We start from the raw sequence: 51,739 nt of genomic DNA, 5'->3' as shown, positions 1-51,739 counted from the left end.
ACTGGGGAGAGACAATTAGCTGCATCATTTTGCAAGGACGTGTTTGAATGGTCCACTGACCTGCCATCTGCCATCTGCAACATGAATAATGGAGGCTGCAAATCCACCGAGTACAGCGGCTTTTCCTTCTCACACAGCAGTCTTGAAGGCTGCCACAGACACCTGCAGCTTACTGGCAATGGGCCAAACTGACCAGCGAGAGCCATAAGTTAGCCCAGAAGGGTCTAAGATGCACAATGTTCCGGATTGGGGCACCTGATGGCCCTGCAGAAACCTATGATCAGGAGGTAATCAAAGTGTGGAAGGAAGGAGACATGCCAAGGTCAAATGCGGGTAGCCAAGGTCCTTAGGAGGCTGGTGGCAAGGAGAATACGACCCTTGGGCACAGCTCTCAGGGCTGGCTGGGCAGGGCCAGGATGGATTGTGTTCAGAGCTTCTGCTTAGGGATTGTCCAGAGCAGGGGCAGATGGGAGGAGGCAGGTGTCAAAGTGGACAAGGCAGGCTGTGCTTGCTGGGCCTTGCACCAAAGCTCCAAGGTCAGCAGCTAGCGGTGGCAGGGACTTGGAAAGCCTTGGTTTTTGGTGTCCAGCACGTCCCCTCTGCTTCTCTTGGGGAGAGGTATGCACGTTCAATGTTTTTTTTTTTCTCCCTCAGTCTTTTATTTTGAAAACGTTCCAATTACAGAATAATTGCAAGAATGGTACAGTGAACCCACTGAGCCTCTCATTGTTAGCATTTTACCCTGTCTGCTCTGCCTCTCTTGCTTCCAACTTAATTTCGCTAGTTCATCTGGGAATTGCTCGGAAATGTGTTGGCTTATTTGTACTTCTAAATATTTCAGCTTATTTCTGAAGAGCAGTCACACAAAGGGCATGCTTCCACAAAGCCATGGTGAAACGATCACATTGGGAAGTTTCATGTGAATACATTGCTACTTAACTAATATCTGGCTGATTTTCGCATCTGTGTACAAAATATCCTTTATAGGGTTTTCTTTTGCATTTGGGGATTTAATTCAGGATCATTTATACATTTAATTGTCGAGTCTCTTTAGTCTCTTTTCATCCAGAAGTAATTTGTCTTTTTTCTCTCCTTTATTTTTTTAAAATTATTTTTTATTTGAAAGATTTACAGAGAAAGAAGGAGAGATACTCTCCTAGGCCAGTCCAAAGCCAGGATTCTGGAGCTTCTTTTGGGTATCCCATATGGGTGCAGGCACTTAAATACTTGGATCACCTCCTGCTGCTTTCCCAGGTTCATTAACAGGGAGCTAGATCGGAAATGAAGTAGCTGGGAATCAAACTGGAGCCCATATAGGATGCTGGTACTGCAGTCTGAGGCTTAACCTACTATGCCATGACATCGGCCCCTTTCCTCTCTTTCTCTTTTTCAACAAGTTTTAATTATTAGAAATCCAAAACAACATAGGGAGAGGTCTGTAGAGCTAGAGATGCAAAAATGCAGGTCGAGATTGATCTTCCATCCACTGGTTTACTCCTCAAATAGTTGCAATAGCCAGGACTGGGTCAGGCTAATACCAGGATACAACAACTTCACCCTAGTGTCCCATGTGAATTCAGGACCCCAAGTACTTGGACCATTTGCAGGGGCTTTCCCAAGTGCATTAACAGGGAGCTGAACTGAAAGCTGAGCAGTTGTAACTGACACTCTGATATGGCATGCTGGTCTCAAAGATTGCGGCTTAACTCACTGTGCCCCTTATCACTTACACCGTTCACAGGATGAGGGGTGCGGAGAAATGAGTGAAATGTGGAGGAACGAATGTAGGCAGTGAGGCCCAACAGAGTGAGCGCAAGTGCTGGTCCTGGTCCAAGGCTGACTGACCTTGAGTGGACAGGATAAAACATTTCCCCAGTCCCGATCTTCTCCTTGTGATTATAGAGGACTACTGCCTGGAAGAGTTGTGACTTATGCAACTGAAGAGCCCTGCAGATCATTGAATGTAGCTAATTCTAAATTCACAGTGGCAGCCATTGGCAAGTCCTGGAATAGGACGCACCCAGGTGATCCACTCCCGCCTCTACACACCTGGCAGGTGCATCCTTCTGTGCATTGGCCCTCCCTGTCTCAGGGCACCTTGGCTGCCACTGCGTCCTTCCTATTCCACACACCCTAATCAGTCCTGTGTGTACTACCACGGGTTGCCCTCAAGCCTAGCCCTGGCTGTCCTATTCCCCTGGTGTCCTTCTTCCACATCACATGAAAACAGATCACCTGAAATTCACCACCTCTCTGAACAAACTCCCTCTTCCATGTCCCAGACACCCCAAAACACACAGCACAATTTCCCCTGGGAAGAGTGATTGCTCTTGGTGGCTGCCAGCATGTCGTCCCTCCTTTTCTCATGAGCCAGAGTCCCTTTTCCTGCCTCTACCAGGAAGGTTGTATGCCTAGGTCAGTTAGAGTGGGGTTAGCCACTCCAGTTATTTCAAGTCATAAGGGAGTTATTGAAGGCAATTTGGCACTTACAAAATAGATACCTGACCCACTGGTTGAGAAATCATGCTGCTTATTGGGGTGCATGGGTTTGAGGCAAGGTTCCAGCTTCTGACTTCAGCTTCCTGTTAATGTACACCCTGGGAGGCAGCTGATAACAGCTTAAGTAGTAGGGTCCCTGCTGCCTATGTGGAAAAGAGACCTGAGTTCTGCTTGCTGGCCTGGGCCTGGCCCCAGCCCTGGCCATTGCTGGCATTTGGGGAGTGAACCAGCAGAGGTACCTCCCACTCTTGCCCTCTTTCTGTCCCTCTACCTTTTGAAAAAATAAATCTGGCCAAAAAAGGTGGAAGGACAACCTGAACGCACAGGTCAAAGACGGCCACTGATCCCACCACTGCTTTTGTCCCCAGCTTTCCTGGATGGGAATCAGAAGGAATTTGGGAAACTCCTTGGATGCTCACAGCTGCCTCCAAGCCCGAGGCCTGTGCTTTTCAGGTCAGTATGCAAAAGCTACAGACCATGTCAGGTCTGCCTACACCCGAAGTTTGATGTTGGCCAGCAGCACTGAGATCTGGCTTCTGCCTTTTTTCTGCCTTCCAGCCCTTGGCAGGTGCTTCCCGCGTGCTCTCTAATCTGGGCCTCTGTAGACAGGGACTCTGGCACATGCAGCTGCAGGCTTCCAGTCCACGTGATCCAGAGGCGAGCACAGGAAGGCGTGCTGGGCAGCCAGAGGCTCTCCTGGGCTTCTACTGAGGTAGGGCGTAGCAGGGGGAGGGACTTGCCCTTGCTCCTTTGGCCTCAGAAGGGCATGAAACTGGTGACCTATGTGACCAGCTTCCCTGACTCTAAGAGGAAGCCCAGCGGTGGGGGTGGAAAATAAGGCTCTTGAAAAGCAAAAACAGAGCTGAAGATGATGAAGGAGAGGGGAGAGAGGGAACTGGAAGCCCTGTGCTGGACGTGAAGCCAGGCATGCATTTTGCCCGTGTTATCTATGTGCTTGTCATCCCTAAATATCTTCTTTTGCCTCAGCTCATTACAATTGTATTTCTGCTACTGTTATTTTTGCTCCTCCTAGCAGACAGGAAACCATGTGAGCATTCTGGGTGTATGCTGTACAGAGAGGACTAACAAGGGGGCTTGTACCCCCAAAGGAGAAAGCAGTGAGGAAAGGGATTCATTTCCATTTTGACTCTTAATCTTAGAAGTGTTTATTTTTAATAGATTTATTTGTTTATTTGAAAAGCAGAGTGATACATACATGGAGAGAAAGAGAGAGAGAGAGAGAGAGAGAGAGAGAGAGAGAGAGAGATGAATCTTCCATTTTCTGGTCTACTTCTCCAAATGGCTACAGCAGCTGGAGTTTAGCCAGGATCTCCATCTTGGCTTCTCACATGGATGGAAGGGACCCAGGCACATAGCCTTCATTTGATGCTTTTCCAGGCACATTAGCAGGAAGTTATATGGAAACCTGGAGACCTGGGACTAGAATCTGCAACCTTGATATGGAATGCCAGTGTTACTTAACTTGTTGCACTGCAACGCCAGCCCCCGAAATGTTATTTAAGCCATCATTTTTAAAAACCTGAGTTATGGGTCTGGTGCAGTAGCCTATAGATGAGGCTAAATCCTCACCTTGCATGAGCAAGTGGTCCCATATGGGTGCCACTTTAGGTCCCAGCTGCTCCACTTCCCATCTAGCTCCCTGCATGTGGCCTGCGAAAGCAGGTGAGGATGACCCAAAGGCTTGGGACCCAGCATTCGCATGGGAGACTCAGAAGACGCTCTTGGCTCCTGGCTTTGTACTGGCTCAGCTTTGGCCATTGGGGCCACTTGGGAGTGAAACAGCGGATGGAAGATCTTCCTCTCCGCCTCTCCTTCTCTCTGTAAATCTGACTTTTCAATTAAAAAATAAAATAAAAGTAAATAATAACCAGAGCTATTACTTCTCACAACCTCTGTTTCCTTCTACAATAATCTTTTCCTTCTCCTTTCAAAACACTTCCTCCTCCAAAGACCAGCTCAGAAACTAGTTACTTCACCACATTTAAGAAATCTGGAAGTTCTTGGCGCAGAACGGTGGAGACTCAACTTACTTATCTGTGAGTGCTTTGACCCCAGTGCTGACTGTGAACTTGACATCATGAGTTGCATCTTAGTACTCTCTGCCTTCCCCACCTGCAGGTGTATCACCCTTGACTGGTATTCGGTTAATATGTGGGATTCAATGGACTGCTTACTCAGAGGAAGTTAACCAAAGGATCAGAAGTGGAGGAGAGGAATGCTTTCCAGGTAGTATTGTCTAGAAACAAGGAAGTATTTCTATAAAGTGTGATCAAGCTAGGTCCAAATGCTGGCACAGGTGGACCCGAAGTCCCAGGCTATGCACCTCCCCTCCATAACCACAAGGGGGAGGCAGAGGGCATGGTCCCAGTGTCAGGCTCTTGATAGGACCAACCACTGACCACCCAAACAGCCAGTTGAGTTCTGGTTGGAAAGGAGATCTTGAATTGCCCATAATAAGTTTGATCTGCAGTCAGAAGATCTGGAAAGTAGGGAGCCTGGAGCAAGGTTGAGAAAGCCAAAGGATGAATGTTGGATGGTGAATAGCAACAGGCATCCAGGAATAGGAGCTGGACCTCCAAAATCAGCAGAGAGAACCATGTGTTCTGCTAATAGGAAGGGGGTACCTCCAAGTGGCTTGGTGAAGGAAGCAGAGGAGTCTTGAAGTCCCCAGTCCTAGCTTGTGGGGGCCACAACCTGTGCCTGTGACCCTTGAGCCATGACCTTCTCCTCTCTGCACCTCCTGGGTCTCAGACTGGAGTCTGGAGACTCAAGAGCCCAGCCCCACTTTGGCCCCGCGACAGTCAACCTTAAGTCTGTTCAGTTAGCTGCGAAGCCTGGCTCTGTGCACCTGCTCTCCTTAAAATTCCAAAGTGCCTTGACCCCGTGAGACCAGGATTGTGCCAAGAGCTTTGTAGAAGCTGAGCAGTCCCACCCTCTTGTGTCCCTCTCCATGACAGCATGCCACAAGTGCTCCTGGGACCCACTGTAAATGCAGTTAATTTTGCTCTAACATAGCTTTGAGGGCATTTTTAGAATTTTGCTCTAAAGATTATTGTGCTAATTTAATTTTCAGCGGTTATGGTTTCTTAGAAATCATTGTACACATTGAGTGAGGAATTCCTTGAAGGGGAAGAATCTGTTCGCTGCTTTTAAATACTGCAAAAATTTTTATGAAGACTAAATTTAACCATTTATAAGCTAACATATGCTAGCTTTCATAGGCTTAGGAATTTGGGGTTATTTTTAGTTACTGGAAAGATGAGAGACAGCTGATCACAGAGACAGCTCCTATCTATTGGTGTACACCTGAAATGCTTGTGACGGTTGGGACTGGCGCAGGGTGAAGCCAAGAGCCCAGAACTCTATATGGGTTCTCCCATGCAAGCGGCAGGGACCCAAGCATTTGAGCCAGGATCACTGCCTTTCAGAGTGTACATGAACAAGAAACTAGAATTTGGAGTGGAGCCAGGGGAGCAGTATAGTAGTATAGTGGATAAGGTCACCTTATCTGCAACGCCTGCATCCCATATGGGCACTGGTTCGAGTCCCGGCTGCTCCACTTCCTATCCAGTTCCCTGCTGATGCACCTGGGGAAAGTGATGGAAGATAGCCCAGGTCCTTGGAGCTCTGCCATCCCCGTGGGAGATCCAGCAAAGCTCCTCACTTCAACCTGACCCAACTCTGGCCAGAGCAGCCATCTGGGAGAATGAGCCAGCTGATGGAAGATCTATCGATCTCGTTATCTTTCTTCCTGTCTCTGTAGCTATGAACTTCAAATTAAATAAGTAAATCTTAAGAAAAAAAAGAAAGTAGAAAGGAAACCAGACCTTGAGCTCAGACACTCCAACATGGGAATACATGCAGCCGTCCCAAGTAGTGTCCTAACAGCCATTGTGCCAAATGTCCATCCCTCGTAGATGGCTAGCAAGAGTTTTCTATTGAAATTTTCCTGGGGTATGGTGGCTCAGTAAGAATTTCTGGTGTGCATAAAGCATATCTGAGTCTCTCTGAGGGCCTGAGTCTGGCGCCTTTGGCACCTGATAAGGACAATCCTCTTGCTTAAGGCGGCAGAGACACACTGTGGGGACAGACCCTTCCTGAGTCTCTGAGTCTTGTGTTGGCTTGCCAAGAGCCTGAGCAGGTGCCAAGTACACCAAGAAAATGAGGTCCCTTCCCGCCTCACTTCATTCCATAAGCTTCTGTGTCAGCCCTGCCTGCAACCCCGGTGCGGTGTGGGTGTAGGCAGGCCTCAGGGTGGCTGAACGGCACTCTTCCGGTGATTTTCTGCAGACTGTCTTACATGGTCACCAGCCTGGGGCTGGCCACACCCACAGCCCACAGTCCTCAGGCAACAGTGACAGTGTCTTGCATGTTGTTGACTTCTGTCCAGAAATGCTTTGAGAATGATGGATAGATGTCTCATTTCTGGCATGGTGGGTGGATGCCAGAGTGAGAAGTGATTTTGCAGGGCATGTTGCATGGTTGTGGGCCATCTGAGAATGCCTCAGCCTTCCGCAGCTCTGGGGCCATCTTGAACACCCACATCCTCTCTGTGCATTTGCCAGGCAGTGTCATGATCTCTAAACCCCTTAATTTGCAGTCGTTCCCCTTACCTGTCTCCACGTGAGCCAAGAAGGGAGCCCGTGCCTTCCTGTCGCAGAAAAAGAGATGCAATCTTAGAGAAAACAAGGAAGCCAGCAGGAAATGGGGAGGCACAGTGACCTTGAGCACAGTAAATGCATGCAGGATTTTTCCATCCAATCTGTCTGGGGCTGGGAAGGGTGACTGTATAATGAAGTGACAGTGAGTGACTTGCTGACAGTTCATCAGGGTCGCTAGAAAGCCCAGAGTCAAGAATGCCAAAGGACTCCTGAGAGTGGCCAATCACAAATGGAGGAAGAAGAGAAGGTTTGTTCTCAACCCAGGGGAGGTTAGCCAGATCCGAGCGATGGAGATGGAGTCAGCTGGTTATAATTGGGTTTCAGATAAGCGAGGAATCATTTTTAGCATGTGTTGGGTGTGTTTTGATTCAGTTTGTTTATTCGGAATTCCAGGTTCACTGCGTGTTCTGTATATTCTCAGAGCACAGGGATTTCTCTTCGTGTCTCATGTACTTTTCTTGCCCAGGCTCTGGTGCCCCAGGAGAAGGCTCCCCTGTGGCCTTAGCTTCTTGAGCCACATTCTGTCCTCCAGGTGCAGCCCGAAGGCTCCAGATCAGCTCTGCCTTCCCATCCCTGACACTTGCTCCTGTCCCTACTTCAGTTTGTGTTGAGTTGGTATAAATCTGTTTCTTTCACCGGACTGGGAACAACTCAAGGACAAAGAATACCTATGTTGTTTTGTTTTTAAAATTCTATGTATCTGAGAGAGGAGAGAGAGAGAAAGTATGAGAAAGAGAGAAAGGAGAGAAATCTCCTATGCAACAAGGTGGAGGAGTCCACCATGGTGGGAGGGTTTGGGGAGCATTCATTCTTATAGCAGACCAATAGTAGATTGTGCACACGTACCACATTGTCCATTTATTAATCTGTTGTTGGGCATAGGAGCTGCTTCCATCTCTTGACTGTTGTCAAATATCTGAGTTACTCACCTGAGTGTGGGTATGTCTCTGGAAGCCCTTCATTCAATTTTTTTTGGAAATAGAACCTGAAGAACTATGGCTGGGTCATATGACAGTCCTAGGTTTAATTTTTTGGGTTACCACCGTTCTGTTTTCTGCAGAGGCTGAGCTGCTTTCTGCTCTTTCCTGCACGGTACAAGGTCTCCAATTCCCCGCATCCTCACCAGCACTTGTTATTTTCTGTTTGTTCGGACACTAGCCATCCTCCTAGGGTGTGAATTGCCTTGAGGCTCTTTTCCATTAGGAAGCTGCACATCTGGAGTGACTTACAGTGACCTCTAATTACTTCCTGGGCATGGGCAATGGGGAAAGGACAGCACCCTTTTAGGGGCAGATAACCTGATAACCTAGAGCCACAGAAAGCAATGACCGAGTTCCTGTCTGGTCACCAGGACAAGACCTAAGGACACGGCTTCCTCCCGCCCCTGCCTGGAAGATTTTGCCAGGAAGAGGTGGGATGGATGTGAGAGCTGGCAGGTGACTTGTTAGCCATGACTCTTTATCTCAGTAGCCATCAGCTGTAGTGCTTCCTCTTCTCCCTCATTATAGAAATAACTCATACACATCTTTTAAAAGCATTTGGAGCAAGGAAATGTTTATCTGTCATTCCATTGCCCAGACACAACACAGATAACAATTTTGTTTGCTGCTCATGGTCTTGGGTCTTCAGGGAGGCAAACTCCTTGAATCTTTAAGAAAAGCTAAATTCTTTAAGACATCTTCCTTTGTGCCAGTTCACTTTTTTCCATGTGTCACTTTGAGTGAAAAGCAGTTAATTACAATGGTTGCTGCTTGGAGATGTCTTAGAAAATTACGTTAATATGGAGAGAAGGAGAGACAGAGAGAGAAAGGGAAGGGGAGAGAGAGGGAGGGAGAAGGAAAGAGAGAAAGAGAGAGAGATGGCGCAGAAGGAGCAGATGAGCAAAACAACTGAAGTCCATTTTATTTATTTGCTTCAAAAGGTTTTATTTTATTTACTTGAGAGGCTGAATGACAGAAGAGAGGGAGAAGCAGCAGAATCTTCTATCTGTTGTTTACTCCTGAGATGATCCACGATGGCCAGGGCTAGGGGAGGCAGAAGCCAGGAGCCTGGAATTCCATCTGGGTTTTCCATGTCTGGCAGGAGTCAAGCACTTAGGTCATCTTCTGCTGCTTTTCCAGGTGCATTGACAGGGAGCTGGATTAGAAGCAGAGCAGTTGGAACTAATTAATGTTCCAACAGATGATGCTGGTGTCAAGGCGGCTTAGTTAGCTATGCCACAATGCAGGCTTCCCTGATGTTTATTTTCATGAATAGTTTCCTTTGCTTTCAAGTTTCAGAATTGTGGGTCTATATATTCATGAAAAGACTAGGAAGTTATCATTGTAGTACCAATTTGTCAATATCAGGAAATCTCAGCTGAAGGAAGAATTAATAGAGCAGCAAAAAGCAGCCAAAGAATACCTCTGATAAATGTCATTAACATTTTTTTCCTCTTTTAAAGATCATTGCTACATTCAGAAAAAAAAAACCAAAATGATAATCTGAAGTTTTTTAAAGTAATTTTTTTTAATTAGGAAGGGATGCTGAATTTTATCAAATGTTTTTTCTACATCTATTGAGATGATCAAATAGTTTTTATCTTTCATTAATGTTGATGTGATGGAAAATCTTTAATGATTTGCATATATTGAGCCATCCTTGCTTCTTAGGGATAAATGCAACTTGGTCATGGTGGATTATCCTTTTCAAAAAACATTTCAAGCAATTTCTGAGAAAGAGGAAGATCTTCCATCTGTTGGTTCTCTCCCCCAGACACCTGCAACAGACGGAGATGGGCCTGGCTGAAGACCTGGAGCCTGGAACCCCACATGGCTCTCCCACATGGGTGACGGGGGCTGAAGCACTTGAACCATCATCTGCTGTCCTCCAGGTTGCATTTTGAGAGCTTGACTGGGACTTGTCTGAAAAATTGAGTAGCCAAGACTTGAACTGGCCCTCTGATATGAGATACCTGCGTTCCATGTGGTAGGTTAACGCACTGTGCCACAAGGCTGTCCCATGGATGATCTTTGTAATATGCTATTGATTTTGGCTTGCAGTATTTTGTTGAGGACTTGTGCATGATTATTCATCAAGGATATCGCTCTCTAATTTTTTTGTGATGTCCTTGTCTAACTTTGATACGGGACAATGTTGGCTTCATAAAGATTTTGGAAAGATTCCTTGTCCTTCAATTTTTTGGAATTCTTTGACAAGACTTGGTATTAGTTCTTCCTTAAAAGTTTAGGAGTACTCAGCAGTGAAGCCATCTGGTCCCAGTTTTTGTTGGGAGACTTTTTATTATTGATTTAGTTTTGTTAATTATCATTGGTCTACACAGGTTTTCTGTTTCCTTTATGTGGAAGATTAAAAAAAATTGATCTTATGGAAATATAAGAGCACTTCAAAAATGAAATTGCAAGGTAAATTTGTTTTGGTGCAAGAATCTTGGAATCCATCATTTTTTAGGAGCTTCAGAATTGAGCTTAGCAGAGAATGAGAAGGGTAAAGCCAAGGAGGCCTAGGGAGAGGTTGGCTGATGGGCACAAAAGTACAGTGAGAATGAGTTAGTTCAGTTGTTTCAAGGCACAGCAGGGTGACTCCAGTTAACAATGATTTGCCATATATGTGTGTATGATATATTTATTTATTTGAAAGGCAAAGTGATAGAAAGAGATGGAGAAAAAGAGAGAGAAATCTTTCACTCACTGATTTATTTCCCTTATGTCTGCAACAACCAGGGTTAGGCCACACCAAAGCCAGGAGCAAGGAACTTCATTTGGCTCTCTCATTTGGGTGCCAGGAGCGCAAGTTCTAAGGCTGGCACTTGCTGCCTTCCCAGATACACATTCGCAGGAAGGAAGATTAGAAGTGGAGGAGCCAGGACTGGATCCCAAGTACTCCCATCTGGGATGAGGGCTTCCCTTAACCTGTCATGCCACATACCTGTCTGTTACTATAGATTTCCAAACAGCCAGAGGAGAGGATTTTGGCTGCTCCCAACAGAAGAGAAATGACGAATGTTTGCAGTGATGGACACGCTAAGAAGCCTGATGCGATCGTCACTTGTATACATGTATGGAAGTCTCATGCCACACGCCCTAAATGCAAATATGTGTGATTACCCAGTGTTAATTATAACAGTAAGAAGCTGGCCTGTGGGAGCCCACCAGGATGTGAAGGTGCACTCTCTCAGGGACACCTGGTCTAGGGATTGGCACTGGTACTGGCTGAAGATATTGGGGGATGCAGGGAGTTCAGAAGGCTCTGTCTACATGGCTCAGTCCTGTCTGGGGCTCTTGAGGATGCCTTGCCTTGGCTATTGGCCTGGAGGACTGCCTGGACAGGGTTTGGGTGCTTGGTAATGGGTACAACTGCTGTTAAGTGGAGTGGAGGAGGGAGTGAACTTCTGGATCTTTCTTTTCATTTATTTGAAAGGCAGAGAGAGACAATGACTGATACAGAGAAATTTTCCATCCATCAGTTTACTTCCCAGGTGCCTGCAGCCACTAGACAGAGCCAAACCAAAGCCATAAGTCTGAAACTTAACCCAGGTCTCTCATTGGGGTGACAGGGACCAAAGTTATCACCTACTGCCTGCCACAGTGCACATTAGCAGGAAGCTGGGATTAGGAGGGGAGCTGGGGCTTGAACCCAGCTACTCCAGTTTAGAATGTAGGTGTAAAGCAGTGTATTAACTGCTGTGATAAATGCCTGTATGGAGGAGTCTCATGTGGAAAGGGAGCAGGCTGGTGTCATTATCTACTTGATAATCTAAGTTTTTGTTAACCTAGGCTGTTGAAGTATTGGTTGGGAAGTGTGTGTGTGTGTGTGTGTGTGTGTGTGCATGCTGTATAAGGCAGGAAGTCTCAAAGTGAAAGAAAAATCAACTACTATTTCTTTCTTTTTTTTTTTTTTTGATTTATTTGTTTTATTACAAAGTCAGATATACAGAGAGGAGGAGAGACAGAGAGGAAGATCTTCCCTCCGATGATTCACTCCCCAAGTGAGCCACAACGGCCGGTGCGCGCTGATCCGAAGCCGGGAACCAGGAACCTCTTCCGGGTCTCCCACACGGGTGCAGGGTCCCAATGCATTGGGCCGTCCTCGACTGCTTCCCCAGGCCACAAGCAGGGATCTGGATGGGAAGTGGAGCTGCCGGCATTAGAACGGGCGCCCATATGGGATCCTGGGGCGTTCAAGGCGAGGACTTTAGCTGCTAGGCCACGCCGCCAGGCCCAACTATTTCTTAAGTACATACTCTATACCAGATACCATGCTGAGAACATAAAGAAAAAGTTAATTTTGCATTTTGCAACAGAGTTTGCATAATTTGACCAAGCATTTGGGCCAGGCTTAGCTGCCTGACCCTACAGCTCGAGCAGAGGTACCTTCCATTTTATGTGCACCTGTAGAAAGAATTGCTCCATCTCCTTCCATAAGAGTTTGGGTCTAACTTTGCCTGAAAAAAGTGAGGTTTTACAAGGCAGAGTTTCTCCAACATGAAAACTAATAGCTTTGCCTTTTGAGGGTAGTGAGCGGCTTCCAGCCAGTGATAAGGAACTGGACTGTTCCTGGCACCCATTCAGCAGTCAGCCTCTCTCCTGAGGACCTTGAGAAGGGTCTGGGGCTGTGGATGCTCCTGGGCCACTTGGGAAGCCAGGAGGCATCGTCGACCCTGCCTGGTCTGACTCAAACCGTGGGTGGAAGGAAAGCAAGCACCAACCCGCTGGCCAAGCCTGGCACATAGTGGAGCTATGAACAGCCTGCCATTTGTGACTCCCACAGAGCCCTATTTATCACCAAAATGAACTTGAGTTTCAACATCTTAGGATAGGAGTCTGTAAGCATGGCTTTGCTATCAATCTCTGATGCTGAGTCAGAGGGTGTCCTAGACAGGCCAGCAGCACAGCAGGTGGAAGAGCCAGGAGGCCTGGACACCGGATTCCTGGGGACTCGATCCTCTCTGGGGATATCAAGTGTTACCCAGCACCAGGGGACCGGACTGCAGCAGGACCACTGTACAAGCCATTCTAGGTGATGGGGGTGAGCTTTGTGGGGTGTTACCTGTGAGACCTTAGAACTTGGAAGCATAGGGAGGCTTTTAGGAATGACCTGGTCTACAGTGGTCTCCCTGCTTGCACAGGTAGGGAAACAGAAGCCCAGAAAGAAAGAGAACTTTCCTGAGGTCACATTTTGGGACTGGTGGTGGAGCTAGACCAGGCAGAATCTTTCCATTTCCCGTGTAATTTGGTCCTCTCAAATAGCTGTGGAGTTTTAACATTGTAAGGGACTGGTTTTCTAAAGGAACCCTTTTGGTTTCCATCACCACTGTAATGTCTTGAGAATTTTTCACTCATCAGATCTACTTGCTTATTTTTGATACTAAGAATTAGCCAATCAGGAACAGTATTGAGACACAACAGATAAAGCCACTGTCTGTGACACGAGCATGGACATGAGCATCCTACATGGACATGGATGCTCCTCTTCTGATCCAGCTTCCTGCCAGTGCACCTGGAAAAGCAGTGAAAGATGACCCAAGTGCTTGAGACCCTGCACCAAAACGGGGGACCTGGAAGATGCTCCTGGCTTTGGCCCAGCCCAGCTCTGGCTGTTGTGGCTATTTGGGGTGCAAGATCTTCTTGTCTCTCTATGTATATATGTAAATAACTGTTTCAAGTAAATGAGTAACAAATCTTTTTAAAAAATAGACCAATCCATTGTCTCCACTGACAGAACATTCTGCTCCCCAAATTTTGGTTTCTATACCCCAATACTATAATCTATACTAGCTGTCTCTATCTTTTTATGAGAGTAATTAAAAATGTTATGGAAAACTGGAATTAAAAGACAGTTTATTAAAACAGTTTGAAAACCATACACAAGAGGGTCTTCAAGAAACTCTTGCAAAATCCATACTATGAGAAACTATTTGTAGCTTTCAGATTTTTCTTCATCAGAATATTTTTAAATTACATTTTCATGAACTTTTAGAGATTACCTTCATACACATTATATCTCCCATGTAATTTGTGACAGGTTTTTTTCTCCATTGTATGATTGCACCAAAGTTTGTTAATAATCTAGAGATAAGTTCTTAGATTTTTAAAAATTCTCTTTTTTGATACATTACCCAGGTGCTTCCAGCCAATACCAGACCAGGAGGTAATATGAATTATCTTCCTCATCTGATTTTAAGAGATCTGTGCCTAGAATTTTTATGCTCAGTGGGTGTCAAGGAAATTACATATTTTTTGTCTTGCTAAAGATTTTTTGTTTTTTAAATTTTATTTTTGATGATGTTTACATAGTTGATCAGGGTGGGAAGGATTGAAGGTTAGGGAAAAATGGGTACGATCATTGTTTCCAAATTTTCTAGTTCGTCCTTCTGTTTCTGGGGGGAGGGAGGAGATAAGGGTATGAGCCATGCTCAGCCTCTGAAACCACCTCAGTACCCGGGAGTGGGGAAACGCCACCCAGTATCAAGCCAGGGTCCTGATGTGGCTCATGCTCCGAGGGTTCAGCCCAGGAGGATGCGATCGTTCAGAAATGCTGTTGATCTCGCTGATCCAAGGATGAGGAATCCCTCCCAATGTCCATTGGCTGAAAAAGTCCACCTTATAGTCTCTGTTTGCCCAGATTTTTGCTGTTACCATTTGGCTGGGGTAGTTGTCTAATTTTTTCTGTTCTCTTTCCTCTGCTATGGTATCAGATGTCCTCTGCATGCCCCAAATGGGCTGCCATATCCTCCATGTGCATCAGGGCTTGCCATCCACTACTCCATCTTTTCCACTGAGGAGAATCAATTCTTGCAGGTGGACCCATGGGCTTGGGCCAGGTGACCTGAGCCCTGCCAGACCCCCCACCCTCAGGGCTCACAAACCTGGCACCCACTACACAGACAGGCCCAAGGACCCAGACCACATAACTCAGGCCTCACCAAACCCACACCCCCCCGCACGTCCGCAGGGGTCACAGACCTGGCCTCCACTGCACCCAGACTGGCATGCCTTACCTCACCTCAGCATCCACTGGCAGGTGTTGCAGCCTGGCTCAGTCCAGCCTGCTTCCATTTCCAGCTCCTGCTGGTGGGTAATGCAGCCTAACCCAGCCTAGCCCAGCCCAGCCCAGCCCAGCCAGAGCCCAGTCCTGGTCCTAATGTGGACTAGCTGAAGGTGGAGTCTAACCCAACCCGTCCTGCACCCCATCCTATTTCTCAGATCTGCCAGTGCATGCTATGAACTGGCCCAGCCAGCTCCAGCCCCAGGCCTGACTCACATGTATGCTGGTGGGTGCAGTATCCTGGCATGATTTGGGCTGCTCCTTGCCTTGATTCTTTCACTCACCTACAGGGACTGCATCCTCACAAAGGAGTTCCCCAAGCTACTCTATCAGGTCTCCTCCCAGTGGCAGATCTTGTACACATCAGTGGGTCCTTGGCCCAGATTAACTTAGTCCACCTCTAGCTCTAGCAGGTACAGTGTCGTTGCTCAGCTGGCCCACGCCCATTCTGGTTGTTACTCTTGGGAGTTACAGCCCAGAGCCATACCTGGTCCACCCCCAGACATAGCTCTCGCGTGGTTCAGTAAGAACCAAGATCTAACCCAGCCTGTTCTATTCCCACCCTGACTCTCACACGTGCCAGGGGTTGCTGGAATCTGCCCCACTTGGTGGTCCCCAGACACAGTCCACAGCCATGCTGAGGGAGACTGTAGTCATGTCCAGAATAGACCACTGCCCCCATTCCAGCCCCCACACTCACCAGTGGGAACCCCAACCCAACTGGGCCGTCCCCTTAGCTCCCCAGCTAGGCCAGTTCCCAGCCACAGATCTTGCATGTGCCAAAGAAGATTGCAGCTTTTAAAAATTAAATTCTTCTAGGGCATTTTTCAAGATGATCATATGTTTCTCTCATATTAAAATATTATCCTAATAACAGATTTCCGAATCAGCTTCGTTGTCATCATGAAATCGTTTTCTTCCATTGCATTGCTTGAATTGATTTGCCAATATTCAATGTGCTGTTTTTGCAAATAGATTTATATTTTGCTTCTATGTGCACAGTAAATATTTGTAAGTAAAAATATTATAACACTTGAGGGAGATATTTGACTCAGCATCTTAAATCACTTCTTAGAAAGGTGAGATCCTGTGTTGGTATGCTGGGTGACGTCCCAGCTACTTCACTTTCAGTCCAGCTTCCTGCTAGCACATCTCCTGGAGGCAGCAGATGCTGCTGCAGATGCTTGTGTCCCTGTCGTCCACATGGGAGACTGGATGTAGTTTTAGTCTCCTGGCTTGTACAGCTCTGGTTGTAGCAGACGTTTGGGGCATAAAACAGTGGATGGGGGGAACTCTCAAATAAAGTAAAAATAATAAAAAAAGACTCTAAGCAAATGATATTTAAAAAATACAAGATATGGTAGAATGCTGTGTCAGATTTGTGAAACAAATTATGGAACATTTCAACCTAAATACCATGAACTATCTAAATATCATAGAAGTGATATATTTATTACTTGAGGCTCTATATGTGATACTTATTTGGGAAGTTATTTTTAAAACAACATGTTTCTGTTATTTAAAAATTAACGTATTCAGTCCCAAGAATTTTTCTCAGAGTGCAAGTTTAACTTTACCTCAAAAGTCCTTTGAACCTTGTATTTGAACATGAGTAACAACAAGGTTGGATATAGATTTTTTGCATTGTAATCTTTTCCATCAAATTCTTCAGTTGTTATGTCATTTTCCTCTTCACTATTTCAGAGAACTCTGATGAAATTTGATTTTTTAAAATCCCTTAAGTAAAACTTACTTTCCCCCTGCTCTGATCAGCCTGCGAAAGTTTTCTTCATCTGTAGCACACAGCTGCAGCTTAGGAAATCTATACTGACTGGCTGAAAAATGTCACCAGATTACATCAAAGAATGCTTCTCGTTCATTTAATTTTGCCTGGTAGACCATAAGCTCTTTTGATCTACAAACTGCAGGGTCTGTTCAGTTCCGAGACATTTTGTTGTCATTTTTCTTTGATTATCACTTCTCCATCTGCTGTGTTCTTTGTCTTTGCTATTCCTGGTAATATCTGGATTCATCATTTGAGTCACTTTTAATTTGTCTCTTCTTCTTTCAGTTCCTGGAGGATCCTTTCTGTTTGTTTTCCAAATCACAGAGACCCAGGCTCTGTGGAGATTGAATATTCAACAGTTATGTTTTGCAGTTCAAAGTCATCTTTTCTAATCTAGCGCCTTTCCTGTCTCAGAGAGGCTGCTGATATTTCTCTGTTCGCCTCTCACTCCATCTTGGCTAACAATGTATGGTGGACAATCACTCCCTGTCTCATTGGAATGGCTTGGTCTTTTGGATGTTCAGACACCACACAGCCCTGGATTTCTTCCTGCCTGACGGTCAGTCTGAGCCTCCTTTCCTGGCAGCACAATTCTCAGGCCTGGGCTGATCTTTCCTCTGTCTGCCTGCCTGGTCTCTTTAGGTGATCTTAGCCAGAGCTGTAGCTTTAAATAAGCACCTCTTTGCTGAGCACTGCCCAGACTGGCATCCCTGACCCACACTTCCTCCAGGCCCCAGACCTGTGTGTCTCCCCTCTCACGCCTCTTTTTAAGGATCTAGCAGGTGGCTCCAGCTTGGCATGGACGAAGCAAACTCTTTATTCTCTCTTATGAAGCAATCTCTCCCCATGTCCTTTCGTTTGCATGGAAGAGCTGAAATAAGTACTTACTCAAAACAAAACTATGGGTCTTGTCTCCTGATTTTTCCTAGGATCACAGCTAGTCCTTACAACCTGCTGATTTCTATCCCCAGTATATCTCCTGAACTCACCTGCTCCTCACTTCCATGGTCCTTGATGTCACGGTGGCTCCGTGACAGGTCCTTCCACATTGGCTTTCGCCTTGTTGTAACCTGTTCTTCATGGAGCAGCTACAGTGTTCTTTCGAAGACATACACCAGTGCTAAAAAAAAATTAGATAAGTAAAATGTCCACATTTCTAAAATGACACCAACAGAAACTGACTCTAGAACAAGAGAAAATAGGCAGTTTCTAACAAGAAAAAAATTGGATTTAAAAATCTTCCATTTAAAATAAAAGCCCAGGTGTTTCTATTGATGAATTATTCCAGATGTTTAAAGAATTCATTCCAATATTTCACAAACTCTGCCTGAAAATCAGAACGACTCCCAGTTTGTTCTCTGAGTCCAGTAGTACCATGACACTTAAATCAGACAAACATCCCCCAAAAAAGCTTGACTGGGCTGACTGGCATTGTTGCACAGCAGCAGGCTAAACTGCCTCTTGCCATGCCTTAGTGTCCCAGATCAGAGCACAGGTCAGAGTCCTCACAGCTCCACTTCCCTTCCAGCCCTCTGCTCATGTGCCTGGGAAAGCAGTGGAGGGTGGTTCAAGTGCTTGAGTCCCTGCCACCCATGTGGGAGAGCTGAATGGAAGTCCAGGTCCCTGGCTTTGGCCTGGCCCAGCTCTAGCCATTGTGAACATCTGGGGAGTGAGCCAAATAGATGAAACTTCTCTCTGTCTCTCCCTTTCTCTCTCTATCACTCTGCCTTTCAAATAAAACTGAACAACAAAATAATATCTCTCATGACTATAGGTGCAAAAATCTTCAACAAAATACCAGAAAAAAAAATGAATCTAACAATACTAAAAGAGTATACCATATGAGCTAATGAGATTTATTCCAGGAGAAGGCAGGATTAGTGCAGTATTGAAAAGTCACTATGTGTACTATGTTAATACATGAAGTGTACAAATCATATGGCCTTCTCACTAGATGCAAAAAAGCATTAGACACCCTTCCATGATAAAAAAAAATTGACGAAATTAGGAAATGAAAATAGTTTTCTCATCTTGATAAGGGTGTTTATATGAATAACCCATGGCTATTATGATATGTAATAGAAAAAGATGGAAAGCTTTTCTGCTGGTATCAGGAACTAGAAATGAATACCTATACTTGCCATTTCTTTCAATACAATAGCCAGGAACATTAAGTAAGGAAAATAGAGACATCCAAATTAGAAAGGGACAAAGTAAAACCAGTTCTATTTGCATGAAAGTAGGCATGATCAGCCTGGTGCAATAGCCTAGCAGCTAAAGTCCTCTCCTTGAACATGCTGGAATCCCATATGGGCACCAGTTATAATCCCGGTGGCCCCACTTCCCAGCCAGCTCCCTGCTTGTGCCCTGGGAAACAGTCAAGGATGGCCCAATGCCGTGGGACCTTGCACCCATGTGGGAGACCCAGAAGAAGCTCCTGGCTTTGAAATGGCTCAGCTCCAGCCATTGAAGCCACTTGGGGAGTGAATCAACAGACAGAAGATCTTCCTCTCTGTCTCTCCTCCTCTCTCTATAAATATGGATTTCCAATTTTTTTTAAAGATTTATTCATTTTATTACAGCCAGATATACACAGAGGAGGAGAGACAGAGAGGAAGATCTTCCGTCCAATGTTTCACTCCCCAAATGAGCACAACGGCCAGTGCGCGCCGATCCGAAGCCGGGAACCTGGAACCTCTTCCGGGTCTCCCACACGGGTGCAGGGTCCCAATGCATTGGGCCGTCCTCGACTGTTTCCCAGGCCACAAGCAGGGATCTGGATGGGAAGTGGAGCTGCCGGCATTAGAACGGGTGCCCATGTGGGATCCCAGCACATTCAAGGCAAGGACTTTAGCCACTAGGCCATGCCGCCAGGCCCTAAAAATAAATAAATCTTTAAAAAATAAAAGAATTTAGGTATAATCTAGTATACAGAAAATCTTAAGGCATCAACAAAAAACTATTAAAAATAGTAAATGGGTTCATAAAGTTACAAGATACGAGATCAATATATAAAATTTATTGCATTTCTATATATTTGCATGAAAGAATACAAGATTTAAATTGAGAAATAATTTTTTTCACACTAACATCAAGAAAAATAATCGCTTAGAAAAGAATAAAAAAAAGAATGCAAAGACATCTATGCTTAGAAGACTTACTATTGTTAGGACAGACACACTCCCCAAAGCGATCTTGGAATTCAGTATAACTCATCTCAAAATCCCAGCTGGCTTCCTTTTAGAAATTGACCAGCTAATTCTAAAAATCATATAGAAATGCAAGCTGTTCAAAATACTCCAAACTGTCCTGGAAAAGAAGAACAAAGTTGGAGAAACCACATATCTTAATTTCAAAACTTATGGGAAAATCACAGCCATTGATACTGTTGGGTCCTGACTGCTCAAGTTTATAGAAATATGGATCAATGGAGTAGAATTCAGGGTCCAAAAATTAACCTGAACGGCAGAGATCTCCACCCCTGAGGGGTTGCCGTTCTCACTGAGCCCGAGGCAGGAGAGGAGAAGGCAAATGGTAACGACACACGGCAACACCTTCTATAGTGCTCCAGAAAGATTGACATTCCGAGAGATTATAGCTCTTAATTTATAGCCAAAATAACTATAGTTTTAAACCTTTTGGCCAAGGGACAGCTTTGGTTATTATTACATTTCATCAATAGACTGGAGAGTACCAGCTTCTCATCATTATGAGTCACATTTAATGAGTGTTTACCAAGTGCCAGGTCCTAGTCCAGGCTCTGCTTGTGTTAACTCTTTGGTGAATCGAACACTACAGTGCCATTGTACAGGTATCGTTTTTGTCCTAAATATGTTTCAGTATCTTGCCCAAGGTCCTACATTCCATGAGTGGCTATTTGAATTAGAACTCAGGGAGATGACCTCCTGAGCCGTTGTGTTTTGGGGCATCTGAAATCACGAGGTCTTACTTTCTTCAGATTTCTTAGCAAGTGTACATAGCAAGCTTTTAAGGTGTTTGTGTGTGTGTAAATTGTCTCATGGGAGTCAGAACAAATTGGGAAGTCTGTGCACAGCCTCTTGGCTCCTTTCCTCTCTGCTCTGAAATCAGAAAATTAAATCCCAGAGAGGCCCAGTGACTTTCTCAAGTTGGAACATGAAAATGGGACTGGGAATCCGAAATCCACACCCATTTTTTGCCCAAGGTTCTTCTCTGTCCTCAGTGGACTGCACATCAGATTCTTGTAGTTGTGTTCTGTGCCTTTCCCTCTCACAACTCAAATAATTCCCATTCAGAAAGTGCTTGTGTATGTTTCTTCCCAGTAGGAGTCATGCCTGGTCCTAATTCTAACAAAAATCCATCCCAGCTCCCACATCCCGCTCTTGCTTGCTTTGCTGGGGCTGTGGATGGAGGCTCTGTGTTTGCTTTCATCAGAGTCAGGCTTAAGGCAGAGGGACTGGAAAAAGAACATGGAGTCACTAAATCCAGACCATGTGATCGGGAGGTACAAACCACAAACTGGTTCCAACCAGAGGCATGTGAGACCATCTGATACTGTCATTGCCCCCAGCTTCTCCCCTTGTCATCTGTAGTATTACTACTGACCAAAGAAACAGCGACAGAGTTGTAGTGTTGCTTCATGGTGACATGGTCCTCAGGACTGCTGCTTTCTGATGTGTGATATGGGGTTAATCTGTTGCTTGTTTGAGAGAGAGAGAGAGAAGGAGAGAGGAAGAGGGAGGAGGGAAAGGGAGAGAAAGGAGAGATGGGGGAGAGAGAAAGAAGGAGAGAGAGGAGAGTGAGAAGGAGAGAGAGAAGGAGAGAAGGAAAGAGAGAGACATGAAGGAGCTTTGGAGAAGGCCATGCATATGAATACAAACACGAGGAGTTACTGTCCTTGTACCAAGCTGAATCCAAGCAAGAAGTAGCTCTGGATCCTCTGCCTTGACGATGACTCTCAGCATCTTAGACTGTTTCTGTTGCTGTTACACAAAACCAGAGATTGGGTAATTTATGAAAAACAGAAGTTCAGGGCAGTTAAGCTGTTGCTTGCAATGCCAGCATCTCATGTGGCCACTGGTTCGAGTCTCAGCTGCATCACTTCTTTTTTTTTTTTAAAAGATATTTTTATTGGAAAGTCAGATATACAGAGAGGAGGAGAGACGGAGAGGAAGATCTTCCATCCAATGATTCACTCCCCAGGTGACCGCAATGGCCGGTACTGCGCCGATCCGAAGCCAGGAACTTCCTTTCAGGTCTCCCACATGGGTGCAGGGTCCCAAAGCTTTGGGCCATCCTCGACTGCTTTCCCAGGCCACAAGCAGGGAGCTGGATGGGAAGTGGAGCTGCCGGGATTAGAACCGGCGCCCATATGGGATCCCGGTGTGTTCAAGGTGAGGACTTTCGCCACTAGGCCATGCCGCCGGGCCCAGCTACATCACTTCTGATCCAGCTTTCTATTGATGCATTTGGGAAAGCAGCGGAAGATGGCCCGAGTGCTTGGATCTCTGTAGTGACAGGGGAGGCCCAAAGTTTTTGTCTAACTTGGTGCAGTCCCAGCCATTGAGTGACGGTTTGGGGAACGAACTAGTTTATAGAAGATCTTTCTCTCTGTCTCTCCCACTTTCTCTATAACTCTGTCTTTCAAATAAATCTTTGAAAGAGTTGGGGTCATTATTCCAGAGGCTGAGAAGTCTAAGAACTTGGCATTGGCACGCACTTGGCTTCCGGGGAGGGCCTCGTGCTGCTTCGACTCATGGCAGAAAGTGGAAGGGATCACATGGGAGAGAGGAAAGGAGGCAAGTGAAGGCTAAGCGAGCCAGACTGACTGTTTAGATAAAGGCATGAAGCTGCGTGTGAGGAAACCACCTCCAGTTCCACTGCACTGAGCAAGTGCGGTTTTAACACATGAATTTTGGAGGACACCTTTAAATCACAGTAAGAGGGATAAAGTACTATCTTCATTGCATCTACCAAATCAACGTTGGAACTCCATGGGGCTGGGGCTCCAGGCTTCACTTCTTTGGACCATGGCTGGCTCTCCAAGGGAGATGCGAAGTCACCTGTGTGAATGTCGGTGACTGGATCAGCCCTGGGCCTTGGAGAAGGAAGCAAGGAAATGGGGGGGGGGGGGGATCAGATCTTTTTGTTCATTGATCCATGATCGTGCCAAGTGGTGGAAAACAACTCTAAGGAATACAGACCTGACTTTCTGTGAGGATTAGAGTGAAGATGGGCACTGGACAAAAATTCACCCAAATGCAGAATGGCAGTGGTGGTTGTGGGTGAGAAGGAAGAGCTGCTGGGAGTGATGTGAGCAGCCTTTTACAGATCAGCAAGGACTTGGCCAGCTGAAGGGGGACCATGCCTAGAGAAAGGGAACAGGTGGCAGGAGGTGGGCAAAACCCAGAGAACAAGCAAGAAAGCAAGTGTGAGTGAGATGTGGCAAGCAAGGGCTGAGGGTGATTGGTGCTGATGTAGGCAGAGAGGCTGGCTGAGCCTGCTCTTGTGGACCTGGTGGGAAGCAGAGATCGTGATGCTCATCTTAACATTCTTTTGTCTGATGATATGAGCTCTACTGACCCAGGTTCTTCTGCACACAGCTGGAATTTCTTTCTGCACAATCTGATTGATCAGATTCAACAAATCCAATAAACATTCATTGTCCTCGGGTCTGGACCTGGTCTCCAGGCTTTGGTCCCTGTTGAAGAGAGGGCAGCAGGAGGGACAGCCACTTGATTAAGTGACTGTGCAAGTGAGGCAGGCTGAGCTGAGTGACGCACAGGAGGGGCAAGGGCTGAATGTTCAATGATCAAAGCTGACAGTTACAGGAATGTGTCGTGTTAATGGCCACATCTTGGTAATGCTTGTCGTGTCCATATGGGAGGGTTTCCGAGAAAAACTATAATTTAAGCTGAGCCTTAAAAATAGGGTTTTTATTATATATATACATGTATATGTAGCCAATTTAAAAATATATGTCCCTAAAAGAAAATTTGAAAAATGTATAAAAGAATGAAAAGAATAATTATGCTTAAGTCAGAGGAACTCTCTCCCCTTTAAAAATTTTATTTATTTGTATTGGAAAGGCAAGTTTACAAAAAGGAGGAGAGAAAGAGAGGAAAGATTTTCTGTTTGCTGTTTCACTCCCCAAAGTGACCACCACTGCCGGTGCTGAGCTGATCCGAAGTCAGGAGCCAGGAGCTTCTTCCAGGTCTCCCACACAGGTGCAAGGTCCCAAAGCTTTGGGCTGTCCTTGACTCTTTTCCCAGGCCACAAGCAGAGAGCTGAATGGAAAGTGGAGCAGCTGGGATTAGAACTGGTGCCCATATGGGATCCCAGTGCATGCAAGGTGAGGATTTAGCCAGTAGGCCATCGTGCCAGGCTCTCAGAGAAACTCTCTTCAAAAGTCTAGAGAGTATCTGTATGCCTCTTAGCTGTGTTTAAGAACCTTGGAAGCAATGTGTACATGCAATTTGGCAGAACTCTCACTTTTCAGTTTTTAAAAATTTGAGAGAAAGAGACAAAGAGAATGACCCCATTTGCTGGTTTAGCCCCTTAGTGTGCAGCTGTCAGGGCTGGGAGCCAGGAGCTGGGCACTCAGTTCAGCTCTGCCACACGGTGGGGCAGGACACAAACTCTTGCAACTGTCCCTGCTGCCTTCCAGGGTCTACATGAGCAGCAGGCTGGGGTCAGGAGCCAGAGCTGGTGCTCAGCCAGGCCCTCGGAGGACATCAGTGCCTATCTCAGCCCTCCACTCTTTCACTTCACATGCCAAGGGATTTTCCCCAGATATGAAATGTGATTATGGCTGCTCAAGGTTCTAGTCTTTGGATTTGTATAACTATCTCATCAGTCTCTGGCAGTTCCCAAATGTGCTGCTTGCAGTAGTCTGTTTTGTTGCCAGTAGCACAACCCCATCAACAGGGCAAGTTATAAAGAAAGGTTTAGTTTAGCTCATGGTTCTGGAAATGCAAGGTCAAGGGGTGACATATATATGTATTTTAATACTTGAAAAAGCAGCCTCACCATGAGGATGACATGTCAGCAACACTAAGCCCTGTGTGTGTGTGGGGGGGGAGAGGGCAATGCAAACCACATTCAAGTCCTAACAGCTGCTGTTGGATCGATGATAAAACGATCAGCTTTAGACGCAGAACCTATGCTGGTGTCTGAGTGTTTCCTTAGGGCAGACTCCACAGGGTGGCTTTGCCGGGGCAGAGGATGTGGAATCTCTGGTTTTGGGCAACTTGGCCAATGATTCTCTCTAAAAAGGTAGGAATCCCTCCATGTTGCTGCACACTTGCCAGCACTTTTTTTTTTCTTCCATAAAGCTTTGTCATTTGGCTGGAGAGGGGGACAATGCCTTCTTATTGGTTTTTGGTTTTACACATGCTTTTTTTCCCCCCTTATTAAGGATGTGTCTGACCTTCCCCAGCAGAAGTAGAGACACAGGCAGGCCAGAAGGGGCACAGAATGAAAGAAAACGTGAGGAGACCATCCCCCGTGGAAGGGTCTGGAATGTGCGAGCGGATGTCAGGGAGGTTGCTGGAGTCTTCGCCGTCTTGAGCCCTGTGTACCGCCATCGCTCCAAATACGTGTAGCTGGACGGGGAACAGCCGCCCGAGACCCTGATCCTGCTTGTCCCAGGATAAGCTTGGGAGCCAGTGTCCCCACTCTGCCTGGTGTCTGCCGGGAAGGAGGGAGGGAGGGAGAAAGGGAGGGAGTCTACTCTCATCATCTCCGGAAGATGTGGAAAGTTCTTGGGAGAAGCCATCCCGAACAGGACTTGACAGACAGCGGGAGAGAACCGGGTTGATTCAGCCTTTCTGGAAGGCAGCTGGGCCATTGGTCTCGCCTCACACAGTGTGAATCGTTCTGAATTCATTCATTTTGCTTATAAGACCGCTTGTGCTGTCCCTTAAGTGGACTTTGGCTGAGGTAGGACCTGGAGCTGCCATTATTGTATCATACAGAACAGCTCTATTGCCCCCGCCAACTCCCTGTACTCTCTCTCCATCCTTCCCCTGAGTCCCTCCCTGAATCGCCAGCAATGACATTTCCTAGCTTTTATGTCAAAACACACATTTATGGTAGATTTACACCTACTATATATGAGAGCACTTTAAAAAGTTCATGGAGAGGCTGGCATGGTGGAATAGCAGGTAAAGAAAGCTATCACCTACAATGCTAGCATCCCATGTAAGTGCTATGGTTATATATATGGTCTATAATATGGTTATATATATATGTGTGTGTGTATTTATAAATAATATGGTTATATATATCTGTGTTTGTTGGGATATTTTTTGAAAGATTAATTTTTATTGGAAAGTCAGATATACAGAGAGGAGGAGAGACAGAGAGGCGGATCTTCCATCCAATGATTCACTCCCCAAGTGACCGCAACGGCTGGTGCTGTGCTGATCCAAAGCCAGGAGCCAGGAACCTCCTCCTGGTCTCCCACGCGGGTGCAGGGTCCCAAGGCTTTGGGCCATCCTCGACTGCTTTCCCAGGCCACAAGCAGGGAGCTGGATGGGAAGTGGAGCTGCCGGGATTAGAACTGGTGCCCATATGGGATCCCGGTGCGTTCAGGGTGAGGACTTTCGCTGCTAGGCCATGCCGCCAGGCCCTGTTGGAATATTAATACACAACCAACTGGAATATATATATATATCCCCTTCTGATCTAGCTGCCTGATAATGCATCTGGAAAAACAGCAGAAAATGGCCTAAGTGCTTGGGCCCTGTACCCACTTGCGAGATCCTAGAAGAGGTTCTAGACTCCTGACTTCAGCCTGGTCTAGCCCTGGTTGTTGTGGCCATTTCGGGAGTGAACTAGCAGATGGAAGATTTTTCTTTCACTGTCTCCCTCTTTCCTCTCTGTATGTAACCCTGACTTTCAAATAAGTCTTTCTAAAAATGACTTTTAAGAAGTTCATGGAAAATGGAAGCGAAAGATCAGCTTGCTTTGCTGCAGCTAGTTTTGGAATTCCGTGTGCAGTTTCGTTCGTCGTGCCCATTTCACATGAACTCTTAGGCTTGGATTTCCAACTTTCCTGCATCCAAATAGGCTCATCTTTCAGGTTATTCTTCCATGAACTTTGTGATGTAGCCTCACAGATGGATGCCACCACCTCCAGAAAGTCTTCACACCCTTTCTCTGCTGGGTACTCTGTCTTTCTTTTCCCACACCAGCTCATTAACTTTCAGATGAGGGAACACAGCACCACATTCAAATACCCCACACAGCTAGCCAATGCAGGGTTGGGGCTTGAATGTAGGGTTGACTGTTCCTAGCCAGTCCCCAGCCCTTCTCCTAGGTCTTTGGTACAGTTCACCATGTTTTGTCTCCCCTAGACTGAGAACTTGGGGAGCAGGGACTATTTTTAACTCATGTCTGGATCTTCAGGGCCGAACATGGAGCAGAAGCTCAAGATAAACCTGGATGAGTTGAAAAACGTTGTGCTTGTTGGAATATTAATATACAACTAACCGAAGCATGGAAGGGAGAAAATCAGCAGGAGCCCTAGGGCAGTGGACAGGAAGAGACTCACTGTGCTTGCCGGCAGACAGTGAGCGCCAGCACCCACACTCCTGAGACTGTCATCCATTGCTTCTATCTGGACTTTGCTAGAGAGGTGCCAGCCCTGAGTGCTCTGCGGTGTGAGCCCAGCAGTCCCACTTCTCAGAGCTCACAGCACCAGCTGCAGAGCTTCCTTCTTTGCTAATGCAATTTATATGTCTGAGCATGAACTGGGGATTTGGGAGCCTTCGAGGAGATGACTTTGGAAATGAAGCGCAGCAGGCTGGGCGTTTTAGGAGACTTTGGAGGAATTCTTTTTAATGGTGCCGAGCCTCGTCCTGGGCAGAAGCAGGGAATGTTCAGAACTTAGAGAAGCCCATGTCCAACCCTTATCCTCTTCCATGCCTTTCCCGAGGCCCCTTTAAAAACACACCCACTGCAGCTTTCTGTTTAACAATGGATATGTCTTCCCGTGCTGGTTGCTGCGCAGCGTGATGGAAAAAGGCAAAGCAGGCTCCTTTAACAGGTTCAACTTTTTAGGGCAGTGGAAAGGAGCTATTCATGGCTGTGTTTACATCTAGCCTTGAAGGCGCTCAAGTGGGATGAGGTGGCAAGGGCACGTGGATCAGTACATTGGACGATTTCCGGATCTCAGCTCCTCCCTGAGGGTGAAGCTAATGGTTGCAAGGAGGTAGTGTCTCACCTTGAGGACCTTGGGGACTTTCTTGTCCCAACCCCTGCATGGCCTTGGGTGGGCTGCTGGACCCCTCTGATTTCATTTCTGTTATTGTAAATTTGGGGCCATGAATAGCAACCCTTCAGGACTGTTTTCAGAGACCAATGGAGACCAGAGCAGTGCCTGGTCCTCAGAAAGTGCTCAGTAATCTGCAGCTCCTACCTCAAGATGTGCCCGTCTCTGTCTCCCACCGTGATGAGGGGCCTTGGCTTACCCCTTCTGTCCCCTAACTGCTCTCTCACCTCCCACTCCAACCCCAGCCTTAAGATGGGATGTCTGGTGTAAGTTCTGGCTCTGCTCTGGGTGACAGCTCAAGTGCTGGGGCCTTTGCCACCCTCATGAGGCCCAGATGGAATTTCTGGCTCCCAGCTAAAGTTACACTCTAGCTGTCAGGGCTTTGGGGGAAAAAACCAGAAGATGGGAGCTCTCTGCTTCTTTGTCACTCAAATTCATGCATTTCAAACAAACAAGCCAAACCTTTTCACATCTCCTTCCCACCCCTTAGGCAAGACCTCAATTCTTCCTTGTCTTTTCATTGCCTTCCACTGGCCTATCTCTAAGCAGGTGTTTCCCCGAGGAATCAAATTCCAGATCCAACTTCCTAGTCCAGGCCTTTCTCATTATCAGTCTTCTTCCCTCCCAAACGATGACTTCTTGATCTGGTTTTAGAAGGAAATCTCAGGAGAAACAAGTCGGCAGCTTCCTTCCTTGTGCCTCGAGTTCCACCATGGAGTTCTTCGCTGTTTTCCTCTAAGCCATAGCTGCCAAACTATCATGACATTTTCTTTCTTTGTGCTTTCCCTGTCCTAGGTTGCAGCCCTGGAAAATGATAGATGCCTGAAATTGATTAGGGTAATCGATGCTGTGTGGTGTATTTACAAGTGATGGATGTTTCATCTGCCAGATGTGAGTGTTGGCAATGGCTTGCTTGTTTATAAAACCCCTGAGATCCCATTTGTATCCGTGACTAATGCTGGCATAGAGAGATGTTTGCAGACTTCCAGAAATGCCTATTTATTTGGCGTGTCCACCTTTCTCCTTTACTTTCCCATTCATCACAAGCCCTGTGGCTCTTCCCTGCATTACCAAACCAGGGTTTTATTAAATCTTCTTTCTCCTTGACCTCTGTGATAGATGGGGCTGGTTTTATTTTGCATTTCCAGCAAGCCTCCTATCTTGCCTGCCCCTCTGACTCAAGACTTAGCTCTCTTAGCTCTCCCAGCTTATGACTGCACCTGCAATACAAATCCTAACCATGCTCCCGTGGCACCTAGAATCCTGTCTAGCCTGATCCTCACCCCAGAACCCCAACCCTGAACTGGGTTGTTCTGGTTTGTAGGTGACAGAAACTCAAGATGATGAGCTTGTACCCACAGAGATCTTTACTGAAAGGTACCATGCAGTTCATAGGATTGAACCAGCTCAGCCCTGGGGCTCTCAGAGGCTGAAGCCAGGACCTCCCAAGCATTGGCAACTGCCATCCATCCAGTACTGCTTGCCATGTGAACTGGTTGCCTTCTCTGTCACAAACAAGTTTTTGAGGCTCTGCAAGGTATGTGACTACAGTCAGTCTGACCTTGCATGAAGAAAAGTATACTTCCTCCCCACTGAGAATGGCCTGGCTTGGGTCACATGTAGCCCTGGAGCTGCAAATTCAAGTCCCTAGAGCATGACCAAATCCAAATAGTGGGAGCCAAGGGTAACCGAACTGACGTCACTGCGTCCACTGTGGCCAGGAGAGCAGACCACAGAAGTGTGCTGGACAGACAGAGCTGTAGCAGCCGGCCTTCCATGAGCCCCCTGGCCATAGCACCTGCCCCCTTCAGTGGTTACTGAAATCAGCACTTCCTGCTGGGCTTCTAGCCTTTCTTCAGCTCAGCTCACATTCAGGAGGAAGAAGCAGATCATTTCCATGCAGGGAGCAGAGAGTGATGACCAAGATGGGCTCAGCGCATAACACGGTCCAGCCAGAGGCTTTCAACACACCTGCTGGGTCAAGGAACTTTCTGGAAGCCAATTTTAGTCTCAGAGAGGACTGGGCAATGAAGGAACAGGTGGAGAGGGCTGGAAGGTGGACCCCACTTAGGGAGGTGAGCTAGACTCAGAGATGCCTCTCCTGGCCCTTGCTCTGGCCCTTCCTCCTGTCTCCTGCAGAATGAATGGAATCTGAGTTTGCTATGCAGTCTCCAGGCTGAGCTGGAAAATGCACATGTCTTTAAAATCCCTCAGTGGCAAATCATAGCTTCCTAGTGAATCATAGCAGCTATGTGTTGCAGGTGGTCCTGCTCTGGCTTTATTTACACATCTGAGCTCCTGCAGGACATCAAAGGGCCCTGGCTGGCAGCTCAGTGCCCTAAATGTCCTTCTCCCTCCCACAGCTCAGCGCATGCAGGGCCTCAGTCAGTGCTCAGAAAATGAGGGAATCAGGATTGGCTAATTGGGTGGTATCTTCCCCCTGGGGAGAACTAGTGGAATAACATCGGTTTCATGTAAGTAGAAAGAATGTTTTAGGGCCCGGCGGCGTGGCCTAGCAGCTAAAGTCCTCGCCTTGAACGCCCCGGGATCCCATATGGGCGCCAGTTCTAATCCGGGCAGCTCCACTTCCCATCCAGCTCCCTGCTTGTGGCCTGGGAAAGCAGTTGAGGACAGCCCAATGCTTTGGGACCCTGCACCTGTGTGGGAGACCCGGAAGAGGTTCCTGGTTCCCGGCTTTGGATCGGCGTGCACCGGCCCGTTGCGCTCACTTGGGGAGTGAAACATCGGATGGAAGATCTTCCTCCTCCTCTCTCCTCCTTTCTGTATATCCGGCTTTCCAATAATAATAAAATCTTTAAAAAAAAAAAAGAAAGAATGTTTTAAAACCACCTGTCAGCATTTTTTCAACATATCTAATTTTTTTTTAGACAAAACAGCTTTATGAGCCTTGTTGATTACGAAGTTGACAAATGCGCATATGGAAAATGTAAATGATATATAAAGACACAGAGAATACATTTTAAATGACACAAGATACTGTCTTCTGGAGGCAGCCACTGGGGAAGCGTCAAACAAAAACCTTCCAGTCATTTCTCTGTTAATTGAGCTATTATTAACATAACTGAGACAGTAGCAAGCAGCGGTTAAGCTACCCCTCAGAGTCACGACTTCACACCAATCTAGCAACAGGGAATCATCTGTTTTTTCCTCTAGATCATCTAAATGGGCTCTCCGTGTTCCTTGAGGGATTAAATAACCCTTCAGTATTTGGTCTGGAAAGTGTACCTCCTCCTTTAAAAAATTTTTTAAATTTATTTATTTACTTATTTATTGATTATTGGAAAGGCAGATATACAGAGAGAAAGATCTTCTGTCTGCTAGTTTACTCCCCAACTGGCTGCAATGGCCAGAGCCGAGCCAATCCAAATCCATGACCCAGCAGGTTCTTCTGGGTCTCCTATGTGAGACCCAAGGTTTTGGGCCATCCTGTACTGCTTTCCCAGGCCAGAAGGAGGGAGCTGGATGGAAAGTGGAGCAGCTGGGTCACGAACTGGTGCTCAGTGGGATCTTGATGAATGCAAGGTGAGGATTTAACCACTAGGCCATTGCATTGGGATATTCTCTTTTTTTTTTTTTTAATATGATTTCATTCAATGACTTTTAAAAATTTTATTTAGTTAGTTATTTGAAAGGCAGGATTACACACACACACACACATAAACAGCAATCTTCTATCCTCTGGTTCACTCCCCAGATGACTGCAGTAACCAGGGGTGGACCAGGCCAAAGCCAGGAACCAGGAGCTTCTTCTGGATCTCCTATACAGTGCCAGGAGCCCAAGCACTTGGGTTGTTCTCTGCTGCTTTTCCTAGGCCACCAGCAGGGAGTGTAACTCTGTCTTTCAAACAAAAGAAATTTTTAAAAACTTAAAGTGTAGAACTCAGTGATGTTTAATACATTCGCAAGATTGTGCAACTAGTACCCTAAAGTGTTACCCAAGCATTTGCATCAGTCTTGAAGGGTATACCTGTGCTCATAGCAGTCACTTTCCACTCCTCTCTTTCCCCAGGCCCCCAGTCTATTCTGTCTCTATGGATTTGCCAGTTTGGGACCTTTCGTGGAGTGACATGCTGTAGTGCCTTTTGAGACTGTCTTCTTGGATTTAACAATATGCTTGCAAGGTTCATTTGTTTGGTAGCATGGGTCGGGACTCCATTCCTCTTTATGACTGAGTCCTACTGAACTATGTATGACCCAGCACTTTCTGCTTATCCAGGTATCAGCTGATGGACATTTGCATTGTTTCTACTTGGCTATTATGAATAATGCTACCAGCATTTGTGTAAAGGTTTCTGTTTGCACATATTAGCGGACCTCATAAAGCTCATGGAAAACGGAATTAAAAGATATGTTAGGGGCTTGCATTGTGGCAGTTCATGTCCTGGCTGCTCCTCTTCCCATCGGGCTCCCTGCTGATGGCCTGGAAAAGGAAGCAGAAGATGCCAAAGCATTTTGGCCCCTGACTCCCATTTGGGAGACCTGGATGAAGCTTCTGGCTCCTGGCTTCAGCCTGGCCCAACCCTGGCTATTGTAGCTATCTGGCACGTGAAGCAGTAGATGGATGATCTCTCTCTCTTTCCCTCTCTCTCTCTCTTACACACACACAAGCTCTGCTTCCCTCTATGTAATTCTTTTAAGTATATCAGTAAATCCTTAAAAAATGAATTTATTTTGGTGCAAAATTTTTGAAATTCCTATGTAGTTTTTTAATAACATGCATTGTCTGTGAGCTTTCTGAGTACTCCTCATTCTCACCTTTTTTTGGGTATAATCCAAGGAGTGAAATGTGTTAGTCTTACAGTAATTATATTTAACACTTTGGGGACCTACCACTTTTCCAACGTGGCTTTGACCTTTGCTGGAGCAATGTGTAAGAGTTCCCCTTTCTCCGCATCCTCAGCAATACTTGTTACGGTCTCTCTTTTTGATTGTAGTCACCCTACTGAGTGTGGAGTAATATTTCACTATGGTTTGATGTGCATTTCCCTAATGATCAATAGTGTTGAGTAACTTATCATGTGCTACTTGAAAACTTTTAAAAATCCTTTGCCTGTTTTGTCATTGGAATATTTCTTTTAAAAATATTTATTTTCATTTTATTTTGTAGGTATATATATATAGAGAGAGCACTCCCATTTGCTGGTTTAATTCCTCTAAATGTGGACAAGATCTGGGGCTAGTGCAGGCGAACACCAGAAGCCTGAAACTCAATCCAGGTCTCCCGTGTGGGCAGCAGGGATCCAAATACTTGGGACATCATCAGCTGCCTTCCCAGGATGCGCATTAGCAGGAAGCTGGAATCAGAACCAGAGTTTGAACTTGAACCCAGGAACCCTGGTGTGGGCTGCAGGTACCCCACGTGGCATCTTAACTGCTGGGCCAAATTCCTGCCCCTATGCTTGATTTTCAAGTTCATTAAGTATTCTTGACTTGTAGACTCTTCCCATGATTGGGAAAAACGTTCTCCCACATCTAGGCTTGTCTTTGCACTTTCTCAATAGTGTTCATTGGAATGTAAAGTTCATTTCAACATACCTGTTTCTCTCAGGTCAGGGTATGTTTCATCAGGTGGCACAAGGAGACTTGGTGGGTCTGACACCACCCCAAGCAGAGCTCATCCCCGCAGTTCTGTGCTTACTGACCGAGAAGTCTTCATGGGCAGCCCGAACACCTACAAATACTGGGATTTCTTGTGACCCAAGTTTCTTCTGTGCTCAGCTCATCTTCCCCACAGCAGGACATTGTGAATTGGTTCAGCACTCTGCTACTGCGGCTTCTGGGGTTTGAAGGCTCCATCCACTGCTGCTCTTCTCCCAATTGTCTTGCTCAAGGGTGGGTCTTACACTCACTTCTCTCTCTCTCCTCTCCTGTCAAGCAAAGTGAGCTCCGGAGTCCGGCAGGCCTGAGCTGAAATTTGACTTGCACATTTAGAAACTGCAGACCTTGGCAAGATTTATTTAAAGAGATTCTTGGTTTTCTCTCTCCTGCCCCCATTGGGGATAAGGATAATGAAGTATTGTATTAGCCCATTTCCTATTGCTAACAATGCAAGGCCACAGGTTGAGTAGGTTTCTGGAGCCAGGACCTCGAGCAAAGGTGCCTGAGGATGCCCTTCTTGCTGGCACAGTCCCAGGTAGCACAGGCTGGGAGTCACATGGCGAGACACAGGGAACACATGTGCACATCCATGTCCTCTCTGCATGGGGAGCCAATCATGGGGGCTCCATCCTGGTGACATCTCATCCAATCCTAATGAGCTCGCAAGGCCTCACTTCTTGACACAGAAAGACTTGGGGAATGCGCTCAGACCACTTGAGTGTCTTCGCAAGGTGTTCTTGCGAGGCCTGGTTGAGATGTCACAGATAATTCTGTGCCAGTGATAGAGTACATGCTTCAGAATGTTAGTCCCTGGGGTCCCGCCAACGCTTTAAGCTCAGCCTGTTCACCCCAGAGCAGGCCTCTCTGTCTTCCACCATTTGGCAGCCTCTCCACTCTGGAGTCCCCTCCACCCAGCCTTGCTCACTGATGTTTCACATGGACGCAACAGTGCCAGAGGCTCTCCACACCCAGCTTCTTATTTCTTTCATCATGGCCTGGATCCTGCTAATCCTTCTTTCAAAACTTCCTTATCCATACCTCTTCCCACTCTCCCTGCCCCATCCTAGTCTGTCCTCCCAGAGGGCCAGCTGTGGTATACTCCAGCTCCCTGCCTCCCTCTAATCCCTGCCCTGCCCTTGGACCCAGCCCTCCTAAGAGTTGGGATTCCAGTGCCTTTCTTGGCCACACACTAACCTGTCCAAATGTTGGGGAAGAGCAAGGATGGGGAGGTCTGAGCTCCTGATTCCAGACCAGGTTGTTCCATAGATTTGTGAGGGGACCTGGCCAGCTCATTTGTATTTCTTGGACCCTGCTTTTCCTATTCACAGAGCAGGATGAGGAGTTTCATAGTCTTGAAGGCTCCTGTCAGCATGAATGCATGGTGACTGATCAATTGTAATCTCATCCAAATCCAGGGCTCACTCGGAGGGCTTCTAGAATGTCCTTCCTGCTCCCATCACCCTCCCTCCCAGACTCATCTTCCAAGGTGAGCTTCTTCACCCAGTTGTATCCAGACCTCACTTCCTATCTCAGACTCACCCTGCTTGGCTACCTCCCTGACCTCCCAGTCCCAGCAGTGTGGCACTCCCAGTGTGTGGCAGTGCAGGTGTCTTCTCACAGTTGTCAGGACTCTGTCTTCCGGTCTTCATAGAGAGCCTCTAACTCTAATGACCACTGGGATCTCTGTGAAGCATAAAGCCTAGAGAAACCTTCAACAGCTCACCAAAGCCCCCAGGAACTGGTAGTCCCCTTAGCATCTTTTTCAGGTACCCCTGCCCCTCCATGGTCTGCTCCCAACCCAACTGTTCTATGTCTGGCCCTTCTGTTCTTGGGTTCATTGGATCTCCCCTGCCGGGGGCACACCTCTCCCTCTTGTTTCTCTGTCTAGGGAAATACAACTCACCCACCAGGCTCCTTTCTCAGGAAGTTTTCCTTGAGCCCCTCATTCCAAGAAACCTGCGTGGCAGTGATTCCTGCATCCCCACTGAGCTTTCACTCAGCAGAGCAGACTTGCACTCTCATTTTCCATTGTGGAAGAGGCAGAGTAAGGGTCTGACGTAGTTGGGTGCTCAGCCCAGGGCTGTTTGCTGGTACCTGTCTGTTGTCTCCGGGAATCCCTTCTCTCTGGGTCTCAAGCTTTGCCTCCCTCCCCAGTGGGGCTACTTGAGGGGTCCCTTCCCCTCTTCTCAAAATAGGCATGCCAAACCTCATGCAAATTCAGGTCTGTAAATGAAAGAGCAGGAAGAAGCCGGTATCCATGCCAGATCTGAGCACAGAGGCACCTGCTGGCTCAAGAAACTTAGATGGAATTTCCTGCAAGTACCCACAAAAGCAAGTGGTGGGTGATGCCCAACTAGGATTCCTGCCAGCTGAACAGGAGACTTGGAGCTTCTCAGTCCTTGCAGAGGCTGGTGATGGGGATCAGTGTGTCCCTCCATCTCACAGGTGCAGAAACTAAAACCGCAGCTCACCCAGGGGTGTGAAGGAAGAACCCTCCCCCGCACCGCCCACCCCGCCCTGGGTTTGGGTTCTTGGTGTCTTCCAGCAGGCTGTAGGGTTTTAAACATAGGGCTCATTCCTAGAGACTTTAATTCATGAGTTCCCCAGAGCTAGCTGACAAGGATCTGGAAACTGACAGCTCTCTTTGAAATCCCAGGAGGAAAGTCACTGATGGAGAGAGTGGGGGTGGGGAGAGAAAGAGATAGGGAGGCAGGGACAAAGAAAGACACAGAACAACAAAAAGAAAGAATAATGAGCAAAGACAGACAGGGAGGGCAGTTGTCCTAGGGTTAATATGTTGCTTGGGATTCCACATTCCAGACCAGAATGCCTGGGTTCAAGGCCCAACTTCACTGCTGATTCCAACTTCCCGCTTATGTGCACCCTAGCAGATAGCAGGTGCTGGCTTAAGCACTCAGGGCCTTGCCATGGATGACATTTCTGGCTCCTGACTTTGACCTGGCCCAGTGTCAGCTATTGTCAACAGCGGATTTCTATTTGTCTATGGTTCTTCTGTATATGCTCACTGAAAAAAAAAAACCTGCCAAGGGACTAAAAGGGACTCGGAGACAAGTAGGAGGAAAGCCATTGCCACCCAGAAAGGGTCAGAAGGTGGGTCCTCTCGAGATGAATGGTGCAGGGGAATGGGAGCAGATGTCACCACAAAGGTTGTCTCAGGTGTTGGGAGGAAGGGGAGGTGGCATGGCTGATGAAGTGGATGAGCTGTGCAAGGGTGAGGTGGAGAGGAGCAGAGTCAGCTGCCTGACCTTTCTCCTATGATGGCTGGGCAAGCTGCCAAGCTTTGTGGGTCATCCTGGGGAGTGCATGGATGTGGGCCACTGTGGACTCCCATGGAGCAAGGACCACCTGGGCAGACATAGGTCATGGTCTTTGTCCCTCTCGCCTTTAGTCCCACCTCTCCCTGTAAGCAGAGCCTCTGCCAAATCCCCAGCGATTCTGCAAGTTTGCAGTTCTGTGAAGCCAAAGGAGCACCCGCTGACTATGACTTTGGGGAACAAGAGCTGTTTAGGGGAACCTGCTGTCCTGAAGGCTACCTGGAAGGTTTTCATGCAGTCCGGGCACCAAAAAGGTTGGAATTGCCCGGGCCCTACATGGATGGCCAGGCCCAGGTCTTTTCAGTCCTTCCCGCCTTGCTTCCTTATTGTGAAAGCCAGGATAGGCATCCTGGGGTCAGGCCAAACTTCTGGAGAAAGTCCCCGATGAACCCCAGAGGACAACTGTGGCTGAGCACGCGGGTCCCTGCTTTGGCCGATGGTGGCCCTGCAGAAGTATGCTGACTGTGCTTGTTCTTCAGGACTGATGAAGAACAGAAAGCCCTGGCAGCCTGGAGGGCTTCCTGGAGGCTTGGGGTGGGACTTTATTTGGGAAGCATGGGCGTGAGTGGAGCCCAGGGCATAGGTCTGGAATTGAGGGATGGGTGTGTGGAGAGCAGGCTTGCAGGTTATTCTGACAGGTGGATCCTAGGCACATCCTGTCTTACTGGCAATGCTCAATTCAGGACATACTTTCTCTCGCCCCACCTCCCCCTGCTGTCCAAGGTGACCTCAGCACCCCTGACTTATCATCATCTCCCTGCAAAAGGGCTCTCTATTTAATACCAAAATTGCAAAAAAAAAAAAAAAAAAAAAAAGAGAGAGATTAATTAACACATAATAATTGTGCATCTTTGCAGGGTGATAATTTGATATGTGTATCCACTGGGTAATGATAAAAAAAAAAGTCATTAGCATCTCCTCCTCCTTACCCAGGGATCATTTCTTTGTGCCTGGAATCTTCCATTTGTCTCTTCTAGTGCTTTATAAACTATATGATGAAGTGCGGTAAACCACAGCTGTATCCCTCTCTGCTGCACAAAACCCTGTAACTTTTTCCTTGCATGAAACTGTATTTCCATACTGGTCACTTAGCTCCATCTGTCCTTTCTCCCTGCTTCCTGCCCAGGCCTCTGCTGACCGCTGTTCTGCCCCCTGCTTCCCCAGCATCATCTTCCTCAGCTTCCACACCTAAGTGAGAAGCAGCCCAGGGCCTGGGGCCACCCTTGAGCACAATAGCAGCAGTGCCTTCACAGAACAGTTCCTTGTGCCAGGGTCCTCCCACAGGTTAGCTCGTGTTCATAGTGAAGGGACTGCATGGCAGGGAGGGATCACGGTTGGTTCAAGATCATGCAGAGGTCATTAAGAGCTGAGTTGGAGTTTACCCTGTGAGGGTGGACCCTTTTGATACCTTCTGCCCACTCTCACCTAGTCTCTTCATCTTTTTGGCTCCACTTCTTCGCTCTGCTTCCTGATTAGGCTTCCCCAGTCCTATTCCTGTGTCTGTTTCTAGAACCTTCTGAAAGATCTACAAAAGCCTTCTTCTGTAGGAAATGATTCTTTTGTTTTCAGAATCTCTCATGAGAGGTTTCAGGTAGCAGCTGGAACAACCCTGGTTAGGACTGTGGGAGAGCCCAGTGTGGCTAGGGGTCCTGCCTCACACCCCGCTGCAGGCTTCTTTGATGTTGTTGTATCACTGCAGGTGCCAAGGGCTGAGCGTCTGGGGGTCACTGGTGTGAGCCTCAGCGGGACCCACCAGCGAGGAGCATTCTTCAGCTCGTCCCCTTGGTGAAGGATTGTGAGATGCAATCTGCACTCTGAACTTCTGACCACCGGCCTTGCCTTCTGCGCTACCTCATCCCCCATCACACTGCCTCTTGCACACCAGCTCCTGGCTCTGTTCAAACACTGAGTACAGTCCAGCCCACTCTTGCCTCTACACCTGTTGTGCTCCCATAGAGAATGTGCACCCCACAGGTGGCCCTGCAGCCTGCTCCTTCCTGTGGCTCCATCTTGGCACTTGAAGGTGGCACCTCCTCAGAAGGCTCTCCCTGATCTGCCTGCCCAAAATGGTGTGCCAGCACTCTCTGCCCTTTGGCTCTGCTTTCTTGTCCTCCTAGCGCTGAGCATCATCTAATGCCAAAGCATAAATTTCAGAGGAGTCAGATCAGGACTCTCCCTCAGGTGTCTGGAGGGAGGGGTTGGAGTAGATGTGTTTAACTCACTGGTGAGGGACTCTATGAGATGAGAGAGCTGGCTCAAAGGAGAGCTGAGAAAATTGTGCAAAAATGGAGCTGGGGTAAGATGGCAAAGTGGGATAGTTAAATTGGTTAATGTCCTATAGGAAATAAATCAGCCTGCCACCTTCAGGATTATCTCTTCTGCCAGACAGAAATCTTTGCAAGACAAAAATCCCTGGCAGCTTATCCTCCCTCTGTAAGTTAACAGTTAACCGTTTCGAGTCCGAAGCCTGATCCGTAGTGTCAGCAGCCCAGACAAAAGTTCCTCTGCTAGTGCAACGCTGTCCTAAAAGACTTTCTCCAAGGACAAGATCATTGTGTCTGCACCATCCAACAGACCTCAACCCAAGTGGGTCATTCTAAATGTAGGGTTGGGCTGGCTGAAACATGATACGATTTGCATTAGGTAAATTCAATCTTAATTATGCCATTATATATTCATCATCGTAATCATTATATTAATAAAATGAAAAATAACTGAATGTCTAACTATACTCCATTGAATTGATTAGTGGGAAGCTAAGAAAGTTAGGCTTTGTGGTCAATTGATGGCCTTGCTTTAGAAAATCAGACAGTGTCTAGGCAGTGGTTGAAAGGGCCTTATTCTCTCTTTTTTAAAAATTATAATTACACAAGATATTTCAAGGTCTGGTGCTTTGGCATAATAGGTTAAACCTCTGCCTGTAACATATGCTGACATTCTATATGGGCACAGGTTGAAGTCTTGGCTGCTCCATTTCTGAGTCCGCTCCCTGCTAGTGCACATGGAAAAGCAGTGGAGGTGAATGGCTCGAATGCTTGGGCCCCTGCATCCATGTGGGAGACATGGGAGAAGCTCCTGGCTTCGGGCTGGCACAGCAACAGCAGTTCAGCCACTTGGGGAGTAATCCAGCAGATGGAGAATTAATCTCTCTCCCACTTGTTGTCTCCGTCTCTCCCTCTCACTGTAGTTCTGTTTTGCAAATAAATAAATAAGCCTTTAAAAGAACTTTTTAAAAAAGCAAAGATGTTTTAGACTTTTTAAAGCACGTATCACTCTTATGAATACCTGAAAATTAAAATGCTAGCAAAAATTGGTTAGCACATTTTTACAGTCATAACTACATTATTTCCATCCATTCTGGTTTCAGAAAAGGTAAAATATTCAGAAGTGACTCCCTATGCCCCATGCACTTGCACAGAATGGCCCGATTCCCCATGCTGTTGAAGTTCACATATTTATTCCGGCTTTTCATCAGGAATGAAATATACAGATACTTGTTCCTGTACACTTAGAAAAAACTTTTAAATGTGGCTGTTGAAAATTTAGTCTGATTGGGCCCGGCGGCGTGGCCTAGCAGCTAAAGTCCTCGCCTTGAACGCCCCGGGATCCCATATGGGTGCCGGTTCTAATCCCAGCAGCTCCACTTCCCATCCAGCTCCCTGCTTGTGGCCTGGGAAAGCAGTTGAGGACGGCCCAAAGCCTTGGGACCCTGCACCTGTGTGGGAGACCCAGAAGAGGTTCCTGGTTCCCGGCTTTGGATCGGCGTGCACCGGCCCGTTGCGCTCACTTGGGGAGTGAAACATCGGATGGAAGATCTTCCTCCTCCTCTCTCCTCCTCTCTGTATATCCGGCTTTCCAATAATAATAAATCTTTAAAAAAAAAAAAAGAAAGAAAACTTAGTCTGATCGATTTTTGAACTGAATTTTTGTTCTTTTTGACTTGATAGTTGGGAGTGGTGCAGTAAATTCAACCTGCAGTTGGCGAGCCCAAGATCAATCCTCCACTTGATTCCTGATCCTGTACTGCACCTTGGAAGGTAGGAGATTTAAGCCCAGGTACCTGGGTCCCTGCCATCCATGTGAGAGGCCTGGATAAAGTTCATGGCTCCTGGCTTTGGCCTGACCCAGCCTTGATTGTTGCAGACATTTGGGGAGTGAACCAGTGGATGACAGAGCTCTCTTTCTGTCTTGCTGTGTCATTGTGCCAATGTCACAGCAGGGCCAGGGACGTAGTATCCCGTAACACACATATAATACATTCATTCTATGGGCCTGACTTAGCCTCTGTGTCTGGGGATATTCAAGGGAAGAAAAGGAAGAGAGAGTGAGGATGTGGTGCCCCCCTGACCAAGGAGTGTTTGCACCCTGGAGAAAGTAAAGGCAGCTGAGGTGGACACAAGGTCAGGGGTGCCCTGCCCCCTGCACTGTTGGGCAGGAGATGTCTGCGTCAGGCTGCTGTGGAGCTGCTGGCATTGGGCTCAGCGGGAGAGCATCTGTGCTGTGGATGCGAACATTCCAGCAGATCTTGTCGCACTGTGAGAATTGCATGATTCCCCAGTGCAAGCACTCTCGTGTCTTGGCCCCTTGTGGTCCTGCTGACTGCATGATGATGATGGCCAAATAACTGGGCCCCTGCCACTCATGTGGGAAACCTGAATTGAGTTCCTTGCTCCTGATTGGCTCAGACCTTACCAGCATGGGCATTTTTGACATCTGGGGAGTGAATCAGCAGTTGGGAGCTCTCTATGTCTACCTCTCTCTGACTCTCAAACAAATTAGTGCTACTAACAAAATAATAAGAGTGAAGCCTGAGGCACCTGCAGATACTCTGGGGCAGTAGGCCTGCCAAGATGGACTGGCAGCAGTAAAAACAGTTCTAAAACCCTCAGGGCTAATGTAGTAAGTTCTCAGAACCCTGTGCTGGCCTTATAGGACCCCCGCCTGGTAGGACAGCCAGCACTGGTCTCGGCTGTTCCCTGAGGCTGCAGGGGACCCAGGCTGCCATCAGCTGCTATTGCCTGGGGACACTCTGCCCTCTACTTGCACCCTGGGCTTTCCCTGTTCCTCCCCCTTTCCGCCTGGCAGGAGCCTCTCCCATAGCCGAGCTGGAGGGGGTCCTTAGAAGTCGCCCTCCCCATCACTTTCCAGCTGGGACTCGGGCTGGGGCCATATCACAATAGCCAGGCAAGCTGGCCCAGAGCTGGTTCTGGAGCCTGAGGCTTCTGAGACAGCAGTGGGGGTGAAGTAGGATGAGGGAGGGGTGTGGGGGTGAGGGAGAGGTTCGGGGCAGGTGAGGTTAGAGCGGTGATGAATTTGTAGGTTTCAGACTCCCCTCCCCGCCCCCTCACCACTCACCTTATCTCTTCTTTGTCTCCTCTGTCTCAGCTTATTAGGGATGAGGGCCTGAGGAGACAACCACAAGATGCCATCATCCAATCAACTTTGGAGCAACTCTTGGCTCCTGTCCTGATCCCAGCTTCCCTCAGCCAGGAAAGGAAACTGTGCCAGGTTTCCAGCCTGGTCATCTCCCTGCATAGGCCAGGCAATCTGGATGACTTTTTCCTGGTCGGGGAGAAGTGAGCAACTCTGAACAGTAGGCGCGAGACACCCTCTGGGGGTGGAACTTGGTCAGACTGGAGCTTCCAACACCACGGAGGACACACTGACTGCTGTGTGTTGAGATGGGGCCTTCTGGGGTTTTCACAGTGTTCTCTGAAATTGGTGCCAATGTAGTGGCTGAGGTGGATGGGAGGGTATGTTTGGGTCTCTTCCTACAGGAAGTCTCCCAAACTTGACTTTAGGCTTCCTGGCAGCAGAGGAAAAAACTCAGAAGGTGCTTGGTTCCCTCAGGATGCTTTTGGTTGCCATAGAAACAACTTAAACAAGCTTAGGCTAAGGAAAGGTGGGTTATGAGAAAGATCCTGGGCTTTCTCCAATCCCTTCATCCTGGGAATGCCCTTCTCATGTCCCTGTTAACCAACCCAGCCATGCGTTCCATCTCCCACGTTTGCCCACCTCTGTGTCAGTTTCCTTTTTTCACTGTGTCCTGCAGGGGACAGTGCTGACCACTCTGTAGGGTCCCCCAGCTCATAGCCTTGCCTTGGTCAGCAGGGGAGGTCCCTGGGAGGAGACATATTTGAACAAGTAGCTACAGAATGAAAAGCAGGGATAAACCTGTGGACTTCAAAAGCATTATGGAAATGACTGTTTTTAGTATAATTGTTCTCTGTTTTGTGTGGCTTAGTGGGCCAGGATGCAGACAACTTCTCCGAGCAAAGGGAAGGGCTTGGTATAATTCTGACAACTCATTGGGCTTTTCCTTCAGAGTGTCCCATCCTTTGTAGCAAGCTAGCCCCGCTCCCTTCCTCCTGAGGAGGTTGCAAGCAAGGGACAGCCATGCCAAGGACAGCACCTGAGTCCTTGGTGGAGGGGGACAGAGAAGGGCCAGACCCTCAGGCGTCTCTCCCAGGGGATCTGGGGACAGGAACCACGAAGGGCTCTTCCTGGATTGTTCTCAACGATTTTGGACAAGGAGCCAGTGTGGTGGCTCCACAATCATCTGCCTGCCAGAGCTGGGATCCTATATTGTGTCCTGGCTGCTCCACTTCCTATCTAGCTCCCTGCCAACATGCCTGGAAAGGCAGTGGAATATGGATCAAATAGGAGAGCCCCTGCCATCCACATGGGTGATTAAGATGGAGTTCCTGGCTTCTGGCTTTGGCCTGGCCAAATCCTGGCTTTTGTACCCTTTTGGGGGAGTGAATCAGCAGATAAATGATCTCCCTCTCTTGTCTCTGTGTCTTTCCTGCTCTGTCTTTCCATTTCAATGTCTTTCAGTTGGATGTATCTTTTTAAAATATTAAAAGATGAACCTTATCTTCAGAACCTCACAGCTCTGAAGACATAGTACACAGTGGGTCTATAGGTGTTGTTCCCTTCCTCCCTTCTATGTTGCCCTCACAGCCTTAGGGTCAGGATGGGCTACGCCTGCCACACATGCATACTTGGATGTACCCTAGAATAAAATCCTCCCTTTTAAATTTTTTTAAAAATTATTTTTATCTATTTTTAAGGCAGGGAGATCAAGACAGAGAGATCTTCTGCCACATCTCATGTGCCCAAAACAGGTAGGGTTGGGCTAGGCCAAAGCCAGGAGCTTCAGACTCAAATCAAGTCTCCCTCATGAGTGATGGGAACTATTACCTGCTGCCTCCCATGGTGCGCATTAGCAGGACGCTAGAATCAGGAGCCAAGTCAGAACTCAAACTCACGCTCTCTGACCCAGGATGCTGGCAGTCCAAGTGCTGTCTTAATCTCGGTGCCAAACACCCTCCCCAGAATGAAACCATCTTTGTTAAGAGTCAGAGCCTGCAACCTTCGGCAACATCTTTGTGGAGGCAGCGCATCACGCTGGGCAGAATGCAGACAGGACCTTGCAGGTGCAAGGAAATGGCCATAGGCTTAGAAGAGGCCCTTTGTGAGCAAAGGTTCTGGGGGTGGGTGAGCTTGTGGGACTGATCTCTGCTGAAGGGCAGGGGACAGGACCCGGGGATTCAAAGGGACTCTTTTTCTCCAGCTGTCTAGCTGCTGCAGCCTCACTGAGCTGTCCCTTAGCACTGGAGAGCAGGGGCTTTCTGGCTTTTTCCCAACCCTGTAGTCCATGCTTTCTTGTGATGCTATCCGCTGGGCCTTGACCATCTTTTATTCTGCTTCCCCAGGTCCTTCCTCCTTGTCAGCCCTGATTTTTCTCCCAAATGCTGGATGGTTTCCAAGAGCGAGGTCCCAGCACCTTGCTGACCTGGGAAGGGGCTGACAGTAGTTGGGGGATGGAGGTGGGATTGGGGGGAGCTCTCTGACTGCAACCCTGATCCCTGGAGCCTCCAGAGAAGGAGGCCTGTCCCCACCTCCAGCCCTTGCCTCCCTTGCACAGCAGTGGCTGCTCCTCCCTGGCTGAGCTGCACTGACTCAAATTTCTGAAGGCGAGGGGTTCTGGGGGCCTGAAGCTATCAGACACAAGGGTCAAGGGTCCTTCTAGCATTATAGTCCAAGATGACTGAGATTTGGGAAGAGGAGGTTGGAGCTCCTGGGAGAGGGGAGGTGGTGCAGCCAAGGAGGACTCTGTTACTATGGGAGCTGGATGGGAGGGGACATCAATCCAGTTTCTGGTAGACTTGACAACCTCACTGAGGGGATGATAGGAGAAGCCGCTCCAAGAAGCTGATAGCCCCCTCCCAGAGGCATCAGAGATGCAAACACGTGCTTTTGCTCTGGAGAGAGGGTGAAATCAAGTGCTCAGGGATGGAGCAGAGTTTGATCCTGGATGGGAGCAGCAGGCATGAGCTGGAAGTAGAAGGACTGGAAAAGAACATGAGTGGGACCCCAGGGGGGCGGGAATTGCACAATGTACAAGGCAATGGCAGGTGTTTGGGGGGGTGGGAGGGTGGTGAGGGTTGGAACCTTTTGGCAATGGGGAGCCACAGAGGGTTTCCTGAGGAGTGGTAAGGTGGATTGGAGGTGTTTTTTGCTTCTGATGATGGTGTTAGGACTGCCACGAACTGAAACGCTTAAGGTTCAAGGCAAGTGAAACTCATCTGCACGTGTCCATGAAGGTCCTGGACCTTTGGGGTTGGGGTTGGGACTTGAGGGGTGTGTCTCACCTTTTGGAAAACGCGTAGGAGACATCACTGCGCAGGAGACATCACTGCACAGCTCTTACTAAGCCCATGCTCCATCTTTGTGAAGATGCTGTTTAGACATTAGAAAAATCTCAGATGAGGTGGAAAAGCTATTGTGTCTCTTAAAAATATTCTTACCTTATTTGAAAGGCAAATAGAAAGGGAGAGAGAGAGAGAGAGAAGGAGAGAGAAAGAGAGAGAGAAAGAGAGGGAGGAGACTGGCCAGGGGGAACCTCCCGAGGACTAGGAATTTCACAAAGGGTTCAGGTCAACCCAAGACCCAGGAGAAGACATTTCACAAAGATAACAAGAGTCTGATAAGAGGGCCAGTGATGTAAAAGTGGTCAGGTGTCTGTGGTGTTGCGAAATCAGGCAGGTGGGGGAAGTCAGGAGTGGCTGAGTTGCGTTTTTCTTTTGTCTTAATAAAGAGATGCCTGATCATGTGTTAATGCTTACAGGAACAACTGAAACTGGGAGGAGAAGGGAGCTGGGCAAGGCCATTGTCAAGGACAGGGGCAGAAGGATTGCCTGTGTTTCCCACAGATCCTGGGTACACTGACACGTGCCATGTAGAACACACAGTGCATCTTGTTTTGGTTGTTAGTTACTTCCTGTAACATCCTCCGCCTTCCCCATTTGCAACATAGCATCCACACTTGCCTTTTAAATTTTTCATTCCCAAATCACAAAAGTAAGACATGTATACAGTGAAGGCAAACTCCAGATACAAAGATGTGAATAAAAGATGAAAAGCCATTGGCTCTGTCATCTCCCCCAACCCTCTCAACTTTCTGCCATCCTTTCTAGTGTAACTATTTCTTATCGTTTCCTTGGGAATTCTTCCAGAAAGTTTTAATGAATATACAAGTGTACGTAGGCATACATTTTTAAACAGGCAAGTGTGATCACACTGCGCCTGTTGTTCTGCACCTTGCCTTTTTCCACTCCCTGCTGGATCTTGGAGCTTCTTGCTTCGCAGTATACGTAGAGGGTGAGCTCATTTCCTCTCCAGAGCAGGCTGGTGTGCTGTGTGGGCACAGAGTGGGGCTGGTCCAACTCTTTCTGCACCACGTGGCCTTTCTCTTGTTTTCCAACCTATTTTCCATTAAAAAGAATACTTCCAAGTATCTTAGCATGCATTCACTTTTGTGCCTAGGTGGAACTATTTTTGTACATGGCATTCTCAGGAATAGCATGATGGGGAGTTAGAAGTAGCTATTTTTGAAAGTGTGGGGGAGAGGCTGGAATTGCTCTGCTAAATGAATGCTGCAGAACTTGGCTGGGCAATACAGGTGTTTGTTGCATTAGTTCCCACCCAGAATTTTTTGTACGCTGGGATAGTTTACACACACTCAGCAAAGGTCATCACACTTACGCTCCCAGGATGAGTCAATAGGTATAACCCCATTTTGTCAGTAAAACATTAACAAAATTAATCCTTGCCCATCCGGAGGCTAGAAAATGACGTTTCCCTACTGTGTTAATCGCATTTCCTTAATCACGAGGGTGGCCGGGGGATTCTTCCATGAGCTGCTTTTTCCATTTCTATTGAGTCATGCTTCTTTAATGCCGACAGAAGATTTCCTTTCACGCCGTGCCCTAATTTACTTAACTATCTTCTGGTGAGTTATTTATACGGCTGCTGAACAACTGTGCATATCTTTGTCCAGGAAGCTCTCTTTTCCTTTTAGACTTCCCTCTGTAATGCACCGTTCTTGAAGATGAATTGCTGGGTCAACGGCTTGGACATTTTTACGACTCAATACATATTGTCAGATTGCTTTCTCGAAGGGATACTACAATCCTCATATACCAGCACTGCTATTCTATTCGACTCTCACTGCCTTCAGATGTGAATAGAATGAACTTTTGCTAATTTATAGGTAAAGGATGGGGCCTTAGTTTCATTTGTATTGTTTTATCACCAAGGGAGTTGCATATTTTAGTATATGTTTGAATATAAACTATTCTTTGTCCTGAGAATAGCTGATTTCTCTCATTTGTTCATTTGACTGATAGCACATCACATTCTTCTATAAAGGACATGAGATGTTGTCTTATCTGGGAAACAAGTGTTTCCTCAGGCCCTGTGACCTTCTGGGAAGTTATTGACTGATATCAGATTATCAGGGCCCACCCTCAGAGGCGAATGTGGCAGAGGGAGTGATTGAAAAGATGAAGGTGGTGTGATGGGGAAAAGGAGCTGAAGGGGACCCAGATGGTGGTGATGGCAGAGACGAGAGCCCAGACAATCAGGCTGAGCACCCTCGGGCATCAGGAAGGACCTGCTGGGCTGAGGGTGCCCCACCAGCAAGCAGAACAGCTGTTGCAGCCCTTTTAGGATGCTGGCCGGGGTGCTGGGCACTGCTGCTGAGTAGAGCAAAGGCTGGGCAGAGGGAGGACTCTGGTTCCAGATGACCAGTCTCTGAGCACTACCCCTTTTGATCCCCAGATAACTGTCTGGCCTTGCTTGTTGTTAAATGGCATCTGTAAATGGATTTGATATCTAGTTTTAGTACTTTCATTTGTATTCTTTTGTTTCCAACTTTCATTTACAGAGATATTTCTTTAATACTTTTCACATAGGAATGCATATATATATATATATATATATATGTATGTGTGTATATGCACATGTGGTATGTACTGGTACCATTGGTTGTTGTTTTTCATGTCTGTGGGAGGGGGTATGCCTGTAAGTGTATGTGTGTGTATGCACACCTCTATTAGGGAGTTAACTGTTCATCTTCAGTTTTTGAAACTTTAGATGTTTCTTATTTATTGGTTCCCAAATCGCCTTCACACATGAAAGTTGTACGGCTTTGTTGTGTTTCCTACAAATATAATTTCTCAGTTGTCATTTTTGTTTACTTTCCACTTGTTATTATTGAACTGCCCAGAGCCTTACACATAAGTTGGATATGTTTTGACACATGCATTTCCTGTGTAATCCACATCTCTCACATCCTGGAAATGTCCTGATGCCCCGCTCCCAGATGATCCTCCTATTCCCCCTGTTCTGCCAGAGGCACCCACTGCTGGAATTTCTGCCCCCATGAAACAGTCTCGCTTGCTCTAGTGTTTCATGTACAGGGAGGAATAAAGAACGGCCTTTTGCAGGCCTGGTTTCTTTTACTAAGGGTCATGGGTGAGACTTATGATTACTGCTGACACGTGCTGCCTCTTCACTGTGTGGTGATATTCCGATGCGTGGTCATGGCATGGTTTGCAAACCCATTCTCCTACCCATTGATATCTGAGTTGTGTCTCATATTTAGCTCTCATGAGTAACACTCCAAGGAATACTTGCATATAAGTCCTTGGATGGATGATGTTTCAACAATGTAAATTCTGGGTTATATGGCAAGAATCTGTTGAACATTTTTTAACACTGCCATAATATTTTCCAATGTGATCGTGCCATTTTATGCTGTAACCAGTGGTGTATGAGGTTCTAGTTTTTCTATATCCTTGCCAACATGTGGTGTTGTGTGTTTTTAAACTTTAGACATCCTTGTGAGCTGTTGTGCTTGCATACTAATAATAATTTCCATTTCCCTGATGGCTGAGGAGATTGTATATGCTTCCTGTCCTTACTGGCTGCTCATGTTATAGCATAGTGCATTTGACATAGTGATATGAAGTTTTATGTGGCTGAATTCATTAATCATTTTGCTTATGATTTTTAAAAGAGATTTATTTGTTTATTTGAGTTACAGGAGAGACACAGAGACATCTTCCATCTGCTGGTTCACTCCCCAAATGGCCACAATGGCCTGGCCTGAGCCAATTCGAAGCCAGGGGCTTCTTCTGGGTCTCCCACGTGGGTGCAGGGGCCCAAGAACTTGAACCATCCTCTATCACTTTCCTAGGCCATCAGCAGAGAGCTAGATTAGAAGTGGAGCAGCCCAGACTAGAACCCAATAAGCCATGCACTGGCTTCACTATTTTCTTTTTTTCTTTTTTTTTTTTTTTTACTTCACTATTTTCAACCTATATTTTCTTCGAATACTTTACTGGTTGAACTCTTGAACATCTCACTCCTTTACCTACCTGTATATTGTGTTACATTGTCAGGAAACCATTTGTCCTCACATTGTTAGCCAATCGGACTACACTTTGAGGAATCATTCCCTCGTCTCACCCACTGTGTCTACCACACTTCTCTTAAGCCAGCTTCTACCTATAACTTGATCTGTTTGTATGCTGTCATTGAACTTTTGATATTTCCGCAGCTCTCAGCTATTGGAGTTATACAGCTTACTGTCAAGCAACTTGCAGGTCTACTTTCAGGACTCTTCAGTGGTCCCAGCTCATTTGTCTGTCTGCTCTGACTCAGGGAGGGGGTTACATACTAAGAAGTGCCCTCAGTCTCTAGCTGCCAGAGGAGGCAAGGTGGCACAGGCTCCCTGGAGATTTGGATGGAGTCAATCCTGCCCACACTGTGACTGTCACCTCCTGAGACTCATATCAGATGCATGACCCTCCAGAGCTGGTGGAAGATATGTGTGTGCGTTGATTCAGCAGGCATTGGAGACCAACACACTAACACAAAATGATGTTTTTTTTACATGAAATTTTAAGTGTAGTTCTGTGATTTTTCTTGGAACTATATCTGTATTTTAAAAGATTCACCATTTGTTTGAAAAGCAGAGCAGAATGACAGAGAGAGAGCTTCCAAATGCAAGTTCCTTCCTCAAATGGCTGTAAAGGCCAGAGCTGAGCCAGGCTGAAGCCAGGAGCCAGGAGCTTCTTCCTGATCTCCCACGTGGGCAGCAGGGGCCCAGGTATTCAGGCCATTTTTGGAAGGCTACCCTTCCAGGAGACCAACAGGAAGCTGGATGGGTTGAGGAGCAGCCAGGAGATCCATGGTGGCTGTGTAGGATGCAGTGGAAGCTGTTCTATGATGCTAGCCCCTGAAGCAGCATCACCTTGGATCTACCTTGGAACTAACACTGCTGTGCTATTCAGTCTTTTTTTTTTTTTTAAAGATTTTATTTTTATTACAAAGTCAGATATACAGAGAGGAGAGACAGAGAGGAAGATCTTCCATCCGATGTTTCACTCCCCAAGTGAGCCGCAATGGGCCGGTGCGCGCCGATCCGATGCCGGGAACCAGGAACCTCTTCTGGGTCTCCCATGTGGGTGCAGGGTCCCAAATCCTTGGGCCGTCCTCGACTGCTTTCCCAGGCCACAGCAGGGAGCTGGATGGGAAGTGGAGCTGCCGGGATTAGAACCGGCACCCATATGGGATCCCGGGGCTTTCAAGGCGAGGACTTTAGCCGCTAGGCCACGCCGCCGGGCCCTGTGCTATTCAGTCTTGCTACTTAGACTTCTGTGGAAAATGAGCACACTTTGCCTCTCCATTTCTGCACAGTGCCTATGATTGTTGTTAGGTTCCCCAGAGGCAGGCCTGAGGCAAAGCTGGTCTCATCAATGCCTGCAGGAGAGTGAGGAGGGGACTGATAAAGGGGGCATTAGCAGGCAAGATACCATCACCCCGGAGCTTTGGGGACCAGCCAGAGCATGCAGGCTTCTCCCAGTCTTCCCTAGAGACCGATGGCATCGCTGCAGCATCACCAGTGGAGGCGCTGGATGCAAAACAACTGGCAGCCCCAGGGGAGCCTTAGGCAAGCCTGTCTTTGCAGCCTTCAGCTGCAGGGGAAACTCACTTCTAGGCAGACCTCCAGTCACTCTGCATCTTCTGCCTCCTCCTAAGGAGGTGATGGGGACCTAGTCAGTCTAGCTCTGTTCAGGATGCGGCATGGTCTCAGTAGCTTCTGGAGGAGGTGAGCTGTCTGCCCAGTGAGTGACTAGGCGTAGCACATGACCCTTCTCACCAT

At 47.2% G+C, this 51,739-nt stretch overlaps 1 long non-coding RNA gene across 1 annotated transcript; it reads left to right on the top strand.

Moving 5' to 3' along the window:
• Positions 1-10,878: 10,878 nt before the first annotated feature.
• LOC131481918 (uncharacterized) lies at positions 10,879-30,300 on the top strand. Its single transcript, XR_009246650.1, has 3 exons — positions 10,879-11,059; positions 29,063-29,158; positions 29,592-30,300. It is a non-coding gene; the product is annotated as an uncharacterized LOC131481918 (long non-coding RNA).
• The last annotated feature ends 21,439 nt before the right edge of the window (positions 30,301-51,739 follow it).

Source organism: Ochotona princeps, chromosome 14 (assembly GCF_030435755.1).
Source record: "Ochotona princeps isolate mOchPri1 chromosome 14, mOchPri1.hap1, whole genome shotgun sequence".
Lineage (NCBI taxonomy): Eukaryota > Metazoa > Chordata > Mammalia > Lagomorpha > Ochotonidae > Ochotona > Ochotona princeps.
This window is presented reverse-complemented; position numbering and strand designations above follow the sequence as displayed.